We start from the raw sequence: 72089 nt of genomic DNA, 5'->3' as shown, positions 1-72089 counted from the left end.
ATACGCTCAACAGAGATCGAGGCATCACCCGGGGAGAGGCAGCAATCTTATCATGGTAGGACAAAGAATTATAGTGTCGTCATGTATCTATTCGTGTCTCATACGTCTACATGACAACATACGAGAGCTAACGTATGAAAATAGATACATTAATCCTATATTTCTCGTATTGCAATTTATTCACTGCATTGATCATATATTCTTTAAGATTCAATTCAATTTCAACTCTATATTCCGTAAAAATGTAAGGATTGGGATCCTAATGCTGTTACTAGGTACCTCCGTTACAATGTTACCGGATGGATGTGGTAGGTGTCGGAATTATTCAATATGGTACATATATACTATAAATATAATGCAATATGATAGAACATACATATCCATACATAGTTTGTTTTTCATGAAGTACGCACAATAATGAGTTAAATAGCCGGTGGAATAGTTTAAACAACCTTGTTTGCTAGTTCGGTGGATCCTGGCAACTGTGTGCGTGCGGGTCGAGGGAAGGCCGGTCATTGGCTGAGGTGGAACGTGAGAAAGTTTCTGATTGATGGACGAGTTTGAAGGTAGGGGATACGGTAGAGACAGAAGTGGACGGAAGCAGAGTACAACAGAAGTTCAGGGTAGCAGGTCAACCCGAGGATCCAGGCAATGCGTTCGTGCTCCCTCGTATTTTTACTCGTTGCTATGAAACGTGTGGCAGAACAGGAGGCATGTTGCCCTGCACGAGATGTGATGGTGGCTACAGTACTAGCCTGAGTCTTGAGATTTTCTCTTAGCTGCTGAATAACTACATCTCCAGTAACTGTGAGTTACCTTGTATCTATGACTGTTTTTATTCATTTTTCATTTATTGTACTTTGTCGCTGTCTTCCGCGTCAGTGAGATAGCGCAAGGAAACAGACGAAAGAATGGCCCAACCCACCCACACACACACACACATGTATATACATACACTCTACACACGCACATATACATGCCTATACATTTCAACGTATTCATATATATACATACACAGTTTGGTAAAGTGTGTGAAAGAAGAAAATTGAGAGTAAATATGAATAAGAGCAAGGTTATTAGGTAGGGTTGAGGGTCAAGTCAATTGGAAGGTAAGTTTGAATGGAGAAAAACTGGAGGAAGTGAAGTGTTTTAGATATCTGGGAGTGGATCTGGCAGCGGATGGAACCATGGAAGCGGAAGTGAATCATAGGGTGGGGGAGGGGGCGAAAATTCTGGGAGCCTTGAAGAATGTGTGGAAGTAGAGAACATTATCTCTGAAAGCAAAAATGGGTATGCTTGAAGGAATAGTGGTTCCAACAATGTTATATGGTTGCGAGGCGTGAGCTATGGATAGAGTTGTGCGCAGGAGGGTGGATGTGCTGGAAATGAGATGTTTGAGGACAATATGTGGTGTGAGGTGGTTTGATCGAGTAAGTAATAATAGGATATGAGAGATGTGTGGTAATAAAAAGAGTGTGTTTGAGAGAGCAGAAGAGGATGTTTTAAAATGGTTTGGTCACACGGAGAGAAAGAGTAAGGAAAGATTGACCAAGAGGATATATGTGTCGGAGGTGGAGGGAACGAGAAGTAGGAGACCAAAGTGGACAGCACGTCGACCCCGGTATACCACATCGTTCCAATTCACTCTTATTCCTTGCACGCCTTTCACCCTCCTGCATGTTCAGGCCACGATCGCTCAAAATCTTTTTCACTCCATCCTTCCACCTCCAATTTAGTCTCCCACTTCTCCTCGTTCCCTCCACCTCTGACACATATATCCTCTTTGTCAATCTTTCCTCACTCATTCTTTCCAAGTGACCAAACCATTTCAAAACACCCTCTTCTCCTCTTTCAACCACACTCTTTTTATTACCGCACATCTCTCTTACCCTTTCATTACTTACTCGATCAAACCACCACACACCACATATTGTCCTCAAACATCTGATTTCCAGCACATCCACCCTCCTCCCCAAAACCCTATCCATAGCTCACGCCTCGCAACCATATAACATTGTTGGAACCACTATTCCTTCAAACATACCCAATTTTGCTATCTGAGATAATGTTCTCGAATTCCACACATTTTTCAACGCTCCCAGAACTTTCGCCCCTCCCCAACCCTGAGACTCGCTTCCACTTCCATGGTTCCATCCGCTGCGAAATCCACTCCCAGATATCTAGAACACTTCACTCCCTCCAGTTTTTCTTCATTCAAACTTGCCTCCCAGTTGACTTGTCTCTTAACCCTACTGTACCTAATAACCTTGCCCTTATTCACATTCACTCTCAGCTTTCTACTTTCACACACTTTACCAAACTCAGTCACCAGCTTCTGCAGTTTCTCACACGAATCAGCCACCAGCACCGTATCATCAGCTAACAACGACTGACTCGCTTCCCAAGCCCTGTCATCCACAACAGACTGCAAATTGCTCATCTCTCCAAAACTGCATTCACCTTCCTAACAAACCCATCCATAAACAAATTAAACAACCATGAAGACATCACGCAACCCTGCCGAAAACCGACATTAACTGAGAATCAATCGCTTTCCTTTCTTCCTACTCGTAAACATGTCTTGCATCCTCGATAAAAACTTTTCACTGCTTCTAGCAACTTGCCTCCCACACCATACATTCTTAATACTTTCCACAGAGCATCTCTGCCAACTCTTATCATATGTCTTCTCCAGATACATAAATGCTAAATACAAATCCATTTGCTTTTCTAAGTACTTCTCGCATACATTCTTCAAAGCAAACGCCTGATCCACACATCCTGTACCACTTCAGAAACCACACCGCTTTTCCCCAATCTGATGCTCTATACATGCTTTTACCCTTTCAATCAATACCCTCTCATATGATTTCCCAGGAATACTCAACAAACTTGTACCTCTGTAATTTGAGCACTCGCTTTTATCCCCTTTGCCTTTGTACAATGGCACTAGCATGAATTCCGCCAATCCTCAGTCGCCTCGCCATGAGTCATATATACATCATATATCCTTACCAACCAGTCAAGAACACAGTCACCCCTTTTTTAATAAATTCCACTGCGATGCCAACCAGTCCCGCTGCCTTGCCGGCTTTCATCTTCCGCAAAGCTTTTACTACCTCTTCTGTTTACCAAATCATTCTCCCTCACCGTCTCACTTCGCACACGCCTCGACCAAAACACCCTATTTCTGCCACTCTATTATCTAACACATTCAACAATTCCTCAAAATACTTACTCCTTCTCCTTCTCACATCACCACTACTTTTTATTACCTCCCCATTAGCCCCCTTCACTGATGTTCCCATTTGTTCTCTTGTTTTACGCACTTGATTTACCTTCTTCCAAAACATCTGACCTCTTTTTCACCACTTGCACCTTTCTCTTGACCTCCTGCCTCTTTCTTTTATACATCTCCCAGTCATTTGCACTATTTCCCTGCAAAGATGGTCCAAAGGTCTCTCTTTTTCTTTCACTAATAATCTTACTTCTTCATCCCACCACTCACTACCCTTTCTAATCTGCCCACCTCCCTCGCTTCTGATAACACAAGCATCTTTTGCGCAAGCCATCACTGCTTCCCTGAATACATTCCATTCCTCCCCCACTCCCCTTACGACCTTTACTCTCACTTTTTCCATTTTGCAGTCTTCCTAGTACTTCCTCACACAAGTCTCCTTCCCAAAATCACTTGCACTCACCACTCTCTTAACCCCAACATTCTCTCTTCTTTTCTGAAAACCTCTACATATCTTCGCCTCCACTAGATAATGATCAGACATCCCTCCAGTTGCACCTTTCAGCACATAACATCCAAAAGTCTCTCTTTCACGTGCCTATCAATTAACACGTAATCCAATAACGCTCTCGGGCCATCTTTCCTACTTACATACGTACACTTATGTAAATCTCTCTTTTTAAACCAGGTATTCCCAATCACCTGTCCTTTTTCAGCACACAAATTGACAAGCTCTTCATCATTTCCATTTACAACACTGAACGCCCCATGTACATCAATTATTCCCTCAACTGCTATAACTCACTCAACTGCTCCCAAAACACTTGCCTCTTATGATCTTTCTTATGCCAAGGTGCATATGCACCAATAGTCAATCATCTCTCTCCATCCTCTTTCAATTTTACCCATATCAATCTAGATTTTACTTTCTTACACTCTATCACATACTCCCACTACTCCTGTTTCAGAAGTAGTGCTACTCCTTCCCTTGCTCTTGTCCTCTCACCAACCCCTGACTTTACTCCAAAAAACATTCCTAAACCACTCTTTCCCTTTACCCTTGAGCTTCGTTTCACTCAGACCCAAAACGTCCAGGTTCCTTTCCTCAAAGGTACTACCTATCTCTCCTTTTTTCTCATCTTGGTTACATCCACACACATTCAAACACCGTAATCTGAGCCTTCGAGGAGGATGAGCACTCCTCGCGTGACTCCTTCTTCTGTTTCCCCTTTTAGAAAGTTGAAATACAAGGAGGGGAGGTTTTCTAGCACCCGCTCCCCTCCCCTTTAGTCGCCTTCTACGACACGTGAGGAATGCATGGGAAGTATATATGTATGTGTTTTTTATCTTTTTTATCAATATTCGCCATATTCCTTGTTAGCGAGGTAGTGTCAAGAACAGAGATCTAAGCCTTAGAGGGAGAAATCCTCACTTGTCTCCCTTCTCTGTTCCTTCTTTTGGAAATCAAAACAGGGGGAGAGGATTTAGAGTCCCCTCCTCCCATCCCTTAAGAGTCACCTTCCACGACATTATCCTTAGGAATGATTTGTATTTTGTCATAGTTGATATACGAGTGTTAGTGTGGGTTGTGATCATTTAGTCTGGCTACTCGGGGAAACTCACGAGGTAGCGAACACACGAGGAATGGGGTTAAGTCTGTCTGTCAGAAACTACCGATGGGATTTTTTTTTTTTTTTTTGTAGCTACGGCTTGGGTGTATAGAGACCTGGTGTTCTGTAGTGGATATCTGGGGTGTGTGGAGAGGTGGTGTTCTCCAGTGGATATCTCGGGTATGTAGAGACTTGGCGTTTATAGGAATGTAGTTTTCTCCTGTGGGCAGATAATCCTGGGGAGATTATGTTCTCCTGAGGAAAGATGAGGGGTTCATGTGAGGACAGTGTGAACTCTAGTCGATGGCTGGTAGTCCTGTGTGGAACACAGGACAGACTCTAGTTGGTCTGAAGAATCTTACGTCTTGCGCCGTAGCTCGAGTCATATCGCCTACGTGTGTCATTCTCTAGAGACAGTCCAGAAGATGTATGAGAGACAGTGCTTGAGTTGCAGAACAGCCTCAGGTACTTGCCAGTGTGTGTGTGTGTGTGAGACCTGTGGAATACAGTGCAAGCAACTGATTTGATGTTTAGAACAAAGTGGAAATTGATATTGTTTTGTGAAAGGTCGGTACTGTTAACTGCCCGAGTCTTCACTTTCGCTGGGAGCAGAGACAAGTGTGAGTCGTGGAATTCTCCGTACCCCTTGCCAGAAACTGGGGCAAAAACTTGTCGAATTCTCTCATGTGGATATCTGATGATTTTATTGATAAGAATAGTGAGAGGGGAAGGGAAACCATGTAAGATAAAGGGGTAGTGAGAAAGTAAGATAAGAGATCCTAACACGTAAGGTTGTGGATGGTTGTAGTGCTTCCTTAAGCGGATGCTGTCTACAGCTTACAGACACGGAGGATGTAAGATGGTCCTGGGCATCACGTCAGCAATCCTAAGTCAGGACGGTAGTACTGACTGTACTTCCCCAGGTGGCTGCTGTCTGAAACCTGCCACCTACACAAGGGCCCCATGAGATCCTTGTTTACATGACGTATTGTAGGCACGGAAGAAAATTAGAATTACATTGATGGGGTAACTTAAAATTCTGATGTAAGGTTGAAATGTTGGATGTTTAAAAGAAGGGTGATACTTGAAAGTACATCTGTGTGAAGTGATTATAAAAGACATAGAAGTAAAGTGATCTTTATTACAAAGTTATACATTATAAAGACTACTCGATGTTGGAACATTATCTCTGGACTTTTATATACATATTTGATTTTCTTCCGATAAATTGTGGGTAAAAACTCCTAATTTTCATAAGTTTTCTAATGTTGTGTAATACAACGTCTCTCGATATGGCGTATTGCTATGATACATTTTACACTTATAATGAATTTTTATGCCTGAAGGACCAACACAAACCTAAAAAAAAAAAAACGTTCTTGCCTTCAATAAGTTACGTCATAGACATTAAAGATATTTACGACGTTCAATCTTGATGAACTACAACATCCTTCAGGAGTCCCAACTTTGTAGCGTTAGAACTAGAATCAATAAAACACGTTTGTTCACTTAACTTCTGTTGCTCATATTGTCCATCATTGTCCATCACTCATCATTTACAATATGATAAAATATCGGTACTGACACCTGTGTGGCACGGAGGGTCGATGACGAGGAGCGATCAGCAATGATTCAAATGATTCGTTATTCAACCAATTGACGGTTACTTGCTGAGGGGGAGGTACGCTAAGACAATTGGAGGGTCTGTTAGAGACAGGAGACAGAGGATAGTCTGATTGTGACGGGGAAGTAGTAACAGGTGATTAGACGGTCATTCATATAGACGGCGACGGTGCTAGATAGATGACAGTCAGCTAGACGGTGACTGGGAGTTGACGTCGTCGTGGTACGAACTGGCCCGTGTCGTCACGATCCACTCTATCCCAGGGTAGGAGGATGCCGTTCATAGCCACCCAGACCCCGTGAGCGGCGGCCTGCACACCGCCGAGCGCTACACCCACGTTAAAGTCAGCGTCGGTATCTCTGTCAATAACATATTCTTATTATATTCATCTGTGTATGTGTATACGTACAATAACGTGTTTATGTAGATTTCTATACAAATTATCTGAATTACCAACAAGAATGACGGCTGCAAAAAACTATTATAGTTATAGCTTTAATTTTTGTTTTCTTTGTTGAACTATACATAGAAAATTGGAATTTTTTATGGTAGACTCTTATATAAGGGTATATGTACGAGAAATCTGGAGATCATCATGGTTCATATATTGGTCCGTACCCACTATAACTTATCACCTTTGGATACAGTCTGGTCACATAATATGTAAGGCTATAGTCTGTTTAATTCAGGAATAGAAATTTACCGTCAAGTTACTCATTCTCCAAGATTTTGATATATGTTCTAACCCATCTAGCTATCGTGCTGTTGCTTCAGTTTCTACCATTTCTAAAGTCTTTAAATCCCTCCAAAATTCCCAGATCCTCGCACATCTTGAATCTCGCAGTCTCTGATCACCAGTACGGAGTCCTTATGGCGAGATCCACTAGTAATATCCATTCCTAACTTGCTAATGTCTGGTCATTATTCCTTAAAGATTTTTACAGAATCCCACGTACTTGGGATTCATATATCGAAAGCTTTTGAAAGCAATGAGGCCTCGTGTATCTCCCTCCCTTTGTTTCCTTATATCCGCCATCCTATCTGGCCGATCTGTCTCCGAGGTTCTCGATGGATAAGCCTCTTTCCCTTTCTCCATTAACAACGGTGTCCCTCAGGGTTATTTGCTGTCTCCTACATTTTTTTTCCTCAATGCCACATTGCTACACAGCCTTCAACCTGCTCCTCCTCCTCTCACTTGATCTGCATTCTATCCTAATAAAACATTCTCAATAAACTAAGATTTGGATATATATATATATATATATATATATATATATATATATATATATATATATATATATATATATATATATATATATATATCACTTCCAGTTTTTCTCCATTCAAACTCACCTCCCAAGTGACTTGACCCTCAACCCTACTGTACCTAATAACCTTGCTCTTATTCACATTTACTCTTAACTTTCTTCTTTCACACACTTTACCAAACTCAGTCACCAGCTTCTGCAGTTTCTCTAATGAATCAGCCACCAGCGCTGTATCATCAGCGAACAACAACTGACTCACTTCCCAAGCTCTCTCATCCCAACAGACTTCATACTTGCTCCTCTTTCCAAAACTCTTGCATTCACCTCCCTAACAACCCCATCCATAAACAAATTAAACAACCATGGAGACATCACACACCCCTGCCGCAAACCTACATTCACTGAGAACCAATCACTTTCCTCTCTTCCTACACGTACACATGCCTTACATCCTCGATAAAAACTTTTCACTGCTTCTAACAACTTGCCTCCCACACCATATATTCTTAATACCTTTTTTTTTTTTTTTTGCCGCTATCTCCCGTGTTTGTGAGGTAGCGCAAGGAAACAGACGAAACAAATGGCCCAACCCAACCCCATACACATGTATATACATACGTCCACACACGCAAATATACATACCTACACAGCTTTCCATGGTTTACCCCAGACGCTTCACATGCCCTGATTCAATCCACTGACAGCACGTCAACCCCGGTATACCACATCGATCCAATTCACTCTATTCCTTGCCCTCCTTTCACCCTCCTGCATGTTCAGGCCCCGATCACACAAAATCTTTTTCACTCCATCTTCCACCTCCAATTTGGTCTCCCACTTCTCCTCGTTCCCTCCACCTCCGACATATATATCCTCTTGGTCAATCTTTCCTCACTCATTCTCTCCATGTGCCCAAACCATTTCAAAACACCCTCTTCTGCTCTCTCAACCACGCTCTTTTTATTTCCACATATCTCTCTTACCCTTACATTACTGACTCGATCAAACCACCTCACACCACACAGTGTCCTCAAACATCTGATTTCCAGCACATCCACCCTCCTCCCCAAAACCCTATCCATAGCTCACGCCTCGCAACCATATAACATTGTTGGAACCACTATTCCTTCAAACATACCCAATTTTGCTATCTGAGATAATGTTCTCGAATTCCACACATTTTTCAACGCTCCCAGAACTTTCGCCCCTCCCCAACCCTGAGACTCACTTCCACTTCCATGGTTCCATCCGCTGCGAAATCCACTCCCAGATATCTAGAACACTTCACTCCCTCCAGTTTTTCTTCATTCAAACTTGCCTCCCAGTTGACTTGTCCCTTAACCCTACTGTACCTAATAACCTTGCCCTTATTCACATTCACTCTCAGCTTTCTACTTTCACACACTTTACCAAACTCAGTCACCAGCTTCTGCAGTTTCTCACACGAATCAGCCACCAGCACCGTATCATCAGCTAACAACGACTGACTCGCTTCCCAAGCCCTGTCATCCACAACAGACTGCAAATTGCTCATCTCTCCAAAACTGCATTCACCTTCCTAACAACCCCATCCATAAACAAATTAAACAACCATGAAGACATCACGCAACCCTGCCGAAAACCGACATTAACTGAGAATCAATCGCTTTCCTTTCTTCCTACTCGTAAACATGTCTTGCATCCTCGATAAAAACTTTTCACTGCTTCTAGCAACTTGCCTCCCACACCATACATTCTTAATACTTTCCACAGAGCATCTCTGCCAACTCTTATCATATGTCTTCTCCAGATACATAAATGCTAAATACAAATCCATTTGCTTTTCTAAGTACTTCTCGCATACATTCTTCAAAGCAAACGCCTGATCCACACATCCTGTACCACTTCAGAAACCACACCGCTTTTCCCCAATCTGATGCTCTATACATGCTTTTACCCTTTCAATCAATACCCTCTCATATGATTTCCCAGGAATACTCAACAAACTTGTACCTCTGTAATTTGAGCACTCGCTTTTATCCCCTTTGCCTTTGTACAATGGCACTATGCACGCATTCCGCCCATCCTCAGGCACCTCTCCATGAGTCATACATACATTAAATAACCTTGCCAACCAGTCAACAATACAGTCACCCCCTTTTTTGATAAATTCCACTGCAATACCATCCAAACCTGCTGCCTTGCCGGCTTTCATCTTCCGCAAAGCTTTTACTACCCCTTCTCTGTTTACCAAATCATTTTCCCTAACCCTCTCACTTTGCACACCACCTCGACCAAAACACCCTATATCTGCCACTCTATCATCCAACACATTCAACAAACCTTCAAAATACTCACTCCATCTCCTTCTCACATCACCACTACTTGTTATCACCTCCCCATTTGCGCCCTTCACTGAAGTTCCCATTTGCTCCCTTGTCTTACGCACTTTATTTACCTCCTTCCAGAACATCTTTTTATTCTCCCTAAAATTCAATGATACTCTTTTACCCCAAATCTCATTTGCCCTCTTTTCACCACTTGCACCTTTCTCTTGACCTCCTGCCTCTTTCTTTTATACATCTCCCAGTCATTTGCACTATTTCCCTGCAAAGATGGTCCAAAGGTCTCTCTTTTCTCTTTCACTAATAATCTTACTTCTTCATCCCACCACTCACTACCCTTTCTAATCTGCCCACCTCCCTCGCTTCTCATAACACAAGCACCTTTTGCGCAAGCCATCACTGCTTCCCTGAATACATTCCATTCCTCCCCCACTCCCCTTACGACCTTTACTCTCACTTTTTCCATTTTGCAGTCTTCCTAGTACTTCCTCACACAAGTCTCCTTCCCAAAATCACTTGCACTCACCACTCTCTTAACCCCAACATTCTCTCTTCTTTTCTGAAAACCTCTACATATCTTCGCCTCCACTAGATAATGATCAGACATCCCTCCAGTTGCACCTTTCAGCACATAACATCCAAAAGTCTCTCTTTCACGTGCCTATCAATTAACACGTAATCCAATAACGCTCTCGGGCCATCTTTCCTACTTACATACGTACACTTATGTAAATCTCTCTTTTTAAACCAGGTATTCCCAATCACCTGTCCTTTTTCAGCACACAAATTGACAAGCTCTTCATCATTTCCATTTACAACACTGAACGCCCCATGTACATCAATTATTCCCTGAACTGCTAACACTCACTCAACTGCTCCCAAAACACTTGCCTCTCATGATCTTTCTTATGCCAAGGTGCATATGCACCAATAGTCAATCATCTCTCTCCATCCTCTTTCAATTTTACCCATATCAATCTAGATTTTACTTTCTTACACTCTATCACATACTCCCACTACTCCTGTTTCAGAAGTAGTGCTACTCCTTCCCTTGCTCTTGTCCTCTCACCAACCCCTGACTTTACTCCAAAAAACATTCCTAAACCACTCTTTCCCTTTACCCTTGAGCTTCGTTTCACTCAGACCCAAAACGTCCAGGTTTCTTTCCTCAAAGGTACTACCTATCTCTCCTTTTTTCTCATCTTGGTTACATCCACACACATTCAAACACCGTAATCTGAGCCTTCGAGGAGGATGAGCACTCCTCGCATGACTCCTTCTTCTGTTTCCCCTTTTAGAAAGTTGAAATACAAGGAGGGGAGGTTTTCTAGCACCCGCTCCCCTCCCCTTTAGTCGCCTTCTACGACACGTGAGGAATGCGTGGGAAGTATATATGTATGTGTTTTTTATCTTTTTTATCAATATTCGCCATATCCCTTGTTAGCGAGGTAGTGTCAAGAACAGAGGTCTAAGCCTTAGAGGGAGAAATCCTCACTTGTCTCCCTTCTCTGTTCCTTCTTTTGGAAATCAAAACAGGGGGAGAGGATTTAGAGTCCCCTCCTCCCATCCCTTAGAGTCACCTTCCACGACATTATCCTTAGGAATGATTTGTATTTTGTCATAGTTGATATACGAGTGTTAGTGTGGGTTGTGATCATTTAGTCTGGCTACTCGGGGAAACTCACGAGGTAGCGAACACACGAGGAATGGGGTTAAATCTGTCTGTCAGAAACTACCGATGGGATTTTTTTTTTTTTTTTTGTAGCTACGGCTTGGGTGTATAGAGACCTGGTGTTCTGTAGTGGATATCTGGGGTGTGTGGAGAGGTGGTGTTCTCCAGTGGATATCTCGGGTATGTAGAGCCTTGGCGTTTATAGGAATGTAGTTTTCTCCTGTGGGCAGATAATCCTGGGGAGATTATGTTCTCCTGAGGAAAGATGAGGGGTTCATGTGAGGACAGTGTGAACTCTAGTCGATGGCTGGTAGTCCTGTGTGGAACACAGGACAGACTCTAGTTGGTCTGAAGAATCTTACGTCTTGCGCCGTAGCTCGAGTCATATCGCCTACGTGTGTCATTCTCTAGAGACAGTCCAGAAGATGTATGAGAGACAGTGCTTGAGTTGCAGAACAGCCTCAGGTACTTGCCAGTGTGTGTGTGTGTGTGTGTGTGAGACCTGTGGAATACAGTGCAAGCAACTGATTTGATGTTTTGAACAAAGTGGAAATTGATATTGTTTTGTGAAAGGTCGGTACTGTTAACTGCCCGAGTCTTCACTTTCGCTGGGAGCAGAGACAAGTGTGAGTCGTGGAATTCTCCGTACTCCTTGCCAGAAAGTGGGGCAAAAACTTGTCGAACTCCCTCATGTGTATATCTGAAGATTTTATTGATAAGAATAGTGAGAGGGGGAAGGGAAACCATGTAAGATAAAGGGGTAGTGAGAAAGTAAGATAAGAGATCCTAATACGAAAGGTTGTGGATGGTTGTAGTGCTTCCGTAAGCGGATGCTGTCTACAGCTTACAGTCACGGAGGATGTAAGATGGTCCTGGGCATCACGTCAGCAATCCTAAGTCAGGACGGTAGTACTGACTGTACTTCCCCAGGCGGCTGCTGTCTGAAACCTGCCACCTACACAAGGGCCCCATGAGATCCTTGTTTACATGACGTATTGTAGGCACGGAAGAAAATTAGAATTACATTGATGGGGTAACTTTAAATTCTGATGTAAGGTTGAAATGTTGGATGTTTAAAAGCAGGGTGATACTTGAAAGTACATCTGTGTGAAGTGATTATAAAAGACATAGAAGTAAAGTGATCTTTATTACAAAGTTATACATTATAAAGACTACTCGATGTTGGAACATTATCTCTGGACTTTTATATACATATTTGATTTTCTTCCGATAAATTGTGGGTAAAAACTCCTAATTTTCATAAGTTTTCTAATGTTGTGTAATACAACGTCTCTCGATATGGCGTATTGCTATGATACATTTTACACTTATAATGAATTTTTATGCCTGAAGGACCAACACAAACCTAAAAAAAAAAAACGTTCTTGCCTTCAATAAGTTACGTCATAGACATTAAAGATATTTACGACGTTCAATCTTGATGAACTACAACATCCTTCAGGAGTCCCAACTTTGTAGCGTTAGAACTGAAATCAATAAAACACGTTTGTTCACTTAACTTCTGTTGCTCATATTGTCCATCATTGTCCATCACTCATCATTTAAAATATGATAAAATATCGGTACTGACACCTGTGTGGCACGGAGGGTCGATGACGAGGAGCGATCAGCAATGATTCAGATGATTCGTTATTCAACCAATTGACAGTTACTTGCTGAGGGGGAGGTACGCTAAGACAATTGGAGGGTCTGTTAGAGACAGGAGACAGAGGATAGTCTGATTGTGACGGGGAAGTAGTAACAGGTGATTAGACGGTCATTCATATAGACGGCGACGGTGCTAGATAGATGACAGTCAGCTAGACGGTGACTGGGAGTTGACGTCGTCGTGGTACGAACTGGCCCGTGTCGTCACGATCCACTCTATCCCAGGGTAGGAGGATGCCGTTCATAGCCACCCAGACCCCGTGAGCGGCGGCCTGCACACCGCCGAGCGCTACACCCACGTTAAAGTCAGCGTCGGTATCTCTGTCAATAACATATTCTTATTATATTCATCTGTGTATGTGTATACGTACAATAACGTGTTTATGTAGATTTCTATACAAATTATCTGAATTACCAACAAGAATGACGGCTGCAAAAAACTATTATAGTTATAGCTTTAATTTTTGTTTTCTTTGTTGAACTATACATAGAAAATTGGAATTTTTTATGGTAGACTCTTATATAAGGGTATATGTACGAGAAATCTGGAGATCATCATGGTTCATATATTGGTCCGTACCCACTATAACTTATCACCTTTGGATACAGTCTGGTCACATAATATGTAAGGCTATAGTCTGTTTAATTCAGGAATAGAAATTTACCGTCAAGTTACTCATTCTCCAAGATTTTGATATATGTTCTAACCCATCTAGCTATCGTGCTGTTGCTTCAGTTTCTACCATTTCTAAAGTCTTTAAATCCCTCCAAAATTCCCAGATCCTCGCACATCTTGAATCTCGCAGTCTCTGATCACCAGTACGGAGTCCTTATGGCGAGATCCACTAGTAATATCCATTCCTAACTTGCTAATGTCTGGTCATTATTCCTTAAAGATTTTTACAGAATCCCACGTACTTGGGATTCATATATCGAAAGCTTTTGAAAGCAATGAGGCCTCGTGTATCTCCCTCCCTTTGTTTCCTTATATCCGCCATCCTATCTGGCCGATCTGTCTCCGAGGTTCTCGATGGATAAGCCTCTTTCCCTTTCTCCATTAACAACGGTGTCCCTCAGGGTTATTTGCTGTCTCCTACATTTTTTTTCCTCAATGCCACATTGCTACACAGCCTTCAACCTGCTCCTCCTCCTCTCACTTGATCTGCATTCTATCCTAATAAAACATTCTCAATAAACTAAGATTTGGATATATATATATATATATATATATATATATATATATATATATATATATATATATATATATATATATATATATATATATCACTTCCAGTTTTTCTCCATTCAAACTCACCTCCCAAGTGACTTGACCCTCAACCCTACTGTACCTAATAACCTTGCTCTTATTCACATTTACTCTTAACTTTCTTCTTTCACACACTTTACCAAACTCAGTCACCAGCTTCTGCAGTTTCTCTAATGAATCAGCCACCAGCGCTGTATCATCAGCGAACAACAACTGACTCACTTCCCAAGCTCTCTCATCCCAACAGACTTCATACTTGCTCCTCTTTCCAAAACTCTTGCATTCACCTCCCTAACAACCCCATCCATAAACAAATTAAACAACCATGGAGACATCACACACCCCTGCCGCAAACCTACATTCACTGAGAACCAATCACTTTCCTCTCTTCCTACACGTACACATGCCTTACATCCTCGATAAAAACTTTTCACTGCTTCTAACAACTTGCCTCCCACACCATATATTCTTAATACCTTTTTTTTTTTTTTTTGCCGCTATCTCCCGTGTTTGTGAGGTAGCGCAAGGAAACAGACGAAACAAATGGCCCAACCCAACCCCATACACATGTATATACATACGTCCACACACGCAAATATACATACCTACACAGCTTTTCATGGTTTACCCCAGACGCTTCACATGCCCTGATTCAATCCACTGACAGCACGTCAACCCCGGTATACCACATCGATCCAATTCACTCTATTCCTTGCCCTCCTTTCACCCTCCTGCATGTTCACGCCCCGATCACACAAAATCTTTTTCACTCCATCTTTCCACCTCCAATTTGGTCTCCCACTTCTCCTCGTTCCCTCCACCTCCGACATATATATCCTCTTGGTCAATCTTTCCTCACTCATTCTCTCCATGTGCCCAAACCATTTCAAAACACCCTCTTCTGCTCTCTCAACCACGCTCTTTTTATTTCCACATATCTCTCTTACCCTTACATTACTGACTCGATCAAACCACCTCACACCACACAGTGTCCTCAAACATCTCATTTCCAGCACATCCACCCTCCTGCGAACAACTCTATCCATAGCCCACGCCTCGCAACCATACAACATTGTTGGAACCACTATTCCTTCAAACATACCCATTTAAGCTTTCCGAGATAATGTTCTCGACTTCCACACATTCTCAACGCGCCCAGGATTTTCGCCCCCTCCCCCACCCTAATGATTCACTTCTGCTTCCGTGGGTTCATACTCTTGCATTCACCTCCCTAACAACCCCATCCATAAACAAATTAAACAACCATGGAGACATCACACACCCCTGCCGTAAACCTACATTCACTGAGAACCAATCACTTTCCTCTCTTCCTACACGTACACATGCCTTACATCCTCGATAAAAACTTTTCACTGCTTATCTTTCCACCTCCAATTTGGTCTCCCACTTCTCCTCGTTCCCTCCACCTCCGACATATATATCCTCTTGGTCAATCTTTCCTCACTCATTCTCTCCATGTGCCCAAACCATTTCAAAACACCCTCTTCTGCTCTCTCAACCACGCTCTTTTTATTTCCACATATCTCTCTTACCCTTACATTACTGACTCGATCAAACCACCTCACACCACACAGTGTCCTCAAACATCTCATTTCCAGCACATCCACCCTCCTGCGAACAACTCTATCCATAGCCCACGCCTCGCAACCATACAACATTGTTGGAACCACTATTCCTTCAAACATACCCATTTTAGCTTTCCGAGATAATGTTCTCGACTTCCACACATTCTTCAACGCTCCCAGGATTTTCGCCCCCTCCCCCACCCTATGATTCACTTCTGCTTCCGTGGTTCCATCCGCTGCCAGATCCACTCCCAGATATCTAAAACACTTTACTTCCTCCAGTTTTTCTCCATTCAAACTTACCTCCCAATTGACTTGATCCTCAACCCTACTGTACCTAATAACCTTGCTCTTATTCACATTTACTCTTAACTTTCTTCTTTCACACACTTTACCAAACTCAGTCACCAGCTTCTGCAGTTTCTCTAATGAATCAGCCACCAGCGCTGTATCATCAGCGAACAACAACTGACTCACTTCCCAAGCTCTCTCATCCACAACAGACTTCATACTTGCCCCTCTTTCCAAAACTCTTGCATTCACCTCCCTAACAACCCCATCCATAAACAAATTAAACAACCATGGAGACATCACACACCCCTGCCGTAAACCTACATTCACTGAGAACCAATCACTTTCCTCTCTTCCTACACGTACACATGCCTTACATCCTCGATAAAAACTTTTCACTGCTTCTAACAACTTGCCTCCCACACCATATACTCTTAATACCTTCCACAGAGCATCTCTATCAACTATCTCTATCATATGCCTTCTCCAGATCCATAAATGCTACATACAAATCCATTTGCTTTTCTAAGTATTTCTCACATATATTCTTCAAAGCAAACACCTGATCCACACATCCTCTACCACTTCTGAAACCACACTGCTCTTCCCCAATCTGATGCTCTGTACATGCCTTCACCCTCTCAATCAATACCCTCCCATATGATTTACCAGGAATACTCAACAAACTTATACCTCTGTAATTTGAGCACTCACTCTTATCCCCTTTGCCTTTGTACAATGGCACTATGCACGCATTCCGCCCATCCTCAGGCACCTCTCCATGAGTCATACATACATTAAATAACCTTGCCAACCAGTCAACAATACAGTCACCCCCTTTTTTGATAAATTCCACTGCAATACCATCCAAACCTGCTGCCTTGCCGGCTTTCATCTTCCGCAAAGCTTTTACTACCCCTTCTCTGTTTACCAAATCATTTTCCCTAACCCTCTCACTTTGCACACCACCTCGACCAAAACACCCTATATCTGCCACTCTATCATCAAACACATTCAACAAACCTTCAAAATACTCACTCCATCTCCTTCTCACATCACCACTACTTGTTATCACCTCCCCATTTGCGCCCTTCACTGAAGTTCCCATTTGCTCCCTTGTCTTACGCACTTTATTTACCTCCTTCCAGAACATCTTTTTATTCTCCCTAAAATTCAATGATACTCTTTTACCCCAAATCTCATTTGCCCTCTTTTCACCTCTTGCACCTTTCTCTTGACCTCCTGTCTCTTTCTTTTATACATCTCCCACTCAATTGCATTTTTTCCCTGCAAAAATCGTCCAAATGCCTCTCTCTTCTCGTTCACTAATAATCTTAATTCTTCATCCCACCACTCACTACCCTTTCTAATCAACCCACCTCCCACTCTTCTCATGCCACAAGCATCTTTTGCGCAATCCATCACTGATCCCCTAAATACATCCCATTCCTCCCCCACTCCCCTTACTTCCATTGTTCTCACCCTTTTTCATTCTGTACTCAGTCTCTCCTGGTACTTCCTCACACAAGTCTCCTTCTCAAGCTCACTTACTCTCACCACCCTCTTCACCCCAATATTCACTCTTCTTTTCTGAAACCCATACAAATCTTCACCTTAGCCTCGACAAGATAATGATCAGACATCCCTCCAGTTGCACCTCTCCGCACATTAACATGCAAAAGTCTCTCTCGCGCGCCTTTCACTTAACACGTAATCCAATAACGCTCTCTGGCCATCTCTCCTACTTACATACGTATACTTATGTATATCTCTCTTTTTAAACCAGGTATTCCCAATCACCAGTCCTTTTTCAGCACATAAATCTACAAGCTCTTCACCATTTCCATTTACAACACTGAACACCCCATGTATACCAATTATTCCCTCAACTGCCACATTACTCGCCTTTGCATTCAAATCACCCATCACTACAACCCAGTCTCGTGCATCAAAACCACTAACACACTCATTCAGCTGCTCCCAAAACACTTACCTCTCATGATCTTTCTTCTCATTTCTTCTCAGGTGCATATGCACCAATAATCACCCATCTCTCTCCATCAACTTTCAGTTTTACCCATATTAATCGAGAATTTACTTTCTTACATTCTATCACATACTCCCTCAACTCCTGTTTCAGGAGTACTGCTACTCCTTCCCTTGCTCTTGTCCTCTCACTAACCCCTGACTTTACTCCCAAGACATTCCCAAACCACTCTTCCCCTTTACCCTTGAGCTTCGTTTCACTCAGAGCCAAAACATCCAGGTTCCTTTCCTCAAACATACTACCTATCTCTCCTTTTTTCACATCTTGGTTACATCCACACACATTTAGACACCCCAGTCTGAGCCTTCGAGGAGGATGAGCACTCCCCGCGTGACTCCTTCTTCTGTTTCCCATTTTAGAAAGTTATCCCTGGGGATAGGGGTGAAAGAATATCCCTGGGGATAGGGGTGAAAGAATACTTCCCACGCATTCCTCGCGTGTCGTAGAAGGCGACTAGAGGGGACGGGAGCGGGGGGCCAGAAATCCTCCCCTCGTATTTTTTTAACTTCTATATATATACATATATATATATATATATATATATATATATATATATATATATATATATATATATATATATATATATATATAACTACGAGAGGCTTACCTAAATCTCTCGGGTGTGTGAGCGCCAGTGAAGACTATAGTCTTGTTGGTGACACCATGAGCCCGGAGGATGTTGGCGAGGTAGGTGGAGGTATGGAGGAGAGTGTCGGTTCCGTGCGTCACCACAACCTTCCCTTGGGTCGCCCCTGTCACACGTTCCGCCAGAGCTGACCTGAAACACATCGGTGCAATTTTTTTCTTTCTAATGCTGTCTTACCCTGAGGCACTGAGCACTGCATCTGATACAAACGACTACAAGTGGGAGAAAGAATTGTGTCATATTCAGTCCTAAAGGACAACTCGAGTATGTTTGCTACTTATAATCGATAAGTTACTGAATACGTTGTCCAACAGTTGTACGGCAAGTGTGTGCAGTCGCCACAATATGGCGGTGATCCTGAAGGGGGCGCTGACGGTTGCTTAGTCAACTGTACAGTGTATATAAAGTTGCTCTAGAATTTCATCGAATGGGAAGAAATCACGTTAGAATCGGATGAATCATAAGTTATATTTCTATCAAATCAGGTGGGATGGGAGCTGGACAGACAATACACAGTGAAGTGCAGCCTCTACCTCTGCTCTCCAGTTATAATGAATGGATTTGCTTCATATGTCTGGAGTTCCGTTCTATCACATACATTCTGGAGCCAAGATTCAAGGTACACGTCCTTTCTTTCCTCATGATAATAATAACATCGTTATCAATCATTATCAGGAAAGGGAAAGGCTCTAGAGATCCTATAGTATCTCATGTGACCAGATACACTCTTCCTATACCTGTCTTCGTCCGTGATGTCCATACTGTCCTTCCTGCAGATGGTCTCCAGCTTGATGATGACGGAGCGAGCGGGCCGCAGCCTAGCGAGCACTCTCCTCACCGCTGGCTCCCCGACCTCGAAGGCGTAGCCGTGCCTCGTCTTTGGGTAATCTTTGTCGATGGTTCCTGAAGACGAAACTCATCATGTACTTGACAGTCAACACACACACACGCTCTTGTCTAATGTCACTTCACCAGGGGCGAACACATAAGTCACAACAGGATATGGGCAATGTATGTGGACAACAAAGAAGTGTTATTTGATCTCGTACGTCTGGCATTTGACGTTAACCAGGCAACGCACCTGTCATAGAATTTTGCACACGTTCAAGGTGAAGTAACCCGTATACAAATTCTTCCCACGACAAAGGCTTCCAGTTTGTCCAGTCCTGTACTAATGTTCATGTTACAAGTCTCTGTATACTTAACATGATATTTTATGATAATCCTACAGATTAGCGATCTGCAAGACCAAGATGACGAGGCATTCGTCTGCTTAATACAGTGGTCATTTACTCATAACGCGCATAAGCATGGCTTTGAAAGTCTGTCCTGTCTTCGTGCAATATCTACATAGGTTAAGTCTAGTAGAAGGATTCTAACCCTGTATGAATCATACTGTACACCCTACTAAGTCAAGTTTTTCCTGAAGTTACACTTTATTCATACAATTACGAAATTTCGATACGGGTTGTTTATGATCGTACGAATTCGTGCATAAGAACTGACTCTTATGACATCTTCATTTTTTTATTGGAATTGTGAAGCTGTGGGACTTTATTTTACCTTTTTTCGTCACATTCTTTTTTCATAATCATTCCTCGAAGGATGCAGTCTACAAACTCATTCATTCACTATTTTCATACCCTATCTCTTGTCACCAGAGATGGCACGTTCACCCTGTGCTATGAAAAAGGAATGAAGACTCCCTCCAACACCTAAGTCATAAGCCACATCAACTGACTCGTTTTCTTCATCACATGACTCACCTCCCATCTGCAGAATGAGGATCTCTTCCATACTCCTGGATGCTGAGTCTGATGTTATTTCAATGAAGTTTCCTCTCCTCGTGTACACTTCACATAGAAGTCAGTTTTATCTTATTTCTGTTGAAGATTTTACAAGAGAAATAACACTTCAGTTTTCTCCTATATCTCCTTTCTTTTTTTAGTCCAACACTTACACGATATTTCACAACACTGTGTTGTATATAATCGTGCGAATTCGTGCGCAGTAACTGATATAAACGTATTCGTCGTTCATTCGATGTCGCATTGATTCATGAGTGTAACAATTGGTCCAGCGTCACACTGAGTCATGAGTGTTACACTTGGTCCAGCGTCACACTAAGTCATGAGTGTTACACTTGGTCCAGCGTAACACCGAGTCATGAGTGTAATACTTGGTCCAGTGTTATATGGTTACATACGTTGTACCAGACACAACAATTGCGTCCATGCAAAGCCGCCTTGCAGCCACAGTGTGCATTATACTATACATCCAGTCTGAAGATGTAGTTCTTCACCACACGTAACTTATTCAAGGTCAGATACCACACTCTAGTAATCCCCCACACAGACACATTTGGCACCTCACATTAGTCATGGCACACCAGTTGCCTAGTCACCCAAATACCACAAGATAATTAGCACATCAGATCAACCATGATATCATCCGCTACATGTCTGGCATTAGACACCAGAGGCATCCTAGATGATCCAGTTTTTCGTCATGGGTAACATACACCAGTGAAACGGTCATCACTCGCCCAGTCACCATACAGGCTTCATCACATTAGCATCACATACCATCATCATACACCAGTGATCACACACGATGTGCCCTCGAGCAAGTCGAGGTGCTCAGTTCGACACGCATCACTCGCCAGGCTACGATCACCTGCCATCAGTTACCAATACGATTCGCCGAAGTCATCACACGCTGGTCACCACATACAAATCATAACTCACTCCACTCACTCCACTCACCACTCGACACTTGCCAATCACCAAACAATAATTACACGTATGCTGAATTACCAAGCTGGTCACACACACACACACACACACACACACACGCTGATCACCATGTGCAATTTACCATATTCATAAAACCAAGACTTCCTGATCATCAAGCACCAAGGAATTTCGTCAGTCACCACACACACTGGTCACTAAGAGGTCGGGGTCATCATGCACAACTCACCATCCACTAAGGATGAAACACAAAACTAGAGATCGCTCACCAGTTATTGCATCACCAACTCTCCTAACATGCACAGATTACGACACATAACTCTTTATCTTAGAGCAAGCCAGTCACCATATCACCATCACAAGCTAATCCCTGCACACACACACACACACACACACACACACACACACACGCGCGCGCGCGCGCACCAGTCATCACAGAGTTGACCTACTAGGCACTATATGATCACCATTCACCATAGTGTTCGCCGTGTAATAGTCATGAGTCGCGAACACGCAAAATCACCACCCAGGGAACCACTTCGAGTCAGTAGTGCTCACCAGGTACGACACTGCTGTTGCTATGGTCAACACTAAACAAAGTTCCTCCCAACTGTCACGAGGCATCAGTCCCCGGCCACCTACACTACACCAGCCACCAGCATGACTGATGATGGTTCAGTAACACACAGACACACACACACACACATACACACCTGCCAGCGCCACTGAGTAGGATCAACTAGCTCTACTTGAGTGTGGTGGACCCGGCCAGAACCCGCCCACTCAAGTACCAACCTTATCTAAACTCCCCCCCGACTCCCCGAGTTATCTGGAGTGGGGGGAAGAAGAGGGGGAGAACCAGCGTTATCGGTGACACAGTGCAAGGGAGGCTCGTCCGGTCCAATAGTGTGTTTTTCTCCAATAGTCTTTGGTCTCTCGTCGAGGTGAAGTTTACTCTGGCAGAGGATGTCCTCTTCTCTACTTGCATACACCCACCCCCGCAGGACGTCCTCATCATGTCACATCCTGTACTCGTGGCCAGTAGTCGTGACGCCGGTGGTAATGCACGTGGCCCGACCGACAAGACGGTGGTGTATCTGTTGCTTGGTGGGGTGTGGGTGTTCTACCTCGACCCCCGGGGAAGGCTCAGACCTCGAGGACTTGATGATTATCTGTTGAGTGTATCGTCGGAGTGACTGAGTGAATTGGTCGTGTTCTCCTCAAGTACCTGGGAGGTGAGGCAACCGTTCTGGGAAAATATATATATATATATATATATATATATATATATATATATATATATATATATATATATATATATATTTCATACTATTCGCCATTTCCTGCATTAGCAAGGTAGCGTTAGGAACAGAGGACTGGGCCTTTGAGGGAATATCCTCACCTGGCCCCCTTCTCTGTTCCTTCTTTTGGAAAATCAAAAAAAGAACGAGAGGGGAGGATTTCCAGCCACCCGCTCCCTCCCCTTTTAGTCGCCTTCTACGACACGCAGGGAATACATGGGAAGTATTCTTTCTCCCCTATCCCCAGGGATATATATATATATATATATATATATATATATATATATATATATATATATAGAAGAAAGTTAAGAGTAAATGTGAATAAGAGCAAGGTTATTAGGTACAGTAGGGTTGAGGGTCAAGTCAATTGGGAGGTGAGTTTGAATGGAGAAAAACTGGAGGAAGTGAAGTGTTTTAGATATCTGGGAGTGGATCTGGCAGCGGATGGAACCAAGGAAGCGGAAGTGGATCATAGGGTGGGGGAGGGGGCGAAAATCCTGGGAGCCTTGAAGAATGTGTGGAAGTCGAGAACATTATCTCGGAAAGCAAAAATGGGTATGTTTGAAGGAATAGTGGTTCCAACAATGTTGTATGGCTGCGAGGCGTGGGCTATGGATAGAGTTGTGCGCAGGAGGATGGATGTGCTGGAAATGAGATGTTTGAGGACAATGTGTGGTGTGAGGTGGTTTGATCGAGTGAGTAACGTAAGGGTAAGAGAGATGTGTGGAAATAAAAAGAGTGTGGTTGAGAGAGCAGAAGAGGGTGTTTTGAAGTGGTTTGGGCACATGGAGAGAATGAGTGAGGAAAGATTGACCAAGAGGATATATGTGTCGGAGGTGGAGGGAACGAGGAGAAGAGGGAGACCAAATTGGAGGTGGAAAGATGGAGTGAAAAAGATTTTGAGTGATTGGGGCCTGAACATGCAGGAGGGTGAAAGGAGGGCAAGGAATAGAGTGAATTGGAGCGATGTGGTATACCGGGGTTGACGTGCTGTCAGTGGATTGAATCAAGGCATGTGAAGCGTCTGGGGTAAACCATGGAAAGCTGTGTAGGTATGTATATTTGCGTGTGTGGACGTATGTATATACATGTGTATGGGGGGGGGGGTTGGGCCATTTCTTTCGTCTGTTTCCTTGCGCTACCTCGCAAACGCGGGAGACAGCGACAAAGTATAATAATATATATATATATATATATATATATATATATATATATATATATATATATATATTTATATATTTATATTTTTTATAAATATATATATATATATATATATATATATATATATATATATATATATATATATATATATATATTTTATATATATATATCTTTTATATATATATATATATATTTTTTATATATATATATATTTTATATATATATATATATATATAAAAGTGGGAGATGTATAAAAGAAAGAGGCAGGAGGTCAAGAGAAAAGGGGCAAGAGGTGAAAAAGAGGGCAAATGAGAGTTGGGGTGAGAGAGTATCATTAAATTCTAGGGAGAATAAAAAGATGTTTTGGAAGGAGGTAAATAAAGTGCGTAAGACAAGGGAACAAATGGGAACTTCAGTGAAGGGGGCTAATGGGGAGGTGATAACCAGTAGTGGTGATGTGAGAAGGAGATGGAGTGAGTATTTTGAAGGTTTGTTGAATGTATTTGATGATAGAGTGGCAGATATAGGGTGTTTTGGTCGAGGTGTTGTGCAAAGTGAGAGCGTTAGGGAAAATGATTTGGTAAACAGAGAAGAGATAGTAAAAGCTTTGCGGAAATGAAAGCCGGCAAGGCAGCGGGTTTGGATGGTATTGCAGTGGAATTTATTAAAAAAGGGGGTGACTGTATTGTTGACTGGTTGGTAAGGTTATTTAATGTATGTATGATTCATGGTGAGGTGCCTGAGGATTGGCGGAATGCTTGCATAGTGCCATTGTACAAAGGCATAGGGGACAAAGGTGAGTGCTCAAATTACAGATGTATAAGTTTGTTGAGTATTCCTGGTAAATTATATGGGAGGGTATTGATTGAGAGGGTGAAGACATGTACAGAGCATCAGATTGGGGAAGAGCAGTGTGGCTTCAGAAGTGGTAGAGGATGTGTGGATCAGGTGTTTGCTTTAAAGAATGTATGTGAGAAATACTTAGAAAAGCAAATGGATTTGTATGTAGTATTTATGGATCTGGAGAAGGCATATGATAGAGTTGATAGAGATGCTCTGTGGAAGGTATTAAGAATATATGGTGTGGGAGGCAAGTTGTTAGAAGCAGTGAAAAGTTTTTATCGAGGATGTAAGGCATGTGTACGTGTAGGAAGAGAGGAAAGTGATTGGTTCTCAGTGAATGTAGGTTTGCGACAGGGGTGTGTGATGTCTCCATGGTTGTTTAATTTGTTTACGGATGGGGTTGTTAGGGAGGTGAATGCAAGAGTTTTGGAAAGAGGGGCAAGTATGCAGTCTGCTGTGGATGAGAGAGCTTGGGAAGTGAGTCAGTTGTTGTTCGCTGATGATACAACGCTGGTGGCTGATTCATTAGAGAAACTGCAGAAGCTGGTGACTGAGTTTGGTAAAGTGTGTGAAAGAAGAAAGTTGAGAGTAAATGTGAATAAGAGCAAGGTTATTAGGTACAGTAGGGTTGAGGGTCAAGTCAATTGGGAGGTAAGTTTGAATGGAGAAAAACTGGAGGAAGTGAAGTGTTTTAGATATCTGGGAGTGGATTTGGCAGAGGATGGAACCATGGAAGCGGAAGTGAATCATAGGGTGGGGGAGGGGGCGAAAATTCTGGGAGCCTTGAAGAATGTGTGGAAGCCGAGAACATTATCTCGGAAAGCAAAAATGGGTATATTTGAAGGAATAGTGGTTCCAACAATGTTGTATGGTTGCGAGGCGTGGGCTGTTGATAGAGTTGTGCGCAGGAGGGTGGATGTGCTGGAGATGAGATGTTTGAGGACAATATGTGGTGTGAGGTGGTTTGATGGCGTAAGTAATAATAAGGTAAAAGAGTTGTGTGGTAATAAAAAGAGTGTGGTTGAGAGAGCAGAAGAGGGTGTTTTGAAATGGTTTGGGCACATGGAGAGAATGAGTGAGGAACGATTGACAAAGAGGATATATGTGTCAGAGGTGGTGGGAACGAGGAGAAGTGGGAGACCAAATTGGAGGTGGAAAGATGGAGTGAAAAAGATTTTGAGTGATTGGGGCCTGAACATGCAGGAGGGTGAAAGGCGTGCAAGAAATGGAGTGAATTGGAACGATGTGGTATACCGGGGTCGACGTGCTGTCAATGGATTGAACCAGGGCATGTGAAGCGTCTGGGTAAACCATGGAAAGTTGTGTGGGGCCTGGATGTGGAAAGGGAGCTGTGGTTTCGGTGCATTATTACATGACAGCTAGAGACTGAGTGTGAACGAATGTGGCCTTTGTTGTGTTTTCCTAGCGCTACCTCGCACACTTGAAGGGGGAGAGGGGTTGTTATTTCATGTTTGGTGAGGTGGCGATGGAAATGAATAAACGCAGACAGTATGAATTATGGACATGTGTATATATGTATATGTCTGTGTGTGTATAATTATGTATACGTTGAGATGTATAGGTATGTATATTTGCGTGTGTGGACGTGTATGTATATACATGTGTATGTGGGTGGGTTGGGCCATTCTTTCGTCCGTATCCTTGAGCTACCTCGCTAACGCGGGAGACAGCGATAAAGCAAGATAGATAATGAAAAATGATAGAATATATATATATATATATATATATATATATATATATATATATATATATATATATATATATATATATGTGTGTGTGTGTGGAACGGTAGCACAGAGGAGAGCATCTGAGTTATATTCCCATAACACTTCAGCTTGCGCAAAAGCCTCCTTCAGAGAAAGTGAGTGATATATGAAGATATAAGTCTGTATATCAGCGCAAGAGAGTGCTACCTCACCGAACGTCAACTCTTCATGATAGATATTTAAAGTCGGTTTTGTTTTTTTGTTTTTTTGCTAAATTCTTGTATTCTCTATGGACATCAATCATGACCTTACTCTTGCATCATAACAATTCAGAGAATTTTTTTTTCTCCTTTTTTCCGAGGAAAGAAGAGATACTACGACTCTATAGGTACAAAGCAAACTTTACTATGTTCCTCTATCGTATTTTCATCACACATACATACATAAAACCACTGAAATAACATTACATTTAGAGTCATTGTATGTGAAAGGTACTGCAGTATGATACTGTGTTCTACTTCCGAGGTATCGTAAGGTTTCTTTCACGAGTGGAAAGAATACTGCCCACCAGTTTGCACGAAGTGAAAGGAAACTGCCCTCTATCTTGCGTGCTGGGGAAGAGAACTGCCACCCTCCCCTATCTTGCGTGATGGAAAAGAGCACTGTCCTCCATCTTGCTTGATGAGGAAAAAGAACTTTCATCCCTTTTTTTGGTGTGATGGGAGAGTGTACTACCCTCCACCTTGCGTGATGGGCAAGAGAACTGCCATGCATCTTGCGTGATAGGAAAGAGAATTGGACCTCATCTTGCTTGATGGGAGAGAGAGCTGTCCTCAGTGTTTCTTAATGGAAAAGAGAACTGGATTCCATCTTGCTTAATGGGAAAGAGAACCGCTCCCCATCTTGTGATGATGAGTTAGACGACTGTCCATCTTTTTATGATGGGATGGAGCACTGTCCCTTATCTCGATGATTTAAAGGAGCATTTTCTTCCATCTAGTTGACGAGGGGATGGAAATACTACTTTCCTTTTATCTGTTGGTGGAATATCGACCTCTACCATTCACTGAGGTGATGGAGCACTGTCCTTTACCTTTCATTAAGGAGACTGAATGCTGTCCTCGACCATTCGTTGAGGAGATGGATCATGGTGAGGTGCTTGAGGATTGGCTGAATGCATGTATAGTGCCGTTGTACAAAGGGAATAAAGGCGAGTGTTCGAACCACAGAAGCATCAGTCTGTAGAGTATACCTGGAATATTGTATGGGAGGGTACTGATTGACAGTATGAAGGAATGTACAGAGCGCCAGATCAGGGAGGAGCAGTGTGGTTTTAGAAGTGGTAGAGGATGTGTGGATCAGGTGTTTGCTTTGAAGAATGTGAGAAATACTTAGAAAAAGATGGATTTGTATGTGGCATTTATGGATCTGGAGAGGGCATATGATAGGGTTGAAACAAATGCTTTGTGGAAGGTCTTAAGAATATATGGTGTTGGAGGTGAGCTGCTAGAAGCAGAGAAGTCTTTATCGAGTTTGTAAGACTATATATGTAAAGAGTAGGAAGAGAGAAGAATGGTTGTTTAATCTGTTTATGGATGGGGTGGTTAGGGAAGTAATTACAAAATTTTTGGAGAGGGGTGAGTATGCATTCTCTTGGGGATGAAGGGACTAGGAAACGAGTCAGTTGTTAATCACCGATGACACAGCGCTGGTGGCTGATTAGAGAGAAACTGCAGAATTTGGTGACTGAGTTGGTTAAAGTGTATGAAAGGAAAAAGGTTGGAGTAAATGTGAATAAGAGCAAGGTTATTTGGTTCAGCAGGGTTGAGGGACAAGTTAGTTTGGGATGCAAGCTTACATGGAGAAAAATTGGAGGAAGTGAAGTGTTTTTGATATCTAGGAGTGGACTTGGAAGCGAATGGAACCATGGAGGCTGAAGCAAGACATAACTCTTGTTAGTGTGTTTTACACACTAGTATTCCACAGTGCACCTACTCCTTACCTCTTTTCCTCTTCATTTGAGGAGGTTAATCTCACCGTGAAAGATCCCGACCAAAAGAGAATGAGTAACTAATGATAAATAAACACTATCGCTCAAATAACTCAATTTATTAGTATAAAACGATCAGTTTAGGATAAGACAATTTCATATATTGTTTCATACAAACTACTGTATCACCTCTGATCTTACAGAAAGCTTACAGCACGTGTTATTGTGCCAAGGATCATAGGAATAGCAAAATATTTAGAGATAGGAGATTCACATCAGTTACTGTGGCGTCTTCCATTTCTACTGAAATATAAAGACTAATTCCTGTGAATCATACATTCTGAATCGAGAATATCTATTCATTAGTAAAACTGACACGACACTTATTATGCACTTTTCAGCTACCGATTTCCCCATATTTATATAAATTGATTTTTTCCTTTATTTCTTTTTTAGAATTTTTCGAGGGGCGCCACCAAAGACTGCTCCAGCGGATGCCGCATGTATGTAGCTTGGCAGATGTCTATACTGAACTATTTCATCATAATTCGAAGCTTCATACTGGCTACAGACAAATACGTGCCCTTGGCAAATCCTCAACAAGTTAGACCATATATCGTAAGTATACGTTTTCACTAACTGAAAGCCATCTCCTCCTTCCTTTGACTAAATCCTTGACGATTTAGTATCGGTATCAAAACCTCCGTGTCCTCCCTGTAGCTAAATGGTCTTGGATCCTATACCATATTTTGGCTGGACATTTTTCATCACGATCCTTGATGACGTTGATGCGATCCTCGCAAATGACGTTCGTGTGTCCTTTCCCTTCACCTTTCTAAGATCAGGGCAAAGGCCAGGGTATTGCAATCATGGGTTCTACCCACATGCTCAAGGGTCATATCGTCGCAAACTTCATCCGGTTCAGCAACAAGCTATGAGGTCGTGCATCTTCTTGTGATCTTCGTGGACTAATTCTGAACTTTTGCTGTGAGTTATAGAACGACTGCGAATCTTCTGACCATTGGCCTACATCGGAAATTCTATTTGGCTGATGAATACTTTGGCTTCTCAACGTAATTCATGAAGTGTTTTCGTAGATTACAGTGTCAATCATATTACATGGATGTGTTTCCTGTATCTCTTGATATTTCGCTACTTTATATCTTGAAGTGTTTTGGCATTATTGAAAATTATTTCATTGATCTTTTTAGATTTTGAATTTCTTTTGCCATGGGGACACGTAAGCACTTGTGCCTAATGTGGCACATGTTTTTTTCTTTTTGGGAGAGGGGAGGAGATGATGCCGTGCTGCTCCCTTTTCTTTAAAGTGCTAGCTACTTTCTATGGCAATTAAACCAAGAATCTCACTTTCTAAATAACTACTAAACACAAGACTTTATCCACCACTTTAATTCATTATCTAAGCATACTCTTCTTTTTACACTTTTATCACCCAGAATGTCTCAATGACTCTGCTTAAACTATATGGATTATATGAATCCCTTTCTCCTTTTTTTTTTTCAGTTACTCAGCCTCTCTACTCCTTGACTGCATCTGCCTTGAGCTTAGGCAGGATGCGGCGACGAGCGTTGGTGAACCACTGTGTGACCTGCTGGGCCGTGAGCCCCGTGCGCTGCATGAGGAGCAGCTTATCGTCGTCATCAGGATACGGGTGTTCTCTGTGCTCAGTCAGCCACGCTGTCAACACGTCCGTCACCTGGAACACACACACACACTGATGTTTACGTTCATGTGACTCGCCTTCTATCATCGGGGATGGATTTCATGGCCATAAATTAAGAGTTAATGGGAACAATAGTGTATATTTTTTTAGCATGATCAGAGATCAAAACTTCATGTTCTTTCCGTGAATGTAAAGAACTATGTTCAAGAAGTTGCCTCTGTGTTCACTAGGTAGTGCTATTTTTTCTTAAGTGATTTCTTAAAAGAACTTCTGTCGCAATCATCTAAGAAGTTTGGAAAGTGAATAATTACCTCAGTCTAGATAGAGAACAATGCATTGGGTCAGTTACTTTTATAAGTCATGAAATCTGTACAGAACAAAACTTTTAGTCTTCCTGTAAAACTGAACACGATCTTTGTTCCCTTACCCAAATTCCTTGCCTAAATTCCGTATAAATTTGTTAGCAAACTCAGGCCTTCCCAGCCCTCGTTTGCTCGTTCCTGCAGACGGCTACCACACCATCCCTCACCACTCCTTCACTCCATGGCTAACACACTCTTCCCCACCACCCTCACTCACTCCTTGGCCACCGCATCCTCCCTCCCTGGCTACCACGCCTTCCCTCACCTCCACCACCACTTCCTCCTTCCCTGGTTACTACACCTTCCCTTAGCATTCCCTCCCTACCTGGCCACCACACCCTGAACTACAGAATGCAATCGCTCAACCCCCACTAATTTCCTCTTCAAACCTCCTGTATTGAAGTTACAACCATCCAACTTAACACTGTGATAATATAGCGTAATATTTTCCCGAAATATATCACTCAGCAGCTATCAGTTTCAATACAGCTAAGGAAATGGGCGAATTATTGGCAACTGCATATAGTGGTTAGCCATCGCCCCCATCTGGCAATTTCCTCACTATGTCGCTATTTTTCTCTTCATTAGGAACGACCCATGAATGACTGGAGGGACCTGAACGTAGCTGCATTTAGTCACGAGTGGGAAAAGGGTTGTTGGCGCTCCCCTGACGAGACTGAGGGGATCACTAGGGCCCTTGTCTCCCTACAGACACCCTGACCTTTCACAGTCGCATCTTCAGTATGGGTTGTTGATAACGCAATGTTTTGGATGCTGTTGGTCAACTCGCCTCTCTCCCATGGAATCGGCTCTTCTTGTTCGAGTCTGGAGCACTGGCTGTGGAGTCGGGGGAGGTCCTGGAGGCGTCGAACGAGGGAGGAATAGGAGAGAAGGGGGCCATGAAACACTCAAACTGCTGCTGAGGATCCTTCACGGTCTCCTTGTCGTTGCCATTAGCATCTGCAGTAACCAAAAGAGTCGTGTAATAAAAGGTGGTGATGGCCTCAGTCTGTGCGAGATGATGATGGTCTAGAAAGAGTGGATTTTGTAGAAGTTTAGGGTGACCATGTGGTGGTTGTAGCTTACGGGATGTATGAGAAGTAAGTAAATATACAAACCCAGAATACCTTACTTAAGGCCCCTGCAACTTCAAGGCTGCACGTCAGTCAGGATCAAGTGAATAATCAGCTCCTTTGGAGTAAGGTTCCTTGACGTGATTGTCTTTCGTTTAGTCGATACATTCTCTCCCGATTTATAGTTCATTGTTATTTCCCGCGTTATCGAGGTAGCGCTTGAAATAGGCAAAGACAGGCCGCATTCCCTCACGTACATTCTCTAGCTGTCATGTGCAATGCCCAGAAACCACAACTCTTTCGACATCCATGGACCACACACCTCTCCATGGTTTACCGCTACCGCTTCACATGCCCTGGTTCAGTTCAGTGACGGCATGTCGACCCCTACATGCTACATTGTTCCATTTCACCCTATCCCGTGCACGCCTTTCACCCTCCTGCATGTTCAGGCCCCGATCACTCAAAATCTTTTTCACTCCTTTCCACCTCCAATTTAGTCTCCTGCTTCACCTTGTTCCCTCCGCTTCTGACACATACATCCTCTTTGTCAACCTTTCCTCACTCATTCTCTCCATATGTCCAAAACATTTCAACACACCCTCTTCAGCTCTCTAAACCTTACTCTTTTTTACTACATGTCTCTCTTACCCATTTATTACTTACTATTTATATGCTAATACCGGATTCCGCCATTTCGAGATTACACCACGATTTTTAAGTCACCTTTGGCGAGGCTGTCGAATAGAGTATCGTCTCGTCAGAGAACTTTTCTGTTCAAAGGAGTCCATCGTGTCCTTGCCACAGTGTAGGTTACCCATGAAGCTGTAGGAGCCCCTGGGGAAAAAAAAGTGTCTTGGGCAACACCGGGACCCTTTCAGAAGGGGGACCTAGAGTAACTGAAAATGCTGTCTAACAGAAGATATCTTCTATCAAACAACGTCATTATACATTTGACCACTGATTTACGAATGAAATCTTTGCCATGTTTCTTTCCATGGCCTCCATTTTAGAGATACGGGGTATAATACAGGCAGATTTGTATGAAATAAAGCAATACTACTCAGATTTCCATTTCCAAAACAAAAAGAAAACAACAATTACCCGAGAGATCGGGAAATTCCGTCCCTAGAGCATGGAGGATGTGGAGTGGGGTGGAGGAACGAACCGCTCCCATGTACTTGTGGCACATCTCGTCCACAAGGGCATCCATCTCCGCCACTTCAGACTCCACCGACGCTGTCAACTTCGCCGCGTGGGATGTTACCTTACCTGTGGGGGTCACACATGGGGGCTACAGACAAGGCCGTTAGAGTGAGGATTATTTTCAGTAGAATCTCAGAAAAATGAGAATGACCGAGTTACCTGACGACTTCAATCTGGTGGTGAGAGGTTCGATACTCATAAACAATGAGTCGAACTGCGAAGAGAGAGAGAGAGTTTCAATATCAAATACGGACATTTCAGTAAAGACTATGCAATGTGTACCTCAAACATCACTCGCTCCAAGCTATGGGACCCCTTTTAGCTGATCTTCAATTATCTTTTTTTTTTTTCTACATCTGTCTAAAATCTACACATGTTTTCATCTGCAGATGATAGGTGTTACCGGGCTTCACCCACAAGAGTTTACATCTCAAGTAAAACGGTCATTTTTCCCTGGCCTTACCTTACCGGATACAAGCCTTCAATCCAGAATGGTGGGTTGGAAATGGCGGTTTAGGTATTCTAACACCTTTATTCAGATCACGAGTTAAACCAGGGAAAGACAGTGTGTGCAATCACTAGATTTTTTTTTTCGATATTTACATCCGGCCCTGCTTTTTTTAATATACTCCAAATATTACGGACATGATAACAGTCCCATAGCGCCTAGATGCTATAGGAGGAGGACTGATAACCGTGCCACAGTAGGATTGATAACCGTACACTGATAACAGTTCCCTTGTAAATGAACGACTGACCTAAGAGAGAGGTGTGGGCATACACAATGGCGTCCATTATGACGGCATCGACAGCAGGAGTGTGGGTGATGGCCGTGGCGTGGCCGACCTCCGGGTTCCTCCGTCTATACAGACACACCAGCTCCTCCGTAGACGTCGGTAAGAAGGCGAGCAACGGGGCTGAGGAGAACACACATCATCTGTAAGTCACATCCACCTGGATTCGCTGATAGTCATTTGTTTGTGATTGAAGAGCAGTTCTCTTCACAAGAGAAACTCAAAACAATAAGTCGAGACAAAAGAAATATTTAGGTGTAGTGTTCTCGATAAAACAATAAAACAATCGTTACTATCAATGTATTATTATACTTGTATTATGAAGGAAACTTGAGGTATTAGAATGACCAGTAATCAATCTCTTTTCATAAAATCTAGAAATCAAGAGCGCGACCATGATTAATCCTCCGACCAAAATTATATCTGATGCTAAGATTAACCTGTAAAACCAACTGATTAGTTCACCAATCAGCAGTACACCAGGAACTCTACCAATCACCAATGCAAACACATTAAACTACTAATTACTGGTGTAGCCACAACCATGATTCACTAATTGCATATAATATGGAGAAAAGACTAAATGGTCTCTCACCAGCTGAACTAAGAGAAAGATGTACTACTGACTTAGACAACCGAAAGGAATAATCATCTAACCACACATGACAAATCACCATCCAGCAGGACAACCTATACACTCTGCCAGTCACCAATAATCCAGTTACATCCATCCTTCAGTCATCTCATTCTCAATTCTATCAGTCACCAGGCACAGCCTTACCTCTAGTCTATCAGTCTCTCGTAAAGTCAGACATAATATCTACCTGTCTCCAGTTCAACCAGAATTATAATAAACCAGTCTAAAGTAAAACCAAACAATCTACCATTCACTAGCACAACCAGAACGCGGAGATCTACCATACTCTAGCAGAACTAGAACTATAATAATCTACCAGTTATGAATCACTACAGTAATCTACCAGTCACCCGTACAGCCAGGATGTTAACCACCAGTCGAATCACTACAGTAATCTACCAGTCACCCGTACAGCCAGGATGTTAACCACCAGTCACCCTTGCAACAACATTAGGTCCTGCATCATAGGATGAGTCGCTCACGCACAACCCACGACCAAGATCTACCGACCAACACTGAAGGAGGCCTTATCGAAGTAGTTGTCGGCGACGGCGAGGTCCTTGAGTAAAGGGAAGAGCGGGTGTGAACGGAAGGCTGTGATGGACTCCCTCAGTACCACGTCCTGGATGAGCGCCTTTCTTGGGGACACCTTCTCTGGGGCGCCGCCTCCTGACTTCTCCTACAGGAGGAGGAGCTAGCTTAGGAACTAATGAATATGATACAATAGAATGTTTTATGTCATATGGTAACGGCATACGCCTTATTCTATATGGTCAAGGATGATGTAAAGTTTGTTCAGATAAAAGCTTATGTTTAATTTGTGACAAAGAATAAAGCCAAGCTTGATCAAATGATTATAAGTTTATGTCTAGCATATGTACAAGAACAAATCCAAGCTTGATCACATTTTTAAAAGCTTATGTCTACCACATGTTCACTAATAAAGCCAAGTTTGATCAAATAATTAACTGTTTGTGTCTACCATATGTTCAAGAATAAACCAAGCTTGATCAAATGATCAAAAGTGTCTCTCTACCACTTGTTTGAAAATAAAGCCAAGCTTGTTCAAATGATTTAAAGCTTATACCTGGTCACACTGGTAAATTTACCGTCTCAAGCATCTACCAAAAGACATTAACCTTCCTCCTCATCAGTGAACCGCGAGTGGTGAAGTCAACTTTATGATACTTGTGATAGATAAAGCTTCCTGATGCTGAAGAGTATCATGAAGAGGCAGAAATTTCATGTTTTTAAACTTAACAAAATATGAATCATAGTAGCTACTGCCATTATGAATGGCCTTAATGCATACAGTACTATGGTTATGAAGATAACACCCTCCCTGCCTGTGCCAAGCGATGACCTACCTCACCCGTGACCTGCATGTAGCGACTGCCTTGTGGTTGGTGAGGGGCGTAAGGAAAGGCGTAGGAGTTGTGGGGAGCTGCGGTGGCACTTATGGTGGAGTTGTGAGGTAGCTGGGAGGACCTCGCGTCCGACCACTCTTGGTACCGTCCATATGGCGGAGCTGACCTGTGAGGTGTTTGAAGTTTAGAAAACGAGAACATCCGTAATGTAATCATAATCTATTTAAGACGCCATCACACGAATATATCAAAATGTACAGTGGGATAACCCAATGAGTAAAATCTGTAGTGAAAAGGATTGTTCAGGTAGTATCTGAGCGTTTAAAGTGAAGACTCAAGAGTTGTTCTAGTGCTTTAAAGAGGGCAGAGATGATGACAACATTCTCCTGACCAAGGAAAACTCATGTTTAGGTTCTTCACATTCACTGAGGACGAGTGCCAGCAGCACACTTGATGGGCCAGGAGCTCCTCACTTATAACTTATGACTTTCCTCTCGTTAGCCGAAGGACCAGTATAAGTTAATCTTGAACAAGGAAACGACATGGCTCATATACAGTGAAGACTTGTTAGTGTCTCACGTCTAAAAAGAATGGTTTACTTGGCATCTTGCAATATCTCAACAGTCTACATGACAGACTACAGTTTGCCATATATGAAGGAAGCCAACGAAGGACCAAGTTACTCAGTATAAAGCAAACCCATTACTAAGGACGACTTTGCTAATGTCTATCAGCATTGGCAACAGGACAAGGTCTGGGGTAGTTAACAGATTGGCTTTAGAAGCCCTGAGAGTATGTAGGCCAGAGTTCCCGAAGGGAGAATGTGACTACATCGTAGCATCTCTCATGGAAATGGGTTACCTTAAGGGCAATTTGATCAAACTCAAAGGAAAGACACAGGGTATGATGAACTGAAGATCTACCAACGACAACAGAGGTATCAGTGGGATATATAAATGTATGATGTTCCCAACTCAAGAGTAAGCAATGCACAACAAAGTTGTACAAACGTTCGTGGATGTTGTGACCACGTCAGGAAAGAATATGGGAGACATCGTGAGGACAAATAAAAAAGGAAAAGGACAAGCATATAACATATGACATATAACCGAACGACATCCCATAACTGAATGATAAAGTAACAGGAAAGGCTAAGATGACTAACCTTGCTGTTTTGTACTGAGGGTCGCTAAACTGAGGGTGTGAGCAGTTGTTGCTAGCCTCAACCGGGGTATTGTAATGTTTGCCGGAGAGCGAGGCGCCAGAGCTCCTGGACGAGGAGGAGTAGCAGCACGATGACAGCGACGTCCATGCCGCCTCACCATCACCCACACGCCACGATATTCCTGATTGCAGCGACGCAGGAGACCCCTGTTGGAGAGGAGACGATGAGGATGTAACTTTTGCTGGCGATTTGGAGGAGGGAAGGAGGAGGAAAAATCAAGCGACGGCTGAGGATCAAGAAAATGTATTAATGACAACCTGGAATTACAAGAAGAGGGAATACATAATCGGTAAATAGGGAGTCACGAGGAGGGTATATCAATGACTGTAAGGGACTGAAAGGATGCGTTACTGGTTATCATCAGGAGCGGGAAGGATATGATACTGAATACACGGAACGTATACGGGAGGTACATCACTGGCCAAAGGTTGGTTGCTGGATATAAATAATGTCACCATGATAACTTCTCACTGAGCTGAGACAAAGCATCAGATTATCAGCAGAAGTACTCAGTACTTTATATACTTACGTTAAGGGATTATCGTGATGTCAACATTGATGATTTGTTCTACAGCCTATTGAGGTCTGACAGGGTGGGATGCCCACGATACTTCCACACTCGTATGATTTCCATCTAGGATGATGGCCCAAGCAAACTAATGCAAAGCATATATCAACCTGGAGTGAAACACACGGCGAGTGCTGATGGGTGATAAAGGGCTCTAGCAACTCTGGCTCTGCTTCCCTCTCAAGTTTCATGGCAAGACTAGACACACACACTAGCGACAGCCCCGATACACTGCAGTCCCTTTGAGGTGCTCTGTATACAACTTCCTACCACTTCTCGACCCATAATTGTACCTGTAAACATCATCTCCAACTATTCCAACCTTTGGATGCATAAGACGATACGAATATTATCAACACTTAGTTCTAAAGATTGAGACAGGCAAAAGTCAGGTAGAGAGATGCAATAACGAACAGCAAATATCTTATCCCGATATAATGAAGGTAATGAACGTTTGTGTTTTACCTATTTCTGCCGAATCATATCAGAGGAAATGCGTTCGTGGCTTTCAGTACTATAAAGAACTCAGACGCGCATTACACACCCATGCGCAACATCATTGCTGAATCGCTTGCCACTTGTCCCTTTAGATGCACTCGTTTATTATTAATCCTTTTCTATGTAGACAACAATGATCTTTGCATTACAATCCTTGTAAACATGTACTGAGGATGATGCACAGCTGTTGTACGGCCATCGTAAGAGTAACGAACAGCGTTGTACACAAGTATCTCCCATCCCATATCAACTGCAGCTCAGTCTAGCTAATTCAAGGGAAACTGCTGAGCTATGAGATCGAATGCTACAGTGCTGCTGCTAGTATCTGGTCTCGAACGCTTGTGGTGACAATACGGATACCGACTGAAATCTCCTACAGTTATGAATGCCTTTACCTATGTCACCAGTTAATAGTCCTAGTTACCTCACCTGATGCTGACCGAGGCTGAACTTTGGCGTGTTGTCAGTGAAGAGGTTCTCGGGGGTTGTCATCATGAGTGACTTGCTGAAGGGCCCCCACTTCTTGTTCCCGCCACCACACATGCCATATGTCAGCTCCCCCACACCCTGGGTGTGGTTCGGGTGGTTCAATCATAAGGAAGAAAAAGATTAGATGTTGATCCATCTCTCTCTGATGAGAGGTACACAGAAAGATAGTGGCACATACTACTCATATGATATTTGCTGGAAGATCATTGAGACTTTAGTGCCCTCCAAGCTAAATCTGAGGACTCTTAGCTTAGACCGTTCAGCACCGAGATGCAGGAAGAATCAAGTTAAATTAACTGAAAGTAAGGGACTGTAATATTGAGTGTTTACTTTTGGTCTTCATGCAAGTTACATCGATCTGGTATTTTACAAAGAGCTTACAACATAAGCTGGGGATACTTAAGCTTATCACAAAACCTTTACATCTTTATTAGATATGATTATTCTGCTCTAAGACAATGTCATTTTGAAAGCAATGGGAATCATATACGAGGGAGTGTGGACCACAGCGCACCTGAGCGAAAGGGTGCTGTTGGTGGCCCAGGGACGAGGTGACGGAGGCTGCGAAAGCGTCGTTGTGGCGAGACCCCATCGAAGATGAATCGCCATAGATGCCAGCATCCATCTCGAGGGGCGTGCTCCGGTACCTGCGGAGGGACAAAGTGCCACATGCTACGGGTGAGGAGCATCACCTCCACTCCCTAAACTTGCAACACGCTGACTGAGAAGACTAACGTGAGATCTTATGCAAGAAATTGTAGCTGTATATCACACTAGTTTTCTTTCCCCTGTTTTCAGGAAGAGATGCACATCATCACTTCTGATACTGTGTGGTTCATCTGATGCGAGAAAGTTACTATGACTCTCTACTTGCCAAGCGCAAAATCCAACAAGGCGTATTATTGTTACTTGGTATCCTATTAAGAAATCATTCTGTTTCAGAAAGAGAAGCAGAAAAAATATAAAAGTTATATTCTATACAATAAAACGTTCTACAAGCTTAGCTCAGGTCCAATTTGCATGTTAGTAACAATTAACTTCATCAGTCATGCTTCGCTAAGTCCAGAGGTTTTTATCCTCTTTGAGACGTAGTACATGTTAGCTCTATGACCCGTGTTAACAGATTCATGCTGACCTTCTCTTGTTTATCCTGGAAATTCGTTGGATGTGTAGCATCACCTTTTCACTCCATCTCGACTGAACAGAACCGTAAAATTTGCTTTGACAGTCACTCACAGGCTAAGGGTGAGCATTTCCCACAGCATTTCCTTTATGGCTTAACCTTATAAAGTTTGGATCAGGTTAGTGATTCTTGATAGTGATAGGGTCATTATGTAAAGACTCTATGGATGCACAAACATATTCAGATTATATATTTGGGTATCCATCTGTTCATTCATACATTCGTCCACCAATAAACATTATGAACGTTTGTATTAGGTTCTTTCGTCTGTAAACTTATCTCATATCCTAGTTACGCTGGTTATTCCCGGATGTCAACTCAGTGTAAGGCACAGGTATTATTCAAACAAGCTGTTCTATGGATCATAGTGGTATCAAGTCTGAACGAGTGGATGTTGTGAAAGGGCTACGGTTCATTCCCACCCTCTGGCTCCAGTGGTGAGTCAGAGAGATAAGGTGTGTGTGCTATCTCGGCTTGACTCTTAACCTCACCAAATCAGCAAATATTGATAACATACATGGGGAAAGAGGAAGCTTGTGGCACAGGTCAATTTACCTCAAATTCTTCTCAGGGCATAACCTACTTAAAGGAGGTTCCTAGGTGTGAAGGGCAGTGTGAGCATTTCTTCTCAACATTTCCCTCCCTCCTCAGTTAAGACCATCGGATCATCTTTAGATACGAAATGTTATCTGAAAGCATATCATGTGTGTGTACGCTGCAATCAGCAGCTGGCCTGACTGACCTTGGCATGGGTGTGAAGGCTGGAGAGGCTGGGAACTCTCCGTGCTGTAGCAGCATTTCCCCCAGAGAGGGCGTCACACCCATGTACGAAAGGTCTGGGGTGCGCCAGTCTTCGCTCACACCCCCACCCGTAGCCAGGGTCCTCTCCACTGTGTGGCTCAGATCCTGCATGGACGCCGACCACATCTGCAACATGAGTGGAGACATCAGCCAAAGATATGTGAAAAATGCATCGAACACATCTACAACACAAGTGGGAACAGTACACTGAACACATCAGCAACTTGGATTTAAGCAATATATTGAGCACAACGCGAGTCGAACTATGCACTGAGCGTATCAGAAACAAATTTGAATAGTGCATTAGGCATATGTGCAATGTAAGTGGGTACAATGTATTGGCCACGTCTGCAACAAGCTTAGGTACGTAATGTTTTAGCCTTCATGTTAAGCTTAAAATTTACACCAGGAACGCTTCCCTTCACCATTCAGATCCAGAATACCTAAGGTCCTCTCATGAAACATAACACCTGTCTCCTTATTCTCATCCTGGTTATATTCACACAGACACACCACCTCACTCAGCCCTTGCGTATATATCCTCGCTCGATTCCTTCTTTCGTTCCTGTTTTTGGAGAGCGATAGTGCAAGTGGAGGAGGCTCTCCACTTCCCCACTCCTGCCCCTATTCGTCGCCTCTCACGACACGTAGGAGATGCATGGATAGTTTTCTTACACATCTGTCCCCAGGGATTAAGGACAGTTGTGAAAATTGCCTGCCCTCACTTATTGTGAGAGATGGAAAAAAAATGTGTTTGTGGACCGAGTTCCAGCAATCCCCATGTATACGAGGCAAAAAAATATAGAGCAATATGAGCAAGAGAGGGAAAGTCGACAGCTGCTGCAAAGGAGGTTCAGTGCGCCCGCTGCCATCTTGGCGGTAGCTCGTCCCTGGTTGGTATCTGCTTGTCACCTGCTAACTCTGACGTAGCTGCACCAATATCATCTCTGACTTTACTACACCGACACCTTGGCCACAACTGCTTCACTATCACTTCGATCACATCTGCACTTTGGCCATATATATATATATATATATATATATATATATATATATATATATATATATATATATATATATATATATATATATATATATATATATATATATATATATATATATATATCTTTTTTGCTTTGTCGCTGTCTCCCGCGTTTGCGAGGTAGCGCAAGGAAACAGACGAAAGAAATGGCCCAACCCACCCCCATACACATGCCTTGATTCAATCCACTGACAGCACGTCAACCCCGGTATACCACATCGCTCCAATTCACTCTATTCTTTGCCCTCCTTTCACCCTCCTGCATGTTCAGGCCCCGATCACACAAAATCTTTTTCACTCCATCTTTCCACCTCCAATTTGGTCTCCCTCTTATCCTCGTTCCCTCCACCTCCGACACATATAACCTCTTGGTCAATCTTTCCTCACTCATTCTCTCCATGTGACCAAACCATTTCAAAACACCCTCTTCTGCTCTCTCAACCACGCTCTTTTTATTTCCACACATCTCTCTTACCCTTACGTTACTTACTCGATCAAACCACCTCACACCACACATTGTCCTCAAACATCTCATTTCCAGCACATCCATCCTCCTGCGCACAACTCTATCCATAGCCCACGCCTCGCAACCATACAACATTGTTGGAACCACTATTCCTTCAAACATACCTATTTTTGCTTTCCGAGATAATGTTCTCGACTTCCACACATTCTTCAAGGCTCCCAGAATTTTCACCCCCTCCCCCACCCTATGATCCACTTCCGCTTCCATGGTTCCATCCGCTGCCAGATCCACTCCCAGATATCTAAAACACTTCACTTCCTCCAGTTTTTCTCCATTCAAACTTACCTCCCAATTGAATTGACCCTCAACCCTACTGTACCTAATAACCTTGCTCTTATTCACATTTACTCTTAACTTTCTTCTTTCACACACTTTACCAAACTCAGTCACCAGCTTTTGCAGTTTCTCACATGAATCAGCCACCAGCGCTGTATCATCAGCGAACAACAACTGACTCACTTCCCAAGCTCTCTCATCCCCAACAGACTTCATACTTGCCCCTCTTTCCAAAACTCTTGCATTCACCTCCCTAACCACCCCATCCATAAACAAATTAAACAACCATGGAGACATCACACACCCCTGCCGCAGACCTATATTCACTGAGAACCAATCACTTTCCTCTCTTCCTACACGTACACATGCCTTACATCCTCGATAAAAACTTTTCACTGCTTCTAACAACTTGCCTCCCACACCATATATTCTTAATACCTTCCACAGAGCATCTCTATCAACTCTATCATATGCCTTCTCCAGATCCATAAATGCTACATACAAATCCATTTGCTTTTCTAAGTATTTCTCACATACATTCTTCAAAGCAAACACCTGATCCACACATCCTCTACCACCTCTGAAACCACACTGCTCTTCCCCAATCTGATGCTCTGTACATGCCTTCACCCTCTCAATCAATACCCTCCCATATAAATTGCCAGGAATACTCAACAAACTTATACCTCTGTAATTTGAGCACTCACTCTTATCCCCTTTGCCTTTGTACAATGGCACTATGCACGCATTCCGCCAATCCTCAGGCACCTCACCATGAGTCATACATACATTAAATAACCTTACCAACCAGTCAACAATACAGTCACCCCCTTTTTTAATAAATTCCACTGCAATACCATCGAAACCCGCTGCCTTGCCGGCTTTCATCTTCCGCAAAGCTTTTTACTACCTCTTCTCTGTTTACCAACTCATTTTCCCTAACCCTCGCACTTTGCACACCACCTCGACCAAAACACCCTATATCTGCCACTCTATCATCAAGCACATTCAACAAACCTTCAAAATACTCACTCCATCTCCTTCTCATATCACCACTACTTGTTATCACCTCCCCATTTGCGCCCTTCACTGAAGTTCCCATTTGCTCCCTTGTCTTACGCACTTTATTTACCTCCTTCCAGAACATCTTTTAATTCTCCCTAAAATTTAATGATACTCTCTCTCCCCAACTCTCATTTGCCCTTTTTTCACCTCTTGCACCTTTCTCTTGACCTCCTGTCTCTTTCTTTTATACGTCTCCCACTCAATTGCATTTTTTCCCTGCAAAAATCGTCCAAATGCCTCTCTCTTCTCTTTCACTAATACTCTTACTTCTTCATCCCACCACTCACTACCCTTTCTAATCAACCCACCTCCCACTCTTCTCATGCCACAAGCATCTTTTGCGCAATCCATCACTGATTCCCTAAATACATCCCATTCCTCCCCCAATCCCCTTACTTCCATTGTTCTCACCTTTTTCCATTCTGTACTCAGTCTCTCCTGGTACTTCCTCACACAAGTCTCCTTCCCAAGCTCACTTATATATATATATATATATATATATATATATATATATATATATATATATATATATATATATATATATATATATATATACGTGTACGTGTAGGAAGAGAGGAAAGTGATTGGTTCTCAGTGGATGTAGGTTTGCGGCAGGGGTGTGTGATGTCTCCATGGTTGTTTAATTTGTTTATGGATGGGGTTGTTAGGGAGGTGAATGCAAGAGTTTTGGAAAGAGGGGCAAGTATGAAGTCTGTTGGGGATGAGAGAGCTTGGGAAGTGAGTCAGTTGTTCGCTGATGATACAGCTCTGGTCGCTGATTCATGTGAGAAACTGCAGAAGCTGGTGACTGAGTTTGGTAGTGTGTGAAAGAAGAAAGTTGAGAGTAAATGTGAATAAGAGCAAGGTTATTAGGTACAGTAGGGTTGAGGGTCAAGTCAATTGGGAGGTAAGTTTGAATGGAGAAAAACTGGAGGAAGTAAAGTGTTTTAGATATCTAGGAGTGGATCTGGCAGCGGATGGAGCCATGGAAGCGGAAGTGAATCATGGGGTGGGGGAGGGGGCGAAAATTCTGGGAGCCTTGAAGAATGTGTGGAAGTCGAGAGCATTATCCCGGAAAGCAAAAATGGGTATGTTTGAAGGAATAGTGGTTCCAACAATGTTGTATGGCTGCGAGGCGTGGGCTATGGATAGAGTTGTGCGCAGGAGGATGGATGTGCTGGAAATGAGATGTTTGAGGATAATCTGTGGTGTGAGGTGGTTTGATCGAGTAAGTAATGTAAGGGTAAGAGAGATGTGTGGAAATAAAAAGAGCGTGGTTGAGAGAGCAGAAGAGGGTGTTTTGAAATGGTTTGGGCACATGGAGAGAATGAGTGAGGAAAGATTGACCAAGAGGATATATGTGTCGGAGGTGGAGGGAACGAGAAGTGGGAGACCAAATTGGAGGTGGAAAGATGGAGTGAAAAAGATTTTGAGTGATCGGGGCCAGAACATGCAGGAGGGTGAAAGGAGGGCAAGGAATAGAGTGAATTGGATCGATGTGGTATACCGGGGTTGACCTGCTGTCGGTGGGTTGAATCAGGGCATGTGGGGCGCCTGGGGTAAACCATGGAAAGCTCTGTAGGTATGTATATTTGCGTGTGTGGACGTATTTATATACATGTGTATGGGGGTGGGTTGGGCCACTTCCTTCGTCTGTTTCCTTGCGCTACCTCGCAAACGCGGAGACAGCGACAAAGCAAAAAGAAAAAGAAATATATATATAAGAAATATATATATATAAATATATATAAGAAGGAACAGAGAATTGGGCCAGGTGAGGGTATTCCCTCAAAGGCCCAGTCCTCTGTTCTTAATGCTACCTCGCTAACGCGGGAAATGGCGAATAGTTTAAAAGAAAGAAAGAAAGATATATATATATATATATATATATATATATATATATATATATATATATATATATATATATATATATATATATGATAGAGTTGATAGAGATGCTCTGTGGAAGGTATTAAGAATATATGGTGTGGGAGGCAAGTTGTTAGAAGCCGTGAAAAGTTTTTATCGAGGATGTAAGGCATGTGTACGTGTAGGAAGAGAGGAAAGTGATTGGTTCTCAGTGAATGTAGGTTTGCGGCAGGGGTGTGTGATGTCTCCATGGTTGTTTAATTTGTTTATGGATGGGGTTGTTAGGGAGGTAAATGCAAGAGTTTTGGAAAGAGGGGCAAGTATGAAGTCTGTTGGGGATGAGAGAGCTTGGGAAGTGAGTCAGTTGTTGTTCGCTGATGATACAGCGCTGGTGGCTGATTCATGTGAGAAACTGCAGAAGCTGGTGACTGAGTTTGGTAAAGTGTGTGAAAGAAGAAAGTTAAGAGTAAATGTGAATAAGAGCAAGGTTATTAGGTACAGTAGGGTTGAGGGTCAATTCAATTGGGAGGTGAGTTTGAATGGAGAAAAACTGGAGGAAGTGAAGTGTTTTAGATATCTGGGAGTGGATCTGGCAGCGGATGGAACCATGGAAGCGGAAGTGGATCATAGGGTGGGGGAGGGGGCGAAAATTCTGGGAGCCTTGAAGAATGAGTGGAAGTCGAGAACATTATCTCGGAAAGCAAAAATGGGTATGTTTGAAGGAATAGTGGTTCCAACAATGTTGTATGGTTGCGAGGCGTGGGCTATGGATAGAGTTGTGCGCAGGAGGATGGATGTGCTGGAAATGAGATGTTTGAGGACAATGTGTGGTGTGAGGTGGTTTGATCGAGTAAGTAACGTAAGGGTAAGAGAGATGTGTGGAAATAAAAAGAGCGTGGTTGAGAGAGCAGAAGAGGGTGTTTTGAAATGGTTTGGTCACATGGAGAGAATGAGTGAGGAAAGATTGACCAAGAGGATATATGTGTCGGAGGTGGAGGGAACGAGGAGAAGAGGGAGACCAAATTGGAGGTGGAAAGATGGAGTGAAAAAGATTTTGTGTGATCGGGGCCTGAACATGCAGGAGGGTGAAAGGAGGGCAAGGAATAGAGTGAATTGGAGCGATGTGGTATACCGGGGTTGACGTGCTGTCAGTGGATTGAATCAGGGCATGTGAAGCGTCTGGGGTAAACCATGGAAAGCTGTGTAGGTATGTATAGTTGCGTGTGTGGATGTATGTATATACATGTGTATGGGGGTGGGTTGGGCCATTTCTTTCGTCTGTTTCCTTGCGCTACCTCGCAAACGCGGGAGACAGCGACAAAGCAAAAAAAAAAAAAACAAAAACATATATATATATATATATATATATATATATATATATATATATATATATATATATATATATATATATACTATCATCTCTGCTACATTGCACTGAAACCAGACACCTCTGCGGTACACATTGACACTACTTGGGTAGTTTATTGTATAGGTTTATGCCTATCGACTGCATGGGTCATTAAGGCCATCAGGACCATATAATTACTACCAATCGAAAATCTTAGAACACCTTATCCGGGCGTTTAAGACTAAGCCATACACACTCTCACTACATATATGGCCCTTGCGTGGACACTCCTGTACACACCTGACACATCACAACCTCTGTAAGCATACCTTGTTGACGTCATTGTGATTGTTGTCACTTATGTTTGTCTTGTTGTTGTTATTGTTGTTGTTGATGTTATTATTGTTCTCTGGACGCGTATTCTTGAAGGTATGTTGATAAGGATCGCCTTCTGTCTCGTGATCTGGGGACGACTTCCTGGAGAGGTCGAGGGGTGAGTTTGCAGCCCCTCCAACACTCCTGTCGCACCCAGAGTCAACACCGTCATCCCCTGGCAATACGGACGGTCAGACAGAAGTTGTGTCACACACACACACACACAAGAGATGAGGACCCACGTGTGTAAAACTTCCTTCTCGCACACTACAAATGAGCTTAGAATTACACTCCTTGGGGAAGATCCTATTACCGAAAAGAGGATACATTTTACCAAGTCAATATCTCACTGAATATTAATAGTTGTAAAGGATCGTTTAAGGAAGAAGATGAAGGCCACGAGATACTGGAGTTGGCAATGATTATCTGTAGTACAAACATCTTTGCTTTGTATCAAGAGCTTGGGGAAGCAGCTTATCTGGCTCTATACATACACAAGGTATCTAAAGATGTGGTGGACAGCCTTTTTCCCGCAATACTTACTTTCTACGTGTGGAATGACGTATCCCTACTTATCCCACTACCATACTTCTAAACATGAGTGTGGGGCCTTGGTCAGCCTCCCCTCCGTCGCTACCACCCCATCGATTCCTGTCGGTTACGGGGAAACAATTTAAGTCATTGTACCGTTCACCTACAACAGCCCTACCTGTGGATTTCATGAGGGAGATGGCGAGGTTCTCTAGGGTATTGTCGCCGATCTTGAGGTAGAGGAGGCTGGCGTCCAGGGAATCCATACTCATACTCGTTTCAGCCATACTTAAATGATTATCAGCCAGTAAATGAATGAATTTATCTACGAATGGTTCTCTCCTGAAACAGAAGAAAGTAGTCATAAATCTAATTTCATCTTGGAGTGTCTTGTTTACAAAGATGATTTGCAGTTCGTGCCAGATTTAACAACAACAATGAGTATCTAAAGATTAGCTGAAAATGATAGCAGATCCCCCCTCAAATTCAAGCGCCACAAGAGGCTATCCAAAAGAAACAAATGAACTAAGGATTCCACTTACATCCAATGCTCTTTCGATCTCAATGACAGTGGAATGAAGAATAGTGAAGTGCCGAACTCTCTAAAAAAAATACTAAAAAACAAGAGGTGTGTTCCTATCTGCGACCAGCTAATGCAATTCAGTTCAGAAACTCTTCAAGCCTAGCAATTCTAGGACGCCTCAATAACCAGCACATGTAAACATTTCCTGATCATAATAAGGAACCATTTTCTAATACCAATTCTAGGATAAACGTAACTAAAAATACTTGTCACAATGGTAAAGTGCAGCGAGATGTAGACAAAACTAAAAAACTGTTTTTGCTAATCCATGTATCAATGGCAGACATTCGAAACCCATAAAACTGGCGACTCCAACTACTCGTAAGATTAGAACCGCTCCACACCAGATACTCAAACTCCTAAGGTAAGATACATTTGCACGGTGTAGGAATATACTGTAGTACTACCAGTCTTAACGAGGCATACGTGGATCCCCCCTTCCCTCTGTAAGAAACTCTAGTAGCCACCAGATCCACTACGCGCGACTCTCAATGACTAAAAACTTTAGGACTCCCCAAAACTAAGAGCTCTTAGAGCCTTTTCACTTGGCCTTCCATAACAATGTAATCATTTCGTATGAACTGGTCTCTGACGACTGATACAATGGTGTCAAGAAGCTGACATTCTGGTCAGTCCTGGTCAGTCTCTAAGGCTCTTTACATCAGTCATACACTCATAACAAAACTTTGATCATCCAGTTTGCAATACGGGAACATAACGCAGTGATAGTGGCGTGGATCTACTGGTTTGCGTACCCTTTTTTCGGCCGCCAGACGAGATAACCACAAGCCTTTTACCGAATATTTTTCCTCGGAAGAAAACCGATGTGATTTAGTACCACTTTGAAGATGCTGATAGTTTCATCCAAGTTATATCAGCAAGTGAAGGATACAGAGTTCTGTGTTTACACATTACCCTCAAGTTTCTGCGTAGCCCACTGACCACGAAGGTTGAGATACATGAGCACGACAGTGTGATTACTTGGAAAGGATGGTCTGACCTTTGACGTGACATATAAAGGTCACGTGAAGGGACAGGCCATTATAACCAAAGGCTGTGCAGTCGTATTTAAGTGTCATACAGTCGTGTTCATGTGGTTAAGCTTCTTGTCTTTTGAAACTTGCAATCTTGTTTTCAATCACTTTTAAAAGTATAAGTATGTGCTTCCTCCTTGCCCTTTTCATACTTAAATCATTAAGACCAAATGGTAAAATGTTTGAGTATGATGAACAAAACCCAACAAGCCTTAGTAAAACTGGCGCCATCGATTATTCATCTGGTTCGAATCATGACCCGAGTCAAGGTTTTCACAGCAGCTGGTTCGAGTGGGTCGATGCTGCTCTGAGACAAAATAATGCTACCTTCATATGATTCATAGTATCATCTGGAACAAGTTTTCCTACGTATTCTCTCCCTTATGGCTCAGCGTTGTACTAAAGCAATATGGTACTTACGTCGTGTGTTTCAGATCAAAGTTTGATATCAACTGATTCACGTAGCTCGCCACTGTTCTGAACAGATATAGACTTTTAAGTCTATACGGATTATACCTACGGTCTAGACGAAGCTTTGATGGTTCACTGTTCATCTAAACCACTATGGCTGACAAACCGTTTCTAGTTTTTCTTTCACAAATACACAGAGGCTACTTTGAGGATGATAATGAATTCTGCATTTAAAGTGTTTTTTTTCTTTTACTTCAAAGCTTACGTATTCTTAAACGAAGCAACTGAGTTAAATCTTTCTATAACGGAAGTATCTAACAAGCGGATTGTCACTCGAGCATTAAGACAGTAATTCAATGTTGTAGTCGGCAATAGTGGCGGTCTTGACCAGGCTGCAAATATAACCTATTTCAAGATATGCAAAAAACACGTCTGAGATGACATGTAGCTTTTCACATGCTGCTACGTACAACAGAAGTGATACAATAACATCTGCTTTTTCTTTAACCATACGTCTAAAACTTTACGTCAGTCTATAAACAAGATTCGTCAGTTAATGGTTAAACTCAGAAGAAACGTCCTCAATGCATGAGACAGTGCAAAATCCCACATACCACACGCTCAAACATACGACAGCGAAGACCAAGTGGGGTACCACCTGGATACAGGGGACAGGTTGAGCATACTGCCGTCATGCACAGTTTCAGAGTTCAATCAAGAACATGAACTCCAGAGTTTCTTAAGGGAAGGTATTTCCCCAGTTTCCGAAACATCAGCCAACATCATACACACAGAAACTTTCTGATAACTAATGCCCAGCGAAAATACAGATGGATGAACTAGACTCCGTATTCCTGGATTGAAATCACCCACGACTAGTTCGTCTTTTCCGAAGACTTCCACCGAAAGCAAGAAAGATCTAACTATATACCCAGCTTGACGATTGCAATGAAGCTAACCGTACTAGGAAACGATTGGGAAATACTGGCAGGGGGAGCTTCAAGTCTCCCGTTCCTAAAATTCTCTCCGGTACCAGCAAGACTTTTATGATGACCACATACACACCACTCTGTCAATACTTCGACTCAAACTTTGGGAAGCTAAGCTCACCCGTTGTAATAGAATGATAAAGTAAATCGATAGATATTCTTAAGTTCGCGAGAATATTCGTAGAGTGAAGAGCGATGATTTACCTGTAGTGTGCGAATATTCAGAAGATCGATGTGAGGAGGAGACGCCGCTTCGTGGTCACTCGTGACTCACTCGGTGTTTCTAGCGGCTGCTCTGCAGTGTCACTGTCATGGCTAGTGTGTGTGTTACCGAAGAGAAGAAACCCTCACGTACAATCACTATATTCCTCTACAGATGAACGTTGCTAGTTACCCTCTTTAGTACATCTTTAACGCCATCTATTGAGTGAACGTCAGCTCATAAATGAACACAACTGACTGATTTTTTCCTGCTATACTTCGTTCCATGAGTAAGCATAAGGTATTTCGTGAATAATCAAGATACTTTTTTCATAAGGATGACTAACATTAAATTGATCTGTTTTAGATGCTCATACAAAGGTAACTGGATCTAGCTAATCTAGTGATACAAGATCTTATGCTATTTACAAAGATCTTAAAAGGAGTTATCTAACTAATCATACCTTACTTGATATGAATTAGCTCCTTACCCATGAACCATATGGTAGAGCAAAAGCATTATTTAGTATATGACAAGATTCTACGAGACATGGGTAATTCTTATGAAGTCTCAACTCCATTTCGAGAAGTCAAAACATTCAACGCGACACACACTCATGATGTGCTCTGGGTATACTTAGTTTTGATATGATACGCTTTTTACCTGCACATAAAAACTGATGTAGTAAAGAGAGCTTACAATCAAGACTAGCTCAGGGTTAAAATTCCCTCCTGAATATGGCACACAACATTTGCATAAGATCGAGGAAGTCTGAGGAAGCAAAAATTGCTTTCAAGAGATAACGGAGGTCGTGTAGTGCAGTCAGAAAAGATGAAGAAAAGTCTTGAGGTTATGTCTCAAGAGGACAAAATATGGATACAAGGATAAGGACAAGAAAGGGACTATATCTGAAATCAGTAGGTCGAGAGAATGGAAGAGAGGGTCCAGTGTTGGCTGATGACAGATGAAGTGTGTAGACACTGACAGCTATAGTCATTGCAACTGGAGGTCAGATTAAGAATTTAGAAATCTGATTCTGGGAATGATGTTTTTGTAACAAGCTTGCGTTGATAGGAGGAGCTACTTCACTGTGTTGGAACGGAGGAGCTTTTAGTGAAGAGTCTAATCTAGAGCAGGTGGTCCACATCGGGTCATGAGTGCGTCATATATGGCATCTGGCATTACTTAGCGAAGCGAGGAGTAGTTTGTCTAATGCAGTAATGACACACAAAATTGTAAGGGATGGATATCGTGGTGGAGTCAGACGGCTAACGACACAACTACAGTCACCCACATAAAATCAAAATGATGAAGATGGCACTGGAGAAGCTCAATGGCACCCGAGGGAAGATGGAATAATATCTACAGAAAATGGAATTGAAACTAGGTACCCGTGTAGGTAACAGAGGATCATTACATTATTGCCAAATCTGAGAGGCTACAGACCTGATGAATCTTTGGGTGTGTATATGAATTACAAGAAAGCGCTCAAAATGCTCGATTTGGATTAATTAAAGCTTTATGAAGAGTTTGTTTACATCCGTTGTCCACTCTGGCTTCGTCTAGATATGGTGTTAGAATACATGTACTGCGAATGGTGAACGTGCTAGATCTTTTGATCATACGAAACCTTGTCTCTCTTGCTGGGCAAAGATGACGTAGAATATAACCACGAAAGCAATATTCAAGTACCGACAAAATTCTATGATCCACCGTTTGTGTAACAAACCCAAACAAACAAAATGCAAGGAAAATAGTTACAACTTGTAATAAGAATAGCAAGAAGAGGAGAAGGAAGTGATTCTATTTAGAAAGCTGTATAATGAAAGGAAATATAAGACTGACTTTGTGAGGAACCTGAAGGTATATATGTTCTTATAAAGTAGTAGGGAATGTGGACGTAGTTACTAGATTATTAACTATAGATAAGACGATATACATGTTCCGAGAAATCCTATATCATTGTATATCCATATCTCTCATGATAAGTGACGACATTTTCTGTGCTATTTCCTTAAGTGAAGGAGGAGGCACAGGATGCAGACTATTCTTATGGGAGTTTGGGGCTGGTGAAACAAAAGTATGGAGGTATATTTAGTGTTTGATCGTCCAAAGGTATTTCCTCTATATGAGGAGAGTTACAGGGGATTCATAATAACCTCTGTAAGGTTCAGTATTAAGGAAATGATGGTATTTTCTCAACTCTAGGAGAGTTACAGGAAATTAATGCCGCTCTTTTTAAGGTTCATCATTAAGGAAATGATGTATTTGCAGTTGTTCACCTATAGAGTGGGAGCTAAACCACTCTACATGAGTTATCCTATGTATGTGAAGGTAGTATCTTTGTATTACACTATGATATGGAAGTACGATAAGGAAAAGCTAGGTTCTACTGTATTGGATCGCCTTTTAATGTTGGCATATCTCTAAAAGAGACAGCAGATACACAAGCCCGATGAAAGGGAACTTGTGGTCGATTGTTAAACGAAGGTTATATACACAAAAACATATATACATGTCATGAAAGAGAGTATCAGTGAGTTTAGACAGGTAGACTGATTTCAGATTAGGGCTAGAGAGTCATTATCAGTCTAGGTGAAAAAAAAAAGAACATGAGTCATTCGATATCTTAAATCTTTATTCCTGAGTCAGCTACATACTCTCAAACCACTTTATGAGATTTGTTGGAAATGGAACATAATATTGATAAGCGTAAACAATTCAGCTTCGCTAACACTCTGGCTAAAATAATCCTTCCAACCATATGGCTGTCTGAGAAGTTTTGAAGCCATAATATATTCTCGTTATGAAGCAGCATATATATATATATATATATATATATATATATATATATATATATATATATATATATATATATATATATATATATATATATATATATATATACCTTGTTAACATATACAGTTAGGTATTCTGTGGTTGAAATGCATATCATCTTACATAGGGGTATGTGAAACTACTGAAAACTTACCCCATACATAAATGCCCCATGAAAGTAATACAATCCCACTTCTGTGTCAATATGCTGCCCCTGTTACAAATGATATCCTCACCACCGATAACCTCGTCATAAACCATTAGGTCTTCAGGCATCTGTCCCTCCCGTGCACTTCTATATGTGCTACTCGTTCATCCTACTTTCCACATGTATCACTCTTCTCTTAAATGCCTTTAATCCAACACAGGGTCCATTGTTAAGGGTATCGGGGATGTGTTTCATACAATATAACCTCTTTTCATTATTTCAATTTTCAGCTTTCCAGGCTCTTGTGGTTATAACGTTGTGCGTGCTTTGAGAAAGATCTAGGGGCGTGCTATGAGGAAGATTCTGAGGGTGTGTTTTCGGCAATACATCAGAGGCAAGGTGTGAAGAAGATGTGTGGGTGTAGTTGAGGAAGATGATGCGTGAGGAAGATGTGTGGGTGTGGTTAAGGAAGATGATGCGTGAGGAAGATGTGTGGGTGTGGTTAAGGAAGATGATGCGTGAGGAAGATGTATGGGTGTGGTTAAGGAAGATGATGCGTGAGGAAGATGTGTGGGCGTAGTTAAGGAAGATGATGCGTGAGGAAGATGTGTGGGTGTGGTTAAGGATGATGATGCGTGAGGAAGAGGACTTGAGCAGAAATGGCATGTTACAGACGTCAGGACGTGGTACATTAGATTGCTGGTGTGAGGCGACAGTACACCAAGCTGTAAGTGTGAGGAGGAGAAGGACCTTCCGGTAGTAGAATGTGAGACGTAATATCTCTCAGTGAACTGGCAATCCTGAATGGATGTCACTATACTTCGTTTTCTGAGAGACTTAACATGAAATATATATTCTCACAAATTCCTCAAAATACTGTGAGATTTACTGTTGTCTTACTCATAGCTATGAACATAAGAGATACATTCAAAATAACAGCGATAAATACGTACAAAATGAGAAATTATACACTTCCTCGTGATCAGGGATGGCGCCAGATAACTTTCCTCTCGTAGAGCCATATTCCGAGGATGAGCAGGGCGAGGGCGAGCAGGTAGAGCCACGTGATGGTGAAGTGGAGTGGGAAGAGCAGCGCTGTCACCGCCGACAGTAGCATGTTGTTGAGAGCTGCCAGGTAGTCCTGCATCCACACTTAGAGTTTACTTCAGCTGGCCGTTTAAAACTACGTTTATTAAATGATTTATATATATATATGATTTTCCTTTCCTTTTGTTCTTTCATACTCGTTCGCCGTTTTCCATGTTCACGAGGTAGCATTTGGAATAGACGAGTAGAAGACCTCGTTCTCTTACATCTATTCTCTAAATTTCATGTGGAATGCAAGACAAGCACAGTTTCCTATCCCACAACCAGGCCCCAGAGACCTTTCCGTGGTTTCCCTAAGCTGTTCCATAAAGCCTTGGTTCAGTCCAGTGACAGTACGGTGCGCCTCTGTACACCACATCGCTCCTATTCACTCTTTCCCGTGCGCGCCATTCAACCTCATGCAGGTTCATGTCCCGAGCACTCAAGGCTATATCTACTCCATCCTTCCATCTCTGACTCACTTTTCTACTTGCCCTTGTCCTCTCTTCCTCTGACAGATTTTTTGATCGTCTTTGTTAACCTTTCCTCACTCATTCCTTCCATATGTGCTAACAATTATAGCACTCCTTACTCCAGTTCTCTCAACCATATTCTTGATCTAATTACGTCTTTCTTTTACCCTGTCACGACATATTGTCCTCAGACATCTAATTTCAGACACATTCAATCGCATCCGTGTATTCTCACCTATAGCCTATGCCTCTCATTCATACAATGCTGTTGGGATCACTATATACCATCAGAGATACCCATTTTCGTCATCTCATTAGAGAATCAGTCTCACATGATAGATTGGCTCTAGTGAGCGACATCTCTTCATAGACTTTGACAATGCAATATGTCACTGGAAAAAGCAACAGGACTTGGAGAAAGTGCCATACCTTGGCTATGCTGTCGAGGTTCTTGACGATGAAGGGAACACAGAGTCCGGCCAAAGCTGACGAAGCCACAGCCAGCACCAGGAGCGTCGCCATCGACCAGCTCCACCGGTTCTCCTGCACAAACACATACACACACAGTGGTGATGTCTTCTATGTAGACTGCTTTAGTGAAAGCTTCCAACTTGAAAGTGAGTGTGCAACAAAAATTTAGCCCTTCTTTAACTATTAAACTTTACATGGATTTTACTGGTTTACGGGCATTACATTGATAATGCTCGTAGGAAAAAGTCTAACAAGAAAATAAGCAGTTGAATTAAGAACTATTGTAGAGAACTTATCTACCTCTTCAATAGGAAAGAAAAGAAAAACAACAGATTATTTCGTGATGAAATTGACGAGTAAGATTTAGAACTAAGCCACCCCAGACATAGATAAAAGAAAACGAATACCTTGCTACGGAAAAAGCATGAATAGTATATCTTAGGGGGATACTTTAGAATCCTTAAACACGTTTCCAAATGAGATTAAGAAACTGTGATAGAATAGCTGTAATATCGTAGTCCACATTGGCTATCGTGTGAAATAAAGACTCATAGGTACAACTTTAAAAACACAACAAAAGTTGATAAACCTGGCAAAAGTTAGTGAAATTCTGTCCGGGTTTTGTTCACTAACCCTTCTCCACATCCCCACAGACATTTCAGCAACATTATCATGGCATGAAAAAAGTAGATCATAAGATATCTAAGAAAGATCGTGCAAATGGAATCATATCAATCTTTCAATCTATCTTCTTTTGCGTTATATCAGTTCATTTGTGTATCCATTTAAACTTATTTTGATACTTTTGAAAGATAGAAAAACAGTTTTTGACATGTTTTTTTGATCAGTTTTAGTTTCAATTTTATATTCCAGACAGGGAATCGTTAAGTCCTATATTACATATCATTAATGGAGCTCTATTATTCGGGTGCGTTTTCCTAAGCTGACAAAAATGAATGAAAGTGTACGATTGCACAATGTGCAATGATCTCATTAGCGCTTTTAAAAAATCTGAAACTTTCTTACAAAAGTGGCAGTATTATTAACGGTAAATTTAAATATCATACATATTGAGAGCTATACTATATCGAGAAAGCCCTGGGGACTCACCTGTAGTAGATGAGACAGAGAGTCGAGGTCTGGGTGCAGGGAGATCGCCAAGGCCCCCAGCAGCGACCCCCACAGGTAGAGCCACGCCTGCTGCTCGCAGAAGCTCCGTGCATCATTCTTCAGCAGGAGCTGCCACAGTAGGAACTATGCTTAACTCCTCTTAGTTAATCAACTTAGCTTCTTGATGATAAAAGTTGCAGAGTAATGTGCATCTTACTTTGGCTAAAGAATTCTCCAATTTGTTTAATACAAGTGCTTAAGTGCGTGTCGTAGAAGACGACTAAAAGGGGAAGGAGCGTGGGGCTGGAAATCTTCCCCTCCCGTTTTCTAATTTTCCTAAAGAAGGAACAGACAAGGGGGCTAAATGTGGATATTCTCTCTAAGGCTCAGTCCTCTGTTCTTAACGCTACCTCGCTGATACAAGAAATAGCGAATATGTATGAAAAAAAAAGATGAGAGTAAATAGTTCCCATTGAAGGCCAGTCTGCAGCAAGGGTGTGTGATGTCACCATGGCTGATCAATATGTTTATGGATGGGGTGGTGAGGGAGGTAAGTGCAAGAGTTTTGAAGAAGGGCGAGTTTGCAGTCTGCTGGGGATAAGAAGGCCTGGGAAGTGAGTCAGCTTCTGTTCGCCGATGATACAGTACTGGTGGCCGATTCGAGTGAGATACTGCAGTTGGTGACTGAATTTGGAAGAATGTGTGAAAGGAGAAAGGTGAGAGTAAATGTGAATAAAAGCAAGGTTGTTAGGCTCAGCAGGGTTGAGGGACAAGTTAGTTGGGATACAAATTTGAATGGAGGAAAATTTGAGGAAATAAAGTGTTTTAGATATCTTGGAGTAGACATAACAGTGAATGGAACCATGGAAGTGGAAGTGTGTCATTGGGCGGGGAGGAGGCAAAGGTTTTAGGAGCGATGAAAAACGTGTAGGAAGAAAGAACGTTATCTCTGTGAGCAAAAATGGGTATGTTTGGAGGAATGGTAGTTCCAATTATATTATATGGCTACAAAGCGTGGGCTATAGATAGGGTTGTGCGGAGGAGAGCGGATGTGTTGGAAATGAAATGTTTGAGGACAATATGTGGTGTGAGGTGGTTTGATCGAGTAAGCAATGAAAAGATAAGATAGATGTGTGGAAATCAAAAGCGTGTGGTTGAGAGAGCAGAAGAGGGTGTGCTGAAATGGTTTGGACATATGGAGAGAATGAGTGTGGAAAGGTTGACAAAGAGGATATATGTGTTAGAGGTGAAGGGAACAAGGAGAAGCGGGATACGAAATGAGAGGAAGGATGGAGTGAAAGAGATTTTGAGCGATCGGGGCCCGAAAATGCAAGAGGGTGAGAGGCGTGCAAGGAACCAGAGTATGTGAAACGTCTGGAGTAAAACATGGAAAGGTCTGTGGGGCCTGGATGTGGAGAGGGAGCTGTGGTTTAGGTGCATTACACATGACAGCTAGAGACTGAGTACGAAGAAATGTGGCCTTATGTCTGTATTCTAGCGCTACCTTGCTGAAGCGAGAAATATACTTACCTCAACAGCGACTGAGGCGACGGTGGAGAGGATGGCGCACACCTGTGAGGTGAGCATCACGGAGGAGGTGAGGGTCAAGTGACCGCCCTGCAGCTCCGACAGTCTGGCCAGTGGGATGCTGGCCACCACCAGCAGGCACCCGACCACCTCCACCCACGTTAACTCTCGCCCGAACACCACCTGCGGCAGGAGTCACTTGTACTAGCTGGTCGTATGTGTATATGTGTGTGTGTGGGTGTGTGTGTGTGTGTGTGTGTGCTTAGATATGTACGTGTGTGTACATATGTGGTTCCCGTTTATCGGCCAACCCCAAAAGGAGCGGATGAGGGCCAACTGCCTTGTAATGGTTTCAGAACCTTAAACCCGTTAGTTTGGTGGACTGCAGTGCTACTCATTATATTGCCATTGCACCTGTGTTTGTGTGTGTTTGTGGTGTCCATGTTTGGGGTCTATGTATATTTGTTTTTTTGTATATGTTTGAGAGTGTGTGAATCTTTGTTTATCGTATCCTCCGTGTACTTAAGTAGTTCAAATGTGTTGAGTATTCATCCATCTTGATTGTTTTTTGATAATCTAATAAATCTTTACTATATCAAATGAAAGAGGAAAAAACATCAAACAATTTCTTGAAAATTGACAAGACGTGAAACAGCACACACGTATGTACACCTCTCCTCACTCATCATCAGCCAGGTCTCTGCCCAGAAAACGTTCACGCTATTTGGAAACACTTAACCCGTCATGCAAGACATCTTTAATGCATCCATACCTACGTCGCTAGACATCAGCAGTCCTTCAGCTCACCACCACCACCGCCACCACCACCACCAGCCAGCCCTAGAAGTTCACATGAGCTCATTCGCATTTCCCTGGAGCATCTAATGACACACGACAAACCGTATAAACTGCGGCGGTGTAGAGTGTCCGGGTTTGGATGAGAATCATCCAGAGCGGAGGAGGTACACTCCTGAGGGCCAGCAGATACAGTAGGTTAGTCATGAAGTAGCAGATCGCTGGCAAGCAGAACTTGAGGGACGGACTCCACCTCAGCAACGAGATGTTCATCACCTGCGGGAGGAGCTGTTATCATGACCTAGGACTATCCTCAGGGATTATTCCTACACGAAAAGGGAAACTGGTTACTACCTTAGTATAGGCTGCCATGATCAGCCTGTTACCTAATCTAGTGCGAGTTACTCTTGTCCTTCATTAGTTACCGTCTACCTTACGAGTTAACTTTACCTCCAAGATCTTGTCTATTTCCAGGACGTTATCTTTAGAAATGGTAATGACCGCTGCCAGAGTGGCTTACCATGGCCCATGCTAGGATAATGAGGAGCTTGGTGCATTCTGTGAGGAGGACGAGGAGCGAGGAGGGCACCGGGTACTGCCCATCGTTCGCTCTCGACAGTGCGAAGTTGCTGAGCTGCTTCCCGATCTGTTGGTGGACAGGACTGTGATTACATCATTATCGAACAATGGACTGTGTAGGTAAGTACAGGGGCAAGATTCGTGGAGTCATTATCTCTGCAGCCAGGGAGATCCCCGAAGTAAATATGTTGCTTGGTATATATAAGATGTGAGTATTCAGGATGACTGATTGGCTCCTATCTTGTAGCACGTAGACATTAGAAAGCGTAGATCGTAGAGGATTTTAGATATATAGCAGGAAGGTTATACTTACATCCAGTCACTTAACCGCTACTTACCTCCATCATGAGATATGCCACGATGTACACCAGAGACTTCCTGAGGTCAGACCTCCTCTCGAGAATGACACATGCCGCTGGTGTGTACCGGATTGGTGCTTCCTTCCCTACTGTGGTGTTGGGGGCCTTAGTGTCCTGTCCCACCGCTAGGGGAGCCTCCGCCTCCGTTTGCGTCGTCATGGCTACAGTGCTGCTGTAACCAAGTGACAAAGTCTTCACCTTACTTCATGTTGTTGATATTCCTTTGTTATTTTGCCTGTCTGAGCTCTTGGTAAAGCCTCTTGTTCTCTCGTTGGTGAGGCTCTGTTCTGCCTTGAAGGCTGGGGACTCTACTCGAGATAGCGCATCAGGTGCGAACGCGTTGTTAGGGAGACCATGTACGGCCATCAGTCTGGGGGTAGAGTCATAGTGGCGGCCGTCTGTATGAAGTAACCCACCTAATACTGATTTTCTTATCCAACACGACAAGTAATCCAAATTACTGGATCTTGGTAGCAAGCAACCACTTGTGTCGATTACGCTGTTTTTGGGCAAACACGATCGTAAATCTCTGTATTTTTGCAAGTCCTGTGAATGAATAAGAAATGCTTAGGAACTAACACATGTCCAGTGTCTGTCATTGAAACTTATACACGTACTCAAGAAACATATTCAACACACTAACTCTTTGGTTTAGGACAAAGATGTAAAAATTCTGATGTAGGGTCATCAATTTCTTAAACATCACTGACATGAAATGCTTCACAATTCAGTCAGTTCTCTGATGAAATGTATGTAATCTATTCATGAAGCGCACAAAGATGCTCGAATCTTATCTTTACAGTTTCCCTCCTTCACCTCGTTCACTGGAAACCGTACTATTGCCGCTGTCCTAAAAGGAAACCAGTCACTTACTAAAGAAGATAATGTACATGAAGGTGTCAACTTTTCAGGGCACCTGCATCACTACTTTCGTTTTCATTGACCATCTTTGTTCATAATGTTTTGGGTGAATTGTTTCTCCTATTTCGTCTTAACTGGTTTTATATTCCCTCATGTGCTAAGTGGTTAGCTAGGTAGAATAAAAGAGGAAATTCATGTCGGCGTCCATATGTACATAAAATCAATCAACGTTTCTTGAAAACCTTTATCAAACGTGGAAAAATTGAGCTTACCAAAGCAAGGTTAAGAGCGCTTTTGGTTTTGTTTAGCTCATTATGAAGTTTAGCTTAAGTCCTCTTAACTCCTACTGAAAAATTTATAGCTTTATAAAATCATTCTCCTAAAAATCTTAATAGGGAAAAGAGCAAATTGATTTTTTCATGAAACAAATAATTGCCATCGAAGGGGCACATAGCACTTATAACTGTCACGCATTTGACAGAATTACCTCTTTCATAATTTAAGGTAAAGGAAGCCATAGTTACTGGTGGTTCGCGTTGTTCATTCGATGAATCGACTTCCCTTGAGAGGAATCTTCAATTCTGATGGGAATGCTCTCTCTTCAGAGACACCTAATTCTATCAAACTGAATATTTCTTCATGAAGAGCATCATCCATTACTCACGAAAGGGAATGTTAACTCGCGTGGAGGCAACATCGCAGCTGAGTGGACGCATTACATACAGAGAGACTCGGTCGTCCTTGACGACAACTGTCGTAGTCAGGAGAGTTACTTCGAGCGGGTCAATTGTGTTCCAAGACAGCGACGTTGCTCCAAAAGGGGGACGTCGCTTTTTATATATGACGCGTCACCCAGTTCCTGAGAGGGTGGGGTTGCGGGTTTGAGTAGAGGAGTGGGTGAAGGACGGGTATCTCTCTCTCCTAGAGTAACTCCCTGCCGATGATGTTCTTTTAACAGGGTCTCCTGACGAAGTGCTAAGGTCCTGCAGTAGTGACGTATCCTTTGAATAAGCAGTGCGAACCCTGGAGACTGACGGCGCTTCAGGAGTGCCAGAGACGTTCGTGAGTGATGTGTTCCTTTAACACGCACACGAAACCATCTAAAGAAATATATCCCGAAGGACAACGAGTCCTTCCCTCGAGAAGTGAGACAAGTCTCCGATAAAATGTATGAACAAGGGGAAGCGAAAGGGTTCCTTCGGCAGTGACGTACGTGTCTCTTGCTAGAAGGGTGACATGTCCGTTGAGGAACTTCTTCGCCTTTTCGTAGAAAACGAACTTCCCTCATGACGTGACGTGAATGGAATGGTGCTCAAACGTCACAACGGTAACGCCTCTCGTACGCTGTGGTCAGCCTCTAGACTACACTGATGACAGCACATCACTGATCATCATTATTCTTCTGTTATTCTGTGACAGGTTTCCATTCGCAAATCCAACGGCAGTTACGACCAGTACTGGAAACTTGGAAATGATTAAAGTAATATTTTCCAGAAATTCACTGATACAAAAGGAATATAAGTCACGTAGACATTTCACTATACTTTGTTATGGATTCTATATCCTTATCCTTAAAACAGAATCTATTTCCCTTCTGGTTTTAACACAGAGTCCTTCCACCTCCTTGTCTAAAGACGTATTTGGATACCATTCACAAACGGCAAGTTATGTGTTAATGAATCTTTCAGACACTTGGTGAATATTTCGAGCTAACTCACATCACACACGCTCCACAATTGACTATATCATATTCATTCTAGGATCTGAGGCAACGTCTCTGTCCACGTCACAGCTCATTCACTCACCTGCCCAGCACCCTGCAAGCCACACACTGGCTTGCAGGATTCTCGTCATATCTACCCAGCAGTGTGTGGAGGTGGAGGGCAGCCACGTAAACCTGTAAGGTGCCGGGGGGGGGAAGCAGCCAAGTGAGTTGCACACTTTCCTCCTACGCCCAGGAAAGAGAGAGTCAGAGGGAGGAGGAGCCCAGCCCTTGTGCCCCGGTCTGAGTCATGTGTACCGGTGCGGACTTGTCTGCCACATCTGTTCTTACTTAAGTCGTACAGGTTAGCAAAGCTGCTTGCCTGTCAGCCAGATTTCTTTTGCGTCATCCATCAGTAAGGATATATATATATATATATATATATATATATATATATATATATATATATATATATATATATATATATATATATTAGCGAGATTATTACGACGTGCTCATAACTACTAAGTTAAACTTATCAAATTTCTGTTACGACCACTGTCACTTGCATGTCAAACCGCTGTTTATAAAGGCAAGTTTTTATATGTATCAAACATGACTTACAGGGTACATAATTGAGGCCAAACGAGGCACCTGGTGCTGGCAACACTGGATATGTGTGTTCGTCGCCTGCAGGAGCGCTTTGGTTACCCAGGAAAGATAAAGACAGTATTGGAGGTGTGTGTGTGTGTGTGTGTGTGTGTGTGTGTGTTTAAGTAATTACCCTTCACTTACACCGTCTTAAAGACGCTTTGTTTCTTCATACTTAAAAATGATAAGCCTTGAAATCTTTAGAGAAAGTGATTTGATAACTTATCCACTTCATCAATCCACTTCGTCAATCATCGAGATTTTTTGGGAGGGACATCTGTTTTTCACAGGACAGATGTTTTCAAGCTTCGCTCATCCAAACACACATGATAAAATGATAAGATAAGAGTAAGACACTTGGAAATTAGTCGGCCATGTAACTGATTATCGAGGAATATCGTCACTCATACTGGGAAGTGTGTGTGAGCTAGGCTCGCGGGGCGGGTCGCTTCTGCTGATGCCATACTAGGAGCTGGTTATTTGATTCATTTATATACACTTGTGCGAATAACAGCCAATAATGTAGCGCGTCAGTATTTACCTACACTAATATTTACATAAGGCAAAGATTGCTGTTGAGTAATGATAATGGTGAGTAATATTATTAGCGACTACGAAATATATATTTGAACGCTTGGAAATATGAATTAGAGGCACAAGTTTGTGTAAGTTCACACACACGCACACACACACACACACACACACACACACACACACACACACGCTGTCTCCCGCGTTTGCGAGGTAGCGCAAGGAAACAGGCGAAAGAAATGGCCCAACCCACCCCCATACACATGTATATACATACACGTCCACACACGCAAATATACATACCTACACAGCTTTCCATGGTTTACCCTAGACGCTTCACATGCCCTGATTCAATCCACTGACAGCACGTCAACCCCGGTATACCACATCGATCCAATTCACTTTATTCCTTGCCCTCCTTTCACCCTCCTGCATGTTCAGGCCCCGATCACACAAAATCTTTTTCACTCCATCTTTCCACCTCCGATTTGGTCTCCCACTTCTCCTCGTTCCCTCCACCTCCGACACATATCCTCTTGGTCAATCTTTCCTCACTCATTCTCTCCATGTGCCCAAACCATTTCAAAACACCCTCTTCTGCTCTCTCAACCACGCTCTTTTTATTTCCACACATCTCTCTTACCCTTACGTTACTTACTCGATCAAACCACCTCACACCACACATTGTCCTCAAACATCTCATTTCCAGCACATCCATCCTCATCCTGCGCACAACTCTATCCATAGCCCACGCTATTCCTTCAAACATACCCATTTTTGCTTTCCGAGATAATGTTCTCGACTTCCACACATTCTTCAAGGCTCCCAGGATTTTCGCCCCCTCCCCCACCCTATGATCCACTTCCGCTTCCATGGTTCCATCCGCTGCCAGATCCACTCCCAGATATCTAAAGCACTTTACTTCCTCCAGTTTTTCTCCATTCAAACTTACCTCCCAATTGACTTGACCTTCAACTATACTGTACCTAATAACCTTGCTCTTATTCACATTTACTCTTAACTTTCTTCTTTCACACACTTTACCAAACTCAGTCACCAGCTTCTGCAGTTTCTCACATGAATCAGCCACCAGCGCTGTATCATCAGCGAACAACAACTGACTCACTTTCCAAGCTCTCTCATCCCCAACAGACTTCATACTTGCCCCTGTTTCCAAAACTCTTGCATTCACCTCTCTAACAACCCCATCCATAAACAAATTAAACAACCATGGAGACATCACACACCCCTGCCGCAAACCTACATTCACTGAGAACCATATATATATATATATATATATATATATATATATATATATATATATATATATATATATATATATATATATATATATATATATATATATATGCCAGGGTATGAGAGATATGTTCACTTACGTTGACCGCTTATATTACAGTATGTAGTAAGGTATTACACAATCTGTCCTGTAATCCACCATGGAAAGACGAAACCTACAGCCCACATATGTATAGACACATTCTATAACCTACACTAAAAGATACAACTCTAACCTACGTGTAATGATACAATCTATAACCTACATGTAAAGATACATATGAAGATGCAGCCTAAAACTTACGTATAATGATACAACCTATGTATGCAGAGATACGGCCTATAACCTCCATATAAAGATATAACCTATAACCTACGTATAAAGATGCTGTCTATAAGATTCATATAGAGATGCAACCTATAGTCAACATATAAAGATGCAATCTATAACCAGCATGTAAAGAAACAACTTATAAACTACATATAAAAGTGGAACCTATACCTATACCATATAAAGATGCAACCTATAACCTACATATAAAGATGCAACTATAACCCACATATAAAATGCAACCTATAACGTACCTATAAAGATGCAACGTATACCTAAATATGAGAACAATTCATACACTACATATACTTTGTGGAGTAGATGGAATAAACAAGTTGGGTAAACGATATGCAAAAATTGTTTTCGTTGATTTTAGAAGTGCATTTGATACCATTCAGCCACATGTTATGATGCAAAAAACTTAATGATATGATTTTCAGTTCTCATTGCGCTATGGATACATAGGCTTTTGTCCAATAGGCTTCAATATGTTAAGTTTTTGAACCCATAATCCGAACATGATAATTACCAACACTGAAACCCCACAGGATTGTGTCTTGTCACCGCTTTTGTTTACATTGTACACCAGTGACTGTAAGGCAAGTGTGTAGATAGAAGGATCTTTGAATATTCATATGATACAACTCTTGTAAGTCTTTGTCTCAACAATGATTCGAGGGTATAGAGAGGAAGTTGAACATTTTAATGCATGGTGTACGAACAACTAATTGGAGCTTAATGTGAGGGAAAACAAAAGAAATGGTGATAGAATTTCGTAGAAAACCAATCACTAGAAACCCTGCCTCTGTCTATGAATACTGAAATGGTTGGAAAAACTGACGATTCTAAGTATCTTTGAACAATAACAGATGATAAATCTAATTTTGCGAACAATGTTTTCGCAATTCACAAAAAGAAAGTCAATACGAGATTATACTTTTTCAGAGAACTGTGTCAACTGAAAGTTTATTGCAAGATATAGTATCTTTTGACGCATCAGATGTGCAATCCATCACGTCATTCGCTATAATTTGTTGGCTAGGGAAGTGTTCCAGTGCATTTAAAAAGAAATTCACAAAGATAATTAACCACTGTTAGAAAATGGGAATAGTGAACATAAGATCTCTGGTGGAGTTATATGAACGGGCCATTATTCAAAGACTTAAGACAGAGAACATTCCTTGTACCCTAAAGATCAGATGCTGACGTCAGGTAAGGGACTCAGATCTATTCACTGTCGTATGCCAGATATAATAAGTCTTTTGTACCTTCAGTCATGGATTAGTTTGTTCCTGACATGGCCAGACTGGAGCTAGATGTGGAAAAGACAGTTTCAGTGTCTCTCTGATTTATTTCTAAGTGCATTACATGGCTAATGAGAGTCACATCGTATTAGCCTAACAGGCACAGTTGGTTACCTAAGTCATCTAACAATTCTTTGATATGTTGTTATGCTGTATTTGTCTTGTTTATGCTGTTACGTTATTTCTAATGATATGCTGTTACGTTACATTTGTCTTTTAAAATGCAGTTCCGTTACATTTGTCTTATGATATGACGTTATGTTACATTTGTCCTGTATCATGTCGTTATATTACATTTATCACGTGACATAAAGTTGTATTACATCTGTCCTATAATACGCTGTTATATTAAATGTGTCCTGTGGTATGCTGCCACCTCACACTGGGATATCTATATATACACGTATAATGCCCACCATGTTTACTGGTGACCAGCCATATACCAACATTCTGTTGCTCTATATGACACAAGGTCATTCCATCTCTTGTGGCTGCTACGGGAGTGAGGAGTTGGTGATAGTGAGGGAGGCTGAGCAGTTGCTGGGCACATCAGGACAATTCCCCTCGCTGACTTTGAACTGCAGTAGAATCACTAGGTACGTAGCAATGAAGCTCAAGATCTGCAAGAAAAGAGCAAGCCATGTAATCTCTGGTGTAAGCATTTTTATCTACTCACATCACACAATGCATATACGAAATACTGAGTAAAGTGCTAGGCATGAGCAACGTTTGCACACGTGTCAGACAGCAGCTATATAACGGGTAATGATATATCTCTCATACAGTACGTCAAATGTATAGGGGAATGGGAGCCTGTCTAGTTATGGCCCGTTTAGGAGAGTCATTTCAGTAGTACCTAAGACGAAGAACGACTTCGAGTCGACACTCACCGCTACCAGGTTGCTCTTCGACATCACAAAGTAACCGCCGACATTGAACCCTGGGTACACACTCATCATGTCCAGCATCCCACCAAGCTGGAACCAAGATGTGAGTTTACTCATCTCTCCTATCTGTAGTTAAGACATTTAGCCAGCACGGTAAACTTAGATGATATAGGCTTATAATGATTGTTGCTATACTCAGTACAATCTAAAATCCTAAGTCATACTAGGATCTTTAATGGAAATGTATCGACGAAGAGTGGTGGAAGAAGCCAGCGAGTGCAAGAGAGAGAGAGAGAGAGAGAGAGAGAGAGAGAGAGAGAGAGAGAGAGAGAGAGAGAGAGAGAGAGAGAGAGAGGAATCAAAATCTATCCCGGATGAGACTAACTTACAGTAATGAGGAAAAGCTTGAGAACAGTTGTAATGAATTCTTTTTGAGTCACGATGGTTGAAGGAAGGACATGGAGTGAAGTTAGCAAAGTGAAGATACATATCCATCTCAGGAGCAGTTAGTAATGTGATGAATCATCATTCGTAAAGGGAGAGTGGAGTTGCGTACTGGGATCAGTATGCACTTGCCAGCATAAAAGTGATCAAGTTCCATACACAGAGCGAGCGTCTGGCGAATAATCCTCATTACATTAAAGGTAATTCATATATAACTTGCAGTAGTAGAATGCAGTAAGATATCATGAATTTGAATCAGATGAAGTACGGATAAAAGACACAGGATAGGAAGTTAATCATCAGTGTGGGAAGGTAGGCCAAACCAGTAGCTTAGGAAGAGAAGTCAAAATGTGGCTTAGGAGAAGAAGCCAACCAATGGCTTGGGAAGGTATGCAAAGAAGTACGTAGTTTGCGACGGAGAGCCAGTCAGTCGTTAGGAAGAGAAGCCAACCAGTGGCTTAGGGAGGGAAGCTAAGTGGTAGTTAAGGTAGGAAAAACAACAATGGCTCAGGAAGGGAAGTAGAAAGGCGACGCACAAAGTGAATCCAACTCGCGTCTCCGAAAGGAGAACCAAGTGATGGGTATAAAGTAACCTGGAAAACGCACTAATACGGGATCATCGAAGTCGACTCGTACTTAGTGATCTGACACTGCCAGCCATAAGTGCGTCGACAGCCACCAGTTCTGTCTCATCTTTGGTGGCGATTACTCAGAAGCAGAGGCGTTGTCGCCTCATCTTACTGTGTAGCGGGTGACTTACCCATGTGTGGGAGGCTCACATGGGTATGTGGGATACTCAACTGGATGTCAGAGACGCACCTGGGTGAGGGAGACGTACCTGGGTGAAGGGTTATCACCTTTGTATGAAGTACTCACCTGGGAGTGGGTGTAGCTGGAGAGAGGTGCCATTCTGAGGGCGGTGAGAGTGCTGTAGAGTTCCTCCCGCTGGTGACGTCGACGTGAAAAGAAAAAAAAAACATCGACTCGACATGATAAAGGTTATGCCGTGACGTGATGGTTAGGGCGGCTCCTCCCTCGAGCCTGACCGGGTCGATAGCATGCATGACGATAGTCAGGGTCAAGGGATTAATGACCTGACCTCCCACATGGGAGCAAAAACTGTAATCATTCTTTTAAATGAATTAATCTTTTTTTTTTTAATCAAAATGGTTAAGGGTTTGGCACTGCGATGATAAGAAATGATGTGATCTCAGGATTCGAAAGAGTTGAGAGGTGATCACATCTGAGGAGCTGCTAGTGTCACTAAACAACACACAGACGTGTGTCATATGTGTTGTATCTATCATTTAAGATGTACTGTGTCGGTCATGAGACTGTTCATTTTGTCTGTTTATGGCAGTATCTATGTAATGACGAGAACAAGACTAGATATATAAAGTTCCATGAATATCTAATGACGATGAGGTATTCAGACAGTAACTATGTATCTCTCATGAATAGAACTAAGAGGACGAAGATGTAGAAAGTGACAGACGTTAAATGTAAAGGACTTTGGAAGTAATACAAGTGTCTAGAATTATCTTTGCAAATCATACGTTATACAAAAGTGATGCGATATGCTTGATGTGAAACAATATTCATTTAGTCGCTCACAATAAGTGAAATTGATAATCAACTTCCATATAATTTCAACTTGAATTATCAAAGATAAGCAATGGACTTCATGTGCATGCTAATGGTATCACATACGTATTTAGCTTCCATTAAAATCATCCTACTAAGGTATAGTAAAAGTTGGATGAGTGCATGAGTTTTCGGGCGCCTGGATTCACTATGTGAGGACTTATGTCGTCATGAGTGCACATGACCGTGTTATGGTACACGTACCTGTGTTGCTACCTGGTTTGGAGCAAAACACAATAGAATCAAGAATGATGTATCCTTGGCGAGAGAGACAGCCGCTTGTGGCAGGGCGCGTGACTTCATCAGGAGTGTGAAGGCTTTTAGAATGATGGTGAACATGGATCTGGTCATGATGAAGAGAATCGGGTACGAGAAGTAGGTGGTGATGCGTTGATGTTGTTGGTGAAGCTCATAGAGGGTCTCGCTGGCCCGGGCAATGTCCTGCAACAGTCGGCTCTCGTCCATCGAGGACGAATGTTTCCACGACTTGACTGCAGCTAGGAGAATTTTTTCCTGCGCTTCAGAGAAGGGTCCCAGATGGTCGCTAGCCCCTCGTGGTTGCGTCCCCTCGTGTGGATGTCGTGTTCTGAAGGAAACGTGATGTTCTTCGCAGTTCTTCGAAGTGATTCGTGCAGAGAGATGGGAGAGGAAAATGCCTAGCATCCTCTTGTATACTGCTGCAGTGATGAGCGTGATGGACGAGAAGAGCAAGAGAGTGGCAGCTACAGTAACATTCATGATTGTTTTGAAGGCCACATAAATCGCAATATACGAATATTCGTTGAAATATATATTATACCTCGCGTTCTGCTCAATAGCTTGTAATGATTCCAAGAGATTCAAGAAATCTGAGATAAAGGAGACAAGTGCAGCTACCAGGTTAAAGGTTTCAATCCAGTTACTTCGAGGAGGCAAAGTGCGCACCACGTCGGGAGTGAAGACGGTGTTGAGCTGAGTAACTATCACTGCCAAAGAGGAACTACGAGACTTCAGGCTCCAGACTATGCCAAACGCTGCCATTGCTTCGACGAAGTGCATGAGGTACCAGGCGCACTGCTCCGTCGTGAGAATTAAGCTATTTTGTACAAGCTCAGCAATCTTAATTCCGGAGAACACTGTGTACTGGAAAAGTACATATGTTGTGAACATCCACGACCATACCACCCACAGCTTCTTTTTCAACATAAGAACTGGCGGGAACTGCTCATCATGACGTGGTCCTCTGATCTCCTCGCAGAATCTTTTCTTGATCACCTCAGCTGTTGAGTCTTCCCAGGAGTATGGGAGACCGCCACAGAAACGGAGAACTCTTAGACAACAATAGAATATCTTCAGATGAATTGTCTTGAACTGGAGCGGTTGGCAACACACCATTGTTGACTCCTACGAAGCTTGAAAAGTACCAGACAAAGATCAAAGTTCTCCCTGAACCTTTTAGAGTACAAGGAGATAGATGAAGGAGGTGTTGCTCCTCTCCAGGTCGAATGCTAGCACTGACTGACCGTCTTCATAGATCCACTAATTGTCCTAACACAATTTCGCTGGTCTATATCTTCGACCGTCAAACAAATTAGGGTCATTCTATTAACTCTTCTACGCATAATCTAATGTCACTTCATAACTCCATTTATTCATTTTGCTTCTCAGGTCAATATTCTTTATGACATTCCAAACACTGGACGTATCAGACAAAAATAGAAAGAACAAGAGTTCAAAGTGGGAGAAATGAACATATAGAAGTGTGTACAGTTGAATTCCAGATAACCATATGTAAAACTGAGAAGCTAGTGCGTTGCCCTTGAACTAGACTTTAAAAGTTCAAATCTACTATTTTTCCTTTACCTTACAGATAGTCTTTAGTTGAAGAATCAGTATGAACACATTAGGCTATGGAC

The 72089-nt window shown here is 42.4% G+C and overlaps 3 protein-coding genes and 1 long non-coding RNA gene across 7 annotated transcripts; 1 reads left to right on the top strand and 3 right to left on the bottom strand.

The window, feature by feature from the left end:
* Positions 1-12867: 12867 nt before the first annotated feature.
* LOC139747231 (L-asparaginase 1-like) lies at positions 12868-23012 on the bottom strand. 4 transcript variants are annotated; one of them, XM_071659275.1, is made up of 5 exons: positions 22991-23012; positions 21008-21124; positions 19979-20144; positions 19203-19373; positions 12868-13725 (listed from the first exon to the last, which is right to left on the bottom strand). In XM_071659275.1, exons 2-5 carry the CDS (start codon positions 21036-21038, stop codon positions 13557-13559), a joined length of 537 nt encoding a protein of 178 aa, XP_071515376.1. In that variant the 5' UTR covers positions 21039-21124; positions 22991-23012; the 3' UTR covers positions 12868-13556. The 4 variants fall into 4 exon arrangements, with proteins under 4 accessions (XP_071515376.1, XP_071515375.1, XP_071515374.1 ...); XM_071659274.1 differs by lacking the exon at positions 22991-23012 and adding an exon at positions 22790-22961; XM_071659273.1 differs by lacking the exon at positions 22991-23012 and adding an exon at positions 22708-22734.
* Positions 23013-28949: 5937 nt separating this feature from the next.
* LOC139747232 (uncharacterized) lies at positions 28950-31135 on the top strand. The gene is made up of 2 exons (XR_011712356.1): positions 28950-29637; positions 30544-31135. It is a non-coding gene; the product is annotated as an uncharacterized lncRNA (long non-coding RNA).
* LOC139747230 (uncharacterized) lies at positions 29123-51280 on the bottom strand. The gene is made up of 13 exons (XM_071659271.1): positions 51160-51280; positions 48117-48280; positions 47362-47582; positions 40848-41032; positions 39437-39569; positions 38863-39000; positions 37308-37513; positions 36143-36308; positions 35286-35454; positions 34103-34261; positions 33243-33410; positions 31856-32025; positions 29123-30736 (listed from the first exon to the last, which is right to left on the bottom strand). Exons 2-13 carry the CDS (start codon positions 48223-48225, stop codon positions 30557-30559), a joined length of 2004 nt encoding a protein of 667 aa, XP_071515372.1. The 5' UTR covers positions 48226-48280; positions 51160-51280; the 3' UTR covers positions 29123-30556.
* Positions 51281-53786: 2506 nt separating this feature from the next.
* LOC139747300 (uncharacterized) lies at positions 53787-63342 on the bottom strand. Its single transcript, XM_071659442.1, has 8 exons — positions 63210-63342; positions 60523-61089; positions 60126-60251; positions 59711-59881; positions 58814-58993; positions 57284-57412; positions 56132-56245; positions 53787-55284 (listed from the first exon to the last, which is right to left on the bottom strand). The coding sequence occupies exons 2-8, from the start codon at positions 60700-60702 to the stop codon at positions 55126-55128; spliced, it is 1059 nt and encodes a 352-aa protein (XP_071515543.1). The 5' UTR covers positions 60703-61089; positions 63210-63342; the 3' UTR covers positions 53787-55125.
* Positions 63343-72089: the final 8747 nt, after the last annotated feature.

Source organism: Panulirus ornatus, chromosome 68 (assembly GCF_036320965.1).
Source record: "Panulirus ornatus isolate Po-2019 chromosome 68, ASM3632096v1, whole genome shotgun sequence".
Lineage (NCBI taxonomy): Eukaryota > Metazoa > Arthropoda > Malacostraca > Decapoda > Palinuridae > Panulirus > Panulirus ornatus.
Note: the sequence above shows the minus strand (reverse complement) of the source record. Positions and strands in the feature narration are given on the sequence as shown.

Bases quoted from the DNA above. Each gene is read 5' to 3' on its own strand.
- LOC139747231 (XM_071659275.1), bottom strand. From the start codon at position 21,038: ATGGAAGAGATCCTCATTCTGCAGATGGGAG. The intron at 20,145-21,007 runs GTGAGTCATGTG...TTTCGTCTTCAG, and splicing joins CCTCATTCTGCAGATGGGAG to GAACCATCGACAAAGATTAC. The intron at 19,374-19,978 runs GTATAGGAAGAG...GATGTGTTTCAG, and splicing joins GACATCACGGACGAAGACAG to GTCAGCTCTGGCGGAACGTG.
- LOC139747230 (XM_071659271.1), bottom strand. From the start codon at position 48,225: ATGGCTGAAACGAGTATGAGTATGGATTCCCTGGACGCCAGCCTCCTC. The intron at 41,033-47,361 runs GTATGCTTACAG...CTCATGTTGCAG, and splicing joins ATCACAATGACGTCAACAAG to ATGTGGTCGGCGTCCATGCA. The intron at 33,411-34,102 runs GTCAGTCGTTCA...TGACCCCCACAG, and splicing joins TGCCCACACCTCTCTCTTAG to GTAAGGTAACATCCCACGCG.
- LOC139747300 (XM_071659442.1), bottom strand. From the start codon at position 60,702: ATGACGACGCAAACGGAGGCGGAGGCTCCCCTAGCGGTGGGACAGGAC. The intron at 60,252-60,522 runs GTAAGTAGCGGT...GTCCACCAACAG, and splicing joins TGGCATATCTCATGATGGAG to ATCGGGAAGCAGCTCAGCAA. The intron at 56,246-57,283 runs GTGAGTCCCCAG...GTGTTTGTGCAG, and splicing joins CTCTGTCTCATCTACTACAG to GAGAACCGGTGGAGCTGGTC.